Raw genomic sequence first — 54,516 nt, 5'->3', positions numbered from 1 at the left:
GGGGATTGAACCACATGACTCATGAGGACAGGGACCCCAATTTCCCAAACCCTAAAAATATAAAAAATGGTTTAGCTTACATAAAAAGGGGAAAGGGCAAAGCTGCTGGCAGCAGTGCCTATGACTGGAGAAGCAGGGCACTATGATTTCAGTTGCAGAGTGGGGACTGGTGGTGGAGCTTTGTAACATTTTAATAGGAATGAAAAAGTCCTTTTATTTATGAAATAGCTTTCATGCTATTAGGGCTGATTACAGCTACACCAAGGCCATTTTGAGCAATCCTCACTGACACCAGCTTTTTAAGTAAGGGTAGCCAGTCAGAAAGTCATGAAAAACCATCAATGATTATAGTCATAAATGACCAAGGGTGCTCAGATTATAAAAGACCAAATCAAAATGAGCATATAAAGGTATAAAGACATATAGACTTATAAAGGTATGAAATAACTGAAATTTTGAGGGAGAAAAAGCAGAACTTTTAAATTAAAAAACAAAATAAATGTACTTAATTTTGAGTGATTTAAAAGGAAATAGAGAAAGAGTTACACCTTGAGCCCTTCAGAAAAGTATAATCTCTATTAGATAGTTTTCCAATAGTATAATTCCTGTTATATTCCTGTGCCATAGTTGGGCTTTGGCTTTGCCAAAATAGCTGGATGAATGCTTTTCCAGTGTAAAAGAAGTTGACTTTGAGAAGAAACCTCCTTCTCAAAGTCATCCTGCTTGCTAAAATCTGTGACACCCTAAAATCAGGAACATGTGCTGAGTGAATTGTTTTGAGTCCCTTTGCCTAGCACTTACAGGAAACTAGGTGATTGTAACCAATTCTAATTGCCCAAAAGCCTTTAAAGAAATTGGTAATAACTGTGTGTTTGTAACCACTACAGAACCAAAAAGGGATTTATTAGAGGAATTAAGAAAGAAAGTAGTGTTGCATAAGGAAATGAGAAAAGTTAAGGATAAGTATGAAGGTAAAGAAAGTTGGAGTCTGCACTTTCAGCATAAATTTGGGGTTTGAAAGTAAGTTTTGGAGTTTTGAAAAGGAGATTTCAGAGATGGTCTTAATCACACTGAAATTTAAAAAATTTAGGAATTTTTTTTAAAGCAATGCCTCTTTAACAGCTGCTGCATGTCTCCTTTCCCCAATCAATATAAGACTACAAAATATGTTTCATAAAATGCATGTTAATTAATTGATAGAGAAAGGATTACCTCTTTGCTCTGGTTTAAATAGTCATGCTAAAGGATTAGTAATTTAGAAAATTTAAAGAAATTGGTTTGGCTCTTTGGGTAACTCAAAGAAACAAAGAAGCAGTAATGGGAATTTGGGAGTGTCACCATTAATTTTTTTAATATAAATCAATTAAAAATAATGGAACCTTGTACAAAATGAAATTTAGTTATTGCCACTGATCATTATAAGTCAAAATTGATTGGGTTGAAAATATTATGATGGTGGTAAGTTAGAGAATCTAATCAGTCCTTGTATGTACAAAAGGAATAATAAATATTTACACCTATCTCCCAGAGTTGTTGGGAGAAATACATAGTCGTGAAGTGCTTAACACACTGCCTAGCTTGTCTAAAGGATGAGTACTGTAATGTTCAGACCTCATAGGAATACAATTGAACAAAATGTTGTTCTGCTGACAGGGTATTGTGAAGCTCTGGAGCACTGCCATTTGAAGAGCTAAAGCCTCTCCCACCCAAGAGGGAGAAATGAAATTTTTGAATAAATAAGTGGGTGTCAAAGTTTCATTTCTCCACTTTGAGTAGGAGAGAAATGGAAAGAGCAATACAAGGCTAAACAGGTCTCTTGGGTCTGAGTGACTGAGGAAGGTAAGCCACTCATTCCCAGAACTTCTCCCACCACAGGTATATGTTTTTAGTTCATGGGTGGGTGGTGGGCATTGTGGCACACAAGGGATAATAGATTAATGAAGCAAGAATGGATTGCTCCAGACACCACCCCAGTGCAACTTGCATGACGGACACTCGTCCAACTTGTGTGGCTTTTAATCAGCTTACATTTCAAGTGGCCATCTGCTGACTTGCACCCTTCTTTGAGCACTTACAGAAAAAGATTATTGTGCACAAGTTAGTCCCTGACCAAGGGTGAACTACTCCCTAGTTCAGGGGTGGGGAACCTGTGGCCCTCTAGGTTCTCAAGTGCAGCTCTTTGATTGAATCAGGACCTAAAGGGCCACATGTGGCCTTGAGGCCTCAGGTTCCTCACCCCTGCCCTAGTTCTAAGGCTGCAGCTTCAGCTGACACCAGAGCTTTCACCAAAGAAACTGTGCCCAGGTATAACCCACTTGCCTACATGTACTCTGCTGGGGTAATTTTGTCTCATCTCGCTTTCGTCCCATTGTGTTTTAGAAATGGCCTAATGTTCTCCCTTTGGCTTTATCTGCAGACCAATGATAGATGAATAGATGAAATTTGTGAATAGTTTAAAAATTCTAGATGAAATTTTGAGGCTAATATTTGAGAAAAATAACTAGCCTGTAATTAGGGAAATTTTGCTATTTGAGGAGGAGTTTCTTGGGACTTCAATTTGCTGTTATTCTAAGTCTTGAGTCCAGGTATAAGTGTCTGATCCCTTCATAAAGCTGTTGGTTCATCATTCAAGGGAAATGCCATGTGCTTCTGCACTCTGAGGACTGTTACAAGTGGATATCTGTCCCTGGGAAAGTCAAGAGAATGACCTTGTGAAGGTGAAGGTAGGATTCTCTTGATCTATCCCCATCTTGGTAACTAAGACATTTCCCCACTTGGTTAATTCTGAACCTGGCTATGACATTCTGTCATACATTTGGCTGCCTATTACTCATACCTGAAATCAAACAGAACAAAATGCCTCTATGTCCCTACCTTTCTCCTCACATAACAAATCCCATTGATAAGGGCAAGTGTAAAAGAAGATGAATCGGATTTAAAATTTTTTTCAATTCTTATTTGAATTCTGGTCTAATGATGTTCACATTAGTGCTATTAAGGTCTGGGCTAGCTCTCACTACCAGACCTGGTTATTGTAACTGCGAACTAGAATTGTATTAAGATCTATTTTGTCAGATTTTTAACAGAGAAGATGATCTGTGAAAGTGACCTAAACTGGGAAAGCAAATCCTCTAGAAGCTGCTCTGAAGCCCCACTCATTCCAGTTGGAGTGGAGAGATCTCCAGAGGACCACCGGTTTGCATCAGATGATTGTTTCAGAGACTGGACAACTGGATGAGATGAGATGAGTAAGCATGACACCTTCATTGTCATCTTCTTCACAAATGGTTCCTAATCCACCTGTTCCTGAGTCTGCAGTGACTGGAACTTCAAAGCCTCCTTTTCAGTCAGTCTCCTACTTTGGCTTTTGCTCCAACACTGGCAGCAACACCGGATAATACTGATCATTCCTTAGTTCATGGAACTGAAGTTCTTCCTCATTGTCCTCCACTGCCTATGCTATAGCTGTCTAGCTCTGTTTGTGGTGTCTGCAGGGATATTGCTTCTCCTCGCCATAATGGAGCAGCTATTTGTCAAAACTGTTGGAATCGTTTTCACAAGTTCAAGAGATTTCCAGAACCTGTATGTAGGGTGGACAATGCTTGCTTTGCTTTGTTCCAACAAATGCCCTATGGTCCCCCGACTCACATATCTTGTAGGGCAGGTTTCACTAGGAGGGACCTATCCCTCAGTGGTTCTTGGTCAGTGAGAGTTGCCTTAGAAGTGTATTATGTTAATATTTAATCAAATACAGAATAATTGGTATGTTAAAAAGTATGCCCATTACTTCTCTAATGTCACCTTTGTGCTCAGTGAGGGAACTGCCTCTTACTGGTTTTGCTTCAATCGTGATGGACTGCTCTCCATGCATTTAGATAGTAATGATCCAAAGAAAGACTGTGGTCTTTCCCTGGATCTAAGTGGGGAATATGGAAGTTAATTAATTTGGACCCTTACTCTAGTCCAATCAGTATCAATCAATTTGATGATCCATAGGGGTAATGATTATTAGTTCCATATACTAGGTCCCAGAGCTGTGATTTGCAAATTGTAAGGTCACTTGCTTAATCACTGGAAGCTAACCAGAGGCCCTCCACCCTTGTCATGGTGACCAAGCCCAATGTGGCAGAGATGACTCAATTACTTGTGAAGTCCTCCAACTTATTTTTGTACCTCTGAATTGTTTTCTTTTGTTCAACAAGAGCAGGTGACTGTCTTATCACCACTTAGTGGAAATGCCCCATGCTTCATCCAACTTCTGACCCTGCTGACAGATCGTTTTGCTTATTTTAGTCTATGCATCATATGTCAATCAATGGAATTATTCTGTATTTGGTAAAGCAGGTCCTGAATGTCTGGACATCTAGCCCTATAAAAACAGGGCCCTGGAAGGAGGGGTTCTCCTATCATGAGGAAGATCTGAGCCCCACTTTATTAGAGGGGACCATGGACCTTATAATAAAGTGCCATTGGCTCAGAGCTCTGCCTCAGTCTCCCTTATTGTAGGTTGGACAATTTTAATCCCCACAAGAGCAGAGAAAGTATCAGTGTGAAATGCTGCAGAGAGGCCAAAAAATATTAAGAAAAAGGAATAAGAATCAAGAAAAAAATTAGATTTGACAAATAAGATCATTGGTGATTTTGGAGAAAACAGTTTTGAGTTGAGTGGAATAGCCAGATTGCAAAGGATTCAGAAGTTAGGGAGAAAAGAGGAAGTGGAGTCAACAAGGGTAGGCAGATTTTTCTAGTTTGATTGTGAAAGGGAGGAAAGCTTTCTCCAGATTAGTATATCAGTATTTCTGGCCTTGGGGGGGGGGAAATAATGTCTCTAAATACATGTTAGAAAGCTACCAAAAAAAATCATTATGGAGAAGTTTGGTATCTTTGAGGATCATCCTAATTTACTGTGCAAATTTGGAAGAGCTTACCTGCAGGACCTCATATAATGTTCTGACAATTTACTGGTCTAGGAATTTCAGAATGACCATGTACAGTTTTGCAAGAGATAGTTTCATGGGGGGGTGGGGTGGGGTGTTTGTTCCTTTCAACTTTAAATTTATGGTCTTATTAAAGTTTGATTCCAGAATACTCCAGCAGTATATCTTAATACAAACTGAGGGCATAAAGTAAATTAAGTCTGTGGTGAACTTGGTTGGGAAGAAAATAATGAAGGTCTTCAGAAAGGTCCAACTACCAAAAGTAACCTTCAGATTCTGTTCTAGTACTTTCCACTGCTCCCATACACAGCTATCTGGGACAGAGTCAATGACAAGATGTGACACACAGAACCATTATTAGGACTTCAATATGTCTTTCATAAGCACTGAAATAATTAGTGGGCCAATAGTCCTATTATTTTTATTGTTTCTATGATTTGTTGTTTGACCCACTCATTTTTTTAGGATTAGATTTTTTAGTTTCCAATTAGTTTTTACCCTATTTTTCTATGGTCCTTTATTACACATAATTTTATTGCATCATAATCTGAAAAGAGTACATTTAATATTTCTCCTTTCTGCATTTTATTGTGAGGTTTTTATACCCTAATACATGGTCAGTTTTTGTGTAGTTGCCATGTACCACTGAGGAAAAAAAGTATATTCCTTTCTATGTCCATTCAGTTTTCTCCAGAGTTGTAACATATTTAACTTTTCTAAAATCCTATGTACCTCCTTAACTTCTTTTTTGTTTATTTTGTGGTTAGATTTATCTAGTTCTGAGAGGGGGAGGTTGAGGTCCCTCACTACTATAGTTTGGTGTCTATTTCTTCTTGTAACTCACTTAACTCCTCCTGTAAGAATTTAGATGCTATAACACATGGTGCATATATGTTTAGTATTGATATTACTTCATTGTTTGTGGTGTCTTTTAGCAAAATGTAGTTTCCTTCATTATCTCTTAATTATATATGTATTTTGCTTTTGCTTTATTTGAGATCATGATTGCTACCCCTACTTTTTTTTTTAACTTAAGCTGAAGCATGATAGATTCTGTTCCAGCCAGCCCCATACCTTTTATTCTCTGTGTGTTTCTGCTTCAAAAATGTTTCTTGTAAACAACATATTGTAGAATTCTGGTTTTTAATCCATTCTGCTATCCACTTCCATTTTATGGGTGAGTTCATCCCATTCACATTCACAGTTATAATTACTGTGTATTCCCCTCTATCCTATTTCCCCCTGTTTATTCTGGTCTCGGTCGGCTATGCGCCCCCCCCATCCCCAGCCTCCGTGTTTTGCTTCTGACTACCACCTCCCTTGATCTGTCCTCCCTTCTACCAATCCTGCCCACCTTTCTCTTGTCTCCCTCCTTTCCTGCTTCCCTATAGGGTAAAATAAATTCCTATACCCAAGTGAATGTGTATGTTATTCCCTCTTTGAGCCAATTCCAATGAGAGTAAGGTTCAAGTGATGTCCACCCCCCCCCAAATTTCCCTCCACCATAATAGGTCCCTCTTCTCCTAGTGCAATCCTCTTTTTTTTAAATACAATCCCATCAAAGTCAACTAATACCCACAACCTTTGTCTATGTAACTCCTTCTAACTGCCCTAATAGTAATAAAGTTCTTAAGAGTTACAAGTATCATCTTCCCTTGTAGGAATATAAACATTTTAACTTTGTTGAATCCCTTATGTTTTCTCTTTCCTGTTTACCTTTTTATGCTTCTCTTGAGTCTTGTATTTGAAAATCAAATTTTCGGTTCACCTCTGGTCTTTATATTGGGAATTCTTGAAAATCCTCTATTTCATTGAATATCCATTTTTTTTCCCTGAAGGATTATAGTCAGTTTTGCTAGGTAGGTTGTAATATAGTTTTTGTTTTTTCCCCTGGAATATCATATTTGAAGTCCTCTGATACTTTAATGCAGAGGCTGCTAAATCCTGTGTAATCCTGACTATGACTCCATGATACTTGAATTATTTATTTCTTACTGCTTGCAGTATTTTCTCCTTGACCTGGGAATCCTGGAATTTAGCTATAGTATTCCTCAGAGTTTTTATTTCGGGACCTCTACCAGAAGGTGATCAGTGGATTCTTTCAATTTCTATTTTACCCCCATGATCCAAGATATCGGAGCATTTTCCTTGATAATTTCTTGAAACATGATGTCCAAGCTCTTCTTTTGATCATGGCTTTCAGATAATCCAATAATTCTTAAAATATCTCTCCTGGATTTATTTTCCAGGTCAATTGCTTTTTCCAATGAAATTTCACACTTCCATTTTTTTCTATTTTTTAAATTTTGTTTTATTATTTCTTGATGTCTCACAGAGTCATTAACTTCCACTTGCCAAATTCTGATTTTTAAAGAATTATTTTATTTAGTTAGCTTTTCTATCTCCTTTTCCATTTGGCCTATTCTGCTTGTTAAAGAATTATTTTCTTCTGTGGACTTTTGTACCTTGTTTTCCATCTGGTTGATTCTACTTTTTAAGGGATTGTTTTCTTCAGAGAATTTTTGTACATCTTTTTTCAATTTTTTGTGCTTCCTTTACCAAGCTGTTGACTTTTTTTTTGATAATTCTCTTGCAGCACTCATTTCTTTTCCCAATTTTTCTTCTATCTCTTATTTGAAAAATCCTTTTGGAGCTCTTCCAGGGTTCTTTTTGGGCCTGAGACCAATTCAGATTTTTCTTTGAAGCTCTGCATGTAAGTGTTTGACATCATTTCCTCTTCTGAGTTTTTGTTTGATCTTCTTTGTCATCATAATAAGTTTCTATGGTCAGGTTCTTTTTTGTTGTTTGCTCATTTTCCAGCCTATTTCATGAGTTTTAAAGTTGGGCTCTGCTCTTGGGGTGGAGTAGGCACTCTCCCAAGCTTATTGCTCCAGGAGAGTAGGGCCTCTCAGCTAGCTTGCTGTGTTGGGAATATGGTGTCTGGCCACTGGCCTTCTGTGTCAGAGCCGTGGGCTCTGGCCACTGGCCTCTTTGCCAAGGCTATGGAGCCTGACCTGTGCCTGGGCTCAGGGTCTTGCCCCTGGCTTGTTGGGGTGAGACCTCATGCTGATTTTCCTGGACACCACCACACTGGACTGTGCTCCTCTTTTACCTGAGTGAGACAAACATTTCCTGCCAACCTTCTAAGTTGTCTTGGGCTGGAAAATTGCTTCAGCCATCCTTTGTTGGTTCTGCTGCTCCAGAACTCATTTTGAGGCATTTATTTTTAGTTGTTTAGAGGTGAGATTGGGAGAGTTCAAGTGAATCCCTGCCTTACTCCACCATCTTGGCTCTATCCCCAGCCTTACCATTTAAAAATACTTATTTCTAATTTAATTTTTAAAACTTCTTATTTGAAGGGTGCAATTTGAAGGACCATCTCACACCAATCAATGTGTTTGAATTTATCTCCTTAGTTATTACTGAAATTGGAAATCTCAGGTGATTATTGTAATCCATCACTTTTTGCCCATTTATCCATTAAGGGAACTGGGGATTACCACTATAGGGCATGCTATTTTATTGTTTTTTGTTTTGCTTTTTGGTGAGGCAATCGGGGTTAAGTGACTTGCCCAGGGTCACACACAGCTAGTTAAGTGTCAAGTGTCTGAGGTGAGATTTGAACTCTGGTCCTTCCAATTCCAAGGCTGGAGCTTTATCTACTGTGCTATCTAGCTGCCCCCCTGGCTATGCTATTTTCAGAAAGGTTGTCAATTAACATGTATTCAGTACCTTCTATGTGTCAGGCACTGTGCTAAGTTTTAGGGGTACAAATAAAAAAAACAAAACCACACAGTCCCTGCCCTCAAGGAGCTTACAATTGAATGGGAGAAAACAACACACAAAAGAAAATAGAAAAACTGACTGGGTGTGGAAGGGAGGGTACCTGGCAGCAGTGGACAAGTGTGATAGAAAAATCCAAAGGACTGTCACCAAACAAGGCCTGGGCAATCTATTTGGGAAGAGCTCTCTGCTCCATCCTCCAATCAGAAAAGTCCCAGGGCCTAGGATACAGATGAGATATGAGTAGCAAGGCTGATGTAATTCTGCAGGATTATGAGGTTCCTGGGGTCATAATTGAGAAGTACAAAGGAGTGTAGCCAAGTGGGAAAACAAATAACAATGTGTCTAAAGATGGGCAACCAAATTAGTAAGAGAACTTGAAACTCTGTCATGAGGAACAGTTAGAAGAAATGGGATGTTTAACTTGGAAAAGAAGAAACTCGAGAAGATATCGCTGTCTTCAAATATTTGAAGGGAAGAGGATTTGGATTTACCTCTGTACATGGACAGATTTAGGATCAAGCAGTGGATGGAAGTTAAAAGAAGGCCAGCATCCCCTTAATATAAGGGGAACAAATTTTTTTTTGTTAAGCATTTATTTTTAGTTTTAGTTTTCAACATTCACTTCTACAAGATTTTGAGTTACAAATTTTCTTCCCATCTCATCCCTCTCCCCACCCCAAGATGGCATGCATTCTGTCTACCCCTTCCCCCAATCTGCCCTCCCTTCTATCTCTCCCCCCATTCTCTTATCCCCTTCCCCTTCTATTTTCCTATAGGGCAGGATAGATTTCTATGCCCCATTTCCTGTATTTCTTATTTCCCAGTTGCATGTGAAAACATTTTTTTTAAACTTTTGTTTTTAAAACTTTGGGTTCCAAATTTTCTCTCTTCCTCCCTCCCCACCTACCTCATTGAAAAGGCAAGCAACTTGATACAGGTTTTACATGTGTAGTAAATGCCAAATATTTCCATAGTATTCATCCTATCCCCCCCCCATTTATTCTATTCTCTTTTGACCCTGTCCCTTCTCAGAAATGTTTGCTTCTGATTCCCTTTCCCAATCTGCCCTCCCCTCTTCATCCCCCTGCTCTTTTGTCCCCTTCCCCCTCTATTTTCCTGTAGGGTAAGACACATTTCCATACCCAATTGAGTATGTTTCCTCCTTAAGCCAAATCTGATGAGAATAAGATTCACGCATTCCCTCTCACCTTCCCCTGTTTCCCCTCCACTGTAAAGCCTTTTCTTGCTGTTTTTGTGAGATAATTTATCTCATTCTACCTCTCCCTTTCTCCTTCTCTCAGTATCATCCTCTCACCCCTTAATTTTATTCTCCAGATATGACCCCTTCATCTTCAAATCACCCTGTGCCTTCTATTTATTTATATATATACACACACACAATTTTTTCCCTTTCAACTGCCCTAATACTGACAAAGGTCTCATGATTACAAATCATCTTTCCATGCAGGAATGTAAACAGTTCAACCTTTAAGTCTCTTAATTTCTCTTTCCTGTTTACCTCTTCATGTTCCACTTGAGTCTTGTATTTGAAAGTCAAATTTTCTATTCAACTCTGGTCTTTTCATCAAGAATGCTTGAAAGTCCTCTATTTCACTGAATGACCATTTTTTCCCCTGAAGGATTATACTCAGTTTTGCTGGGTAGGTGATTCTTGGTTGTATTCCTATCTCCTTTGCCCTCTGGAATATTATATTCCATGCCTTCTGGTCCCTTAATGTAGAAGCTGCTAAATCTTGTGTTATCTTGATTGTGTTTCAACAATACTTGAATTATTTCTTTCTGGCTGCTTGCAATATTTTCTCCTTGACCTGGGAACTCTGGAATTTGGCTACAATATTCCTAGGAGTTTTCCTTTGGGGATCTCTTTCAGGAGGAGATCTGGATTCTTTCAATTTCTATTTTGTCCTCTGGTTCTAAAATATCAGGGCAGTTTTCCTTGATAATTTCTTGAAAGATGATGTCTAGGCTCTTTTTTTTGATCATGGTTTTCGGATAGTCAATAATTTTAAAATTCTCTCCCCTGGATCTATTTTCCAGGTCAGTTGTTTTTCCAATGAGATTTCACATTGTTTTTTTTTCATTCTTTTGAATTTGTTTTACAGTGTCTTGATTTCTCATAAAGTCACTAGCTCAATTGCTCATTCTAATTTTTAAGGAAGTATTTTCTTCAGTAAGCTTTTGGATTTCCTTTTCCTTTTGGCCAATTTTGCTTTTTAAGGCATTTGTCTCCTCATTGGCTTTTTGGACCTCTTTTGCCATTTGGCTATTTTTTAAGGTATTGTTTTCTTCAGTATTTTTTTGGGTCTACTTTAGCAAGCTGTTGACTTGTTTTTCATGATTTTCTTGCATCACTCTCAGTTTTTCCTCTACTTCTCTTGCATCTCAAAATCCTTTTTGAGTTCTTCCATGGCCTGGGACCAGTTTATATTTTTCTCTCAGAGGCTTTGGATGTAGGAGCTTTGACTTTGTTGTCGTCTTCAGGTTGTGTGTTTTGATTTTCTTTGTCACCAAAGTAAGATTCTACGGTCAGATTCTTTTTGCTCTGCTTGCTCATGATCCAAGTCAATTACTTGAGCTATAAACTCTTGGTTAAGGTAGGGGTCTGTTTCCAGTGTGGAGAATGTACTGTCCCAAGCTTCTGGCATTTGTGTAGCTATTTTCAGAGATAGTCCTAGGGACCTATAAATTTTCAGTTCTTCCGAGGTGGTGTGATGAAGGGTGAGGTGTTTACCCCTTTCCTGTCTTTTCCTCTGGTCTACAAGTGACCACAAGCACTCTTTTCTGTATTGGAACTGTGAGGAAGATTTCATCTCCACCACCACTACAAGATCTACCATGCCAGCACTCCTTGTTACCCCAGGACTGCCACCTAGAACTGTGACCCAGATCCAAGCATGGGCAAAGCAAGAGAATCCTGCACCAGCAGAGAGATCCCTGAAATTCCCCTCTGATCAGCCACTCGATTCCCTCTCAGTCTGTGGGCAGCTGCCGGCCTGGGGCCAAGCACAGGGATTGGGCTGGGGCCGTGCTTCTCTCTCACAGCAGTCAGACTTTTCCCACTGACCTAAGTTGTCTTTGGCATTTGTGGGTTGAGAAGTCTGGAAACCACCATAGCTGCCTGCGATTCAGTCCTCTGAGGCCTGTTACAGGTATGCTGAGGCCTGCCTTACCTGAGTGCCCACGCCAAACTGCATTCCTCTCTCTGCCTGGAGCAATATACCTTTCCAACCAACCATCCAGGCTGTCTTGGGCTATAAATTTGTTTCACTGTCTTTTTGTGGGTTCTGCTGCTTTAGAACTTGTTTAGAGCCATTTTTTTATAGGTATTTGGATAGGTTTGGGGGAGAGCTCAAGCAAGTAGCTGCTTTTGTTTCACCATCTTGGCTAAATATTGGGAAAATTTTTTAATAATTCAATTTGACATACATTTAATTAAATACCTGCTATGTACCAGGCACTATGTTAAGTGCTAGAGATATAAAAAACTAAATGAAACAATTAGAGCTACTAAAATAGGATTGTGAAGTAGTGAACTCCCCACCTGTGGAAGTGCTCAATAGGAGTCAGGGTGTTGTAGAGAGATTTCATGCATCAGTTGGGCTAGATAATCTTTTGAAGTCCCTTCCAACTCAAGTATGACATGATTTGGGGAAGGCAGAGGGATATTCTATCCAAAGTCCAGGTAGATGAAGTTCTGGGCTTGAGCTAACCAGAATATGAGATGTCAGAACTATAGATACAGATAAGTCATCATCAGTCTAGTCAAAGTTGTAAGAATGAGTTCTACAGCCTCCCATCCCCACTGCCCACACACAAAAAAAGTTTTAGCAGAGGAAGGGACAAGCTGGCAGCTGGAGTTGGGATTGACTTATTTTTGTCCATTTAAAATGTGACTAAACCAGGATGGACAGATAAATCAAAGGATGATGGGACTAAAATGGTATATGTGTTTGAGCAAGTAACTTAGAAAAGGTACCTTGATGGTAAAAGGGCATGTATGTTTGAGGAGGGAAGAAAAGGCATATGTGTCATTTGTTGATTTCTGGACTCTAGGCAACAGGTGATCATTCCTCATTCCTTAGCCTGGAATTCAACATCTTCCAATGTCTGATTCTACTTCTACCCAGACATATCTACCACAATACCAGGGCAAAATTCTCCACTCAATGAAGATATTTTCCTTGCTGTCCATTGAACACATCATGATTATTCTGATGGTGCTTTTATTTAGTCTGCCTGGCAAATAGTGAACTTCTACCTGCCTTTCAACATGTTCAAACCCTAACCAACCTGCAAATCTAACTCTTATACAGTCTCCTCTAACTTCCTCAGTTCACTTTTCTCTGATTGCTAAATTATGTGGTACAGAGAAATCTACTACAATTTAATAGACAAGGCTGTCAGGTAATGAGGATTTAAACAAACATGCCAGAATGGGGCAGCTAGGTGGCACAGTAGTTAGAGTGCTGGGCCTGGTGTCAGAAAGACTTCTCTTCTCTGGATAGCTTTCTGGCTGTGTGACCCTGGGCAAGTCACTTAACCCTGTTTGTCTCAGTTTCCTCATCTGTAAAATGAACCAGAGAAGGAAATGGCAAACTACTCCAGTATCTTTGCTGAGAAAACCCCACATGGGGTCACAAAAATTTGGATCCACCTCAACAATAAAAACTACATAACACTTTAAGGTTTACAAAGCACTTTTCACACAATATATTATCTCATTTGGTACATTACTCTGTGAGGTGTAGGGGCTATTAACTCCATTTTACAGATGATGAGACTGAGGCTGTAGTGCTTGAATGACTTATCTGGGTCTCATGGTTAGTATCTGATGCAGGATTTAAACTTGGGTCTTTTTAAGTCCAAATCCAGGGCCCTCCCTATTAAACTATCCAGTTGCTCATATGATTCGACAAATTCTTGTGAAACCTTACTGAAAGGACATTTTCTTTCTCATAATTGGAATATAGGGTCACTCTCAATAGACTATTTGAACACAGACACTGATGTACTCCTTAACAATTTGAGGCAAACACTTGACTTAATACCTCAGCTTAAAATTACAGGGAAATTAAAAAGGAAAAAAAAAAGCTACAGTCAAGTTTAATATGTCCTCACAATTGGGTTATTTTGGAGTTTTCTGCTATTTTCCTATCACTTTTCAATTGTAAAAGAAAAATATTAATACTAGGCAAATACCTGTTGCACAGGCAAGAGAGCTGCAGCCAGGAAGATCTGAGTTCAAATCCTGTGTCACACTTAACAGCTGTGTGACCTTGGGCAAGTCACTTAACTTCTATGTGAGTTAATGGATCATGGTTACACTTAGTAGCTTTGTAGGTTAAATGGATTATGGTTGCTATTGGGGCAAGAAACTCATAAATATGCTAGCGAGGTCAAGAATGACATATGTTCTTTTCCATTTAGCCAATTCTACTTTTTAAGCAGTTTTCCAAGCTGTTGACTCTTTTTTTTTTCATAATTCTCTTGCATCACTTTCATTTCTTTTTGCAATTTTTCTTCTACTTCTCGCATATGATTTTTAAGTTCCTTTTTGAGCTTTTCCATAAGTTCCTTCTGGGCTTGAGACCACTTCCCATTTTTCTTTGGAGTTTAGCCCATGGGTGTTTTGACATTGTTGTCCTTTTCTGAGTTTGTAATTTGGTCTTCCCTGTCACCATAATAACTTTCTATGGTCAGATTATTAGTTTTGTTCCTTTCCTTTATCTTTCTTTCTTTTTGCCTTTTTCCTTTCTTTTAAATTTGATCTCTGCTTCCAGGGTGGAAGGGGTTCTGTCTTGGGCTACTTGTGCCAGTGGCTATAGGCCCTGGCTGCTTACCTGGTGCTGTGCTAATGTTGCCCTGAGGCCCTTGGGGCACCCTCACGTCTGGTGCTGTGTTAAGGGAGTGGCTGGTGCTGCTGGAGGCCATAGGGGTCTGGTAGCTTTCCTGGTACTGAACTGGGTTCCTGGTGGTGGTGTTTAGCATGTGCTGAGGATCAATGGGGTTTTTCTGTTTCCCCACAGCTACACTGAAGCATATGGAGGTCTGGCCACTAGAGGGTGCCTGTTTGCCCTGGGCCAGGGGTGGGGAACCTGTGGCCTTCTGGGTCCTTAAGGGCAGCCTTTTGACTGAATCCAAATTTTATAGAACAAATTCTTTTATTTTTATCAGTACATTTTGGTTCATCTTTTATATTTTTATCTTTAAAATATATACCACAAAATAAAGTAAGTTTCAACAAAATAATCCTCCCAGATTGACTGGCACAGTTAGAACATTAATAAACCATAAGGGCTAAATTGATGGCTGCTATGCTCATTACTAAGCTCTAACTTCCCTTGCCTGACTGGAGCCACTACTGCACGAGGCTGGTTGGCAACAGTTTATGAGGGGGTTGAGTACATCAGTCTGTTATCGGCTTTTGACCTTCACAACAACCTTGGCTGGTGGTGGTTGTTCAGCTGTTTAGTCATATCTGCGTCTTCATGACTGCACTTGGGCCTGTCTTGGAAAAGAGACTGGAGTGGTTTGCAATTTCCTTCTCTTTCTCATTTTACAGATGAGGTAACTGAGGCAAATAGGGTTAAGTGACTTGCTGAGGGTCACACAGCTAGGAAGTGTCTGAGGCCAGATTTGAACTCAGGAAGATGACTATTCCTGACTCCACACCCACCTGGTACTCTATCCATTGTACCATCCAGCTGCCCCTATAGGGACTTAATGGTAATAATAAGTCAACATTTACATAGTTCTTTGAGATTTACAAAGTGCTGTGGCATAGAAGGTGTGTTCAGAGAAGACTAGTCCCTCTGGTGTGAAGGCTGCTGTGCCCTTTTCATGGCTGCTTTCCACCTTTGGTGTCCGCCTGTTGCACCTAACTCTCACCTGTGGCTCCAAGAAGCTGTAGCATGTGCAGCAGCCACATCCCAGTAAACCATTTTGGCACATGGGCTAAACCAGACTGAGAGTAACTGAGGAGTCTCAAATCTGGGGGAATGTCTACCCCAACATGTAAAGACTTCTCCTGGTGGAATGGGCAGATAATATTCTGTTCCATGAAGGCAGCTGAAGCAGGTGCTGTGATGTGCTTTGAGCTTGGTTAGATACTGAAGACACCAAGGTCATCCACTGGGTGATATTACTGCCAGGGTAGGCATAGACATGGCAGGGAATCCTTGGGAGGAATAGAGTCAGAAACAGCAACAGCAACTTACTACTGAAGACTTGTGTGTCTCATGACTCATCACTGTCTTCTGATGACCTAAATGCAATAAAAATTTGTGGATGTACCCTTGCAGTTAACATCGGCATTTAATAGACTATGTCGTTATAAGGAGAGACCAGCAGGAGGTGAGTGAAGGCAATGTGTGGCAAAGAGTTCTGGACTGATCATAGACTTATCCTCTCCAAGCTAAACATAAATGGCAGTCCCAAGGCAAGATGACTACCAGAAGACTTAATGTCAACAGATCAGAGTGCTTCTCTAAGTGTGAACAGTTGCTAACTTAGAAGGAAAAGTGAGCCAACACATGGCTGGCAACAGTGGAGCAAAAAAGGAGTAGGCAGCTTTCAGAGATTTGGTGCATAGCACTGCATTTACTCATATGGGTCAGAACACTCCCAAACATCAAAACTAGTTTGAAGAAAATGATGAGGAAATTCAGAAGCTGCTAAATGAAAAATGAGAACTCCACAGGGTTTACCAGCAGGATAGTTCATCCATCTCTAAGAAGGCAACATTTAATTCCATCAAAAGTACAAGGAAAGATTAGAGAGATGCAGGATTCTTGGCTCAGTAAAAAGGCAGAGAAAATCTGAGTTATGCTGATAGTAACAATCCAAAGCACTTTTATGATGCCCTGAAGGCTATTTATGGGCCAAAGACCTACGGGTCCATCTGAACTACTCAGTGCTGATGGAGTCACATTGATTAGTGATAAGGACATGATCCTAGAGAGATGGGCTGAAGATTTCCATTTACCTCAGGTTGATGTTAATTCCTCCCTACCTAAAGTTCCAACTGAAAAAGAGATTTTGAAAGCCATTAGGCTCCTTTCATGTGCCAAAGCACCTGATGCTGATTCTATTCAGGCTGAAATTTACAAGGTAGGGGTTCCACTGTTCATGTAAAAGCTGACTGAAATTTTCCAGGTTATAGGACAAGAGGAGGTTACCCCTAGGAGTTCAAGTCTGCCTCCATTGTCTATCTCTATAAAGGTGAAGGAAATATTGTCCTGTGACAATCACAGGGTGGGGGGCGGGGTGTCTCTCTCTTAGTGCTGGCAAGATCCTTACCAGAGTCCTCATTAATAAGCTGATCCTTCACCTGGAAGATGGTCATCTACCTGAATGCCAGTGTGACTTCAGAAAGGGCCAAGGAATGGTCAATATCGTGTTTGCTGCCTGACAACTCCCCAAGAAACACCAGGAGCAGAATAGGTATGTACAAAACGTTTATAGATCTGATCAAGGCTTTTGATACTGTCAGTCATGAGGGCTTATGGAAAATTATGTAAAAATTTGGTTGCCCAGACAAGTTCACGAGCATTGTACAATTTCACAATGGCATGCTTGCCTAGGTTCCGGATAATGGACAACGCTCTCGTGCTTTCCCAGTCACCAATGGAGTGAAACAAGGCTGTGTGTTTGCTCCCATGATATTTAGCATACTTTCAGCCATGTCGTGAAATGCTTTCAATGAGGATGAACATGGCATCAAGGTCAGCTACACTACACTGATGGTAAATTTTTCAACTTGAAAAGGCTATAAGCCAAGACCAAAGTGGAGGGAGTTTTGTTTGCAGATGATTGTGCACTCAATGCAGCCTCTGAAGCTGAGATGCAACAAAATATGGATCGATTCTCTGCTGCTTGTGCAAATTTTAGCCCAACAATTAACACCTAGAAAACATAGGTGCACCATCAGCCACCACCACACCATCCATATGTGGAACCATCGGTTACAGCAAATGGAGAAATTGTGAATGCTGTGGATAAGTTCACTTATCTTGGTAGTGTACTTCCTAGGGATGTACACATTGATAATGAGGTTGATGCACGCATTGCCAGAGCTAGCTCAGTGTTTGGGAGGCTCCAAAGGAAAGCATGGGGGACAGAAGAGTTATAAGACTGACTACCAAACTGAAGGTGTACAGAGCCATTGTGCGGAACTCATTGTTGTATGCCTGTGAAACCTGGACAGTATACCAGCACCATGCCAGGAAACTGAATTGCTTCCATTTGAATTGTCTTAGGAAGACTCTGAAGATCACCTGGCAAGATAAGATACCAGACATTGAGGTCCTTTCTCAAACTAAACTGCCAAACATTCAAACTCTTCTTCAGATAGCACAACTCCGATGGGCTGGCCACGTTGTTTGAGTGCAAAATGCATGCTTGCCAAAAAGACTATTTTATGAAGAACTCACACAGGGCAAGTGTTCACATAGTGGTCAGAAGAAGTGATACAAGGACACTCTTAAGGTCTCTCTTAAGAACTCTGGAGTTGATTGTATGACATGGAAGACACTGGTACAGGACTGCTCAGCATGGTGTGCCCACATCAGAGAAGGTGCTGTGCTCTATGAACAAAGCAGAATTGAAACAGCTCAAGAGAAATGCAAGATGTGCAGACTTGGAAAATCCACCCCAAATGTTCACATGGACTATTTGTGCCCAAGCTGTGGTAGAACATTCTGAGCTCCTATTGGTCTGATCAGTCACAGTCAGACACACTGAAACCTGACTCTAGCATAGTGATGTCATTTGTCTTCTTCCAGAATGAAAGACAACAACCAATATTCTATTTTTTTTTATATCTTTTCCACATGTCTCATAAACCTACATCCCTTCTAACCCCAAAAGTAGGTAACGTAGAACTCATCATGATAGGCAATGGAACTTATCAAAGTTGTTTACGAATTTTAACTGAATCCAAATCATTTTGGCTATTCAACCGGTGTCTGTAACGATGTCAAAATATATTGCAAGACCAAACTTTTTTTAAGGTATAGTTTTATTCTTCTGAAGAAATAAGTAATTCATGCCCAAAGTTTATTAAAATGTTTTAATTCACATTTTTGCTGTCTTATACAACACAACAGTACAGACCCAACATAACAAAAGCAGAATGCAGCAGTTAACTGATGGATAGTCAGTGGTATTTTAAATAAATAAATATATATTAATTTATACATCTAAAAATAATAGAAAACAAATGAATCACTTCTGCACTTTACTAGAACAAAGGAAGAAGAGGTTTAAACCAGTGCTTTACTACTCAACAAATATAACGTTAGGAAGTGGTCAATCCACCACTGCTCCAGAGAACCTCAAACAAAACCAAAGTAAAACAAGAGAAAAAACTCATTAATATAAATGAAAAATCAAAGGGCAAATAAAAGAATGAGAAGCGAAAAATAACTGTACACAAGTCACCAGTTACCAATCATACAATATTTTATGTTTTCTATTAAACACATTCCCCTTCCCCCACCTTGTCTTAGAACACTTTTGGTGTTTGAGGAAAAAGGAAAGTTGCCAGTTTTTTCAACCAAATTAAGTGCACCTGATGTGCTTTCAGGTTCTTCTGCACAGGATATGGGGAACACAGGCCCTGAGGGCAAGTACAACAGCAAGTTTGTCAATTTCTTTAAAATACAAAGCAAAACAAATCACACTCCGCATTTTTGTTTGGGAATGCAGTTTTACAGAGGTTGGGCTGGAGTAAAAGGGCATTTCCTCCCTCCTTTTAAGTTTCTGCTTAGTTTTTTTTTTTAACTCCATTATGCCATACTCTTTATCTCCTTAGATTTCCTAGAAAGGTTTATCTCTAAATAAAGTGCTGATTCTCTCTCCTCCATCAACATTCAGTGTTGGAGGAAGGCATGGAAACTTCACCCCTCTCACTGCTCATTTGGGACAAACAAAAGTTATGCGTTCAGACCTACGTTAATCTGTAAAATGATAGAGCTTTAAAAGTCATTCTATTTAATGCAATACTAGAATTTCATAATACATATCAAAATAAAAAAATTTACTTATATTACAACTGTAAAGTATTTCCAAAAAAAGGAATACATTTTCACTTCTGACATGCTGGTAGTTTTGGGGTTTACATGGCAAAGAGGACTTAGCTTCTGAGTCACAGTATTTTACAATACCAAGTAAGCTACTGTATTTCAAAATACAATTACTATACATTTCTATGACAGACCTTAAAACAACAAAAATAAACCACTTTGACTATAAAAATTCTAAAAATGTTAGTAAATTCACCATTAATGACTACAGAAAACAAACATTTCAGATAATAAAACAAAAGCTGCTGGTACTCTTAATATCAGATAATCTCTTTTGTAAAAAAACAGTCCAACTTAACTTGAAAAAAAATCTTAAATGACTATAGTCCTATTTATCTAAAGCTCACAGCAAAGGGAAGCATGAGTGCCTCGAGTTTTCAAATAACTACATGTATTAGGAATTAGGGATGTATCAGGACAGTGAAAGATGACAGGAATTTGGATATGTACTCATTTTGCACAAATGTTCTCTTACTGAGAAATTATAAGTTGATTTTTTTAGGAAGGGAAGTATATAAAAGCATTTTAAAAAATGAACTAGGAGAGTGCACAGTGAACAGTTCTGTGAAATGAAACATCCTTGTGATGCAAATTCTGCTCTCAAGACCAGGCTCTGCCACTCTAGACTTTCTTAATCAGATTTTCTTAAAGTGAAGTTCACTTGTATGTACATTTATACTTCTTTGCCGTGTGTCCAAAGGCTTAAGCATACCTTGTTAAAATACTTTTTGTAAGACATTTTTCCTCCTTAATACACAGTAACATCCCATGACAACTTTTCAAACAACAAATTTTGTTTAAAATCTTCACCTGAGTGACAGTGTAAACGACACTGGAAAATGTTACGTATGAGGAAAGAGAATGAATTCAGATGAACTAGTTAAGATGTAGGGCTATTTCAAAATTCACTAGGTGATCTTGCTTAAAGAACAGTTCTTAAAGTTTATTTTATGCAGTGGTTTGACTTCTGACTATGACTGCTTGAGAGAAAATTATGGATGTGAGACAGTGTTGAGAGAAACATTCAATTAACTAGTTTCCTTGCCCCTACTCTTTGCACCATGAATTTCAGGAAAAGGATGCTTCAACCTTGTGCATTAGTCACAGGAAAATATGAAATGTGCTAGTGGCCCCGGATAGAATTTTGATTATGGATCAGATCATACACCTAATTTCATTATACTCATACATGATTAATCTGTTCAAGAAAACAAAAAACCAAACCGTGAAATTCTATCACTACCATGATCAAGTCCTTCACTAAATCTCCAAAGACCAGAATCAGTGCTCACTCCTTGAAACTTGGAAGAGATAAAGTTAGGACAAAAAAAAAAGCACATGTAGCTCACTATTCTCTAAAGACAGTCTGGGCTGGAAATAGGAGTAGGTTCAAGAATGGGTTTTAAAAAATTTCTGATTTTACACACACACATATACTTGTTCAATTATTAAGAGAAGCAAGGAGTGTTTGTGGTGTCAGGGGTACGTTCCTAATATTTTGAGGCTGATGCAAAGAGAAACAAACGTGCCTCTTTTAAAAACTGTCAGGACACAAGAGGCTGGATGGAAAACCAGAAGGCTGGTCTGCTTGCAGTTGTGAGCAGCAGCTGGGGCCAAAATTGCCCTCCTGGGCAACTCTAGGACCAGTCCTTTAGCACGGTCCTCTCAAACAAGTTTGCCAGGATAGACAGATAAATGCAAGAGCCCAGTAACACAATATAATGCAAACAATGGTTTACAGATGTGTCAGTTATCCAAAAGTCACTTGCTAGTGCTTTTAATTCTTTCTTTTTGAGCTTTTAGGAAGGCTACAATTGGAGAACAATAATATTTAGGTAAGCTATGGTCTCCCATCCCGGGAAAGGCTATGGATTTCCTTAAGCAGTCACCGGGCTGGATTTAATTTCTATCCAATAAATTTCGACCTAACAGAAGTAGCTACCACAGTGTATTAAATAAACTGATATGTGTTGCACATACCAGGCAAATAAATAAGTAAAATATACACATATATTTCTTATTTTAAACAAATCAGAAGATGTAAACAGTTATGCATCATTTTTTTTAAATGGGAAAACATCAAGAACACTATATTTCAAGGTATCTAAGAATATTAAAAATGCCTATTTAGCACACTCCTGCATTTTGCCCTTAAAATTTGCTGCTGCATGTGAAATGCATCAATTATTCTTATTGGACAATGCCTGTTTAACACATTTCACTTGCAATTTTAAAATCTACCTTTAAATTTCAATGTCTCTTTAAATTACCATCTGGAAGAGAATGAAGTGACAAGCACAGATTTCAATGGACAGTGAGTTTTGACAGTGTTCATACAAAGTGTTCAATTACAGTTTCCCCCCCCCCAATTCACTTCTAGTGTTTTTTGGCTATATAAATGTTACAGGGATTCTGAAACCAAACTCTTAAGTTATCATCATTGGTTAACTAATTAAAATACAGTCTCTGGCCTGATGTCAGAAAATGATCCTAAAATAAAATGTAATCTTTTTTTAATGGCAGTCCTTTTAAAGTTTCCTTAGAATTAGTATTTGTGGATGAACCCTCTACTTGGTGATACAGGAATCTTCAGTTAAACAAAGTGCAGCCAAGTAAATGGACATTTTTATCAGTGTCTAATTTCATGCAGTCCTAGCTTAAATCAGTGCATTTCCATAAAATAGATAAGTTTTTAAATGTTCCAATGTTATCAACTAAAAAATGATAAAGGAAAAGAACTATTTTTTTCAGATCACACCCTGATACACATAAAATGTGCATACCAGACATATGCTACAAGAAAAAAGAATGAGACAGTATAGACTTAAAAGAATGAATCCCTCTCATTGAAAAACATACAATGAACAAAAAATACATTTTGCAAATGGCCTAACTTCCTATAACTTTTAGTTGAAGAGCATACAATGGAAGTATTTCACTGAAACAAAACATTGAGCCTTTTCAAGTAACTATAAGCTTAGCTTTCTTCAGAATGTCTTTTTTTTTTTTAAACAGTGCTGACAACATTCTAAAGAAACTGAAGAGTGGACTAAGCTCTCGCTGGTTGGCCGTGTGTAGACAGTCACATGTCTTCATCAGTAGCTTCAGTCTCCTGGGTGTGCTCCTGTTCAGATGTGCTGGAGGCATCATCATCGGTTTGCTCCCCAGTATAATACAACATCTTTGCACGTGTCTTATGAGTTATGGTAACTGTGCAGGGCCCTTGGGTCCAAGGCTCTCCATCTATCTGCATTGGCATCTTTGAGCTCTTCAAAATCAACTAGATTAGGGTAGGGGGCAGAATTAGAAGAAAATAAGTCATTATTGGCAGTCCACAGAAGTCTTTACTAATGCTTATCCAACTATAGTGAATTGTTCCATCAACAGATGTGTTTAAAAGGAAGCAGGATAACTACTTGTCATAGAGGGAATTTGAGAGTTATGTAGGGGTTGGATTACAACAGGGATTCTTAACCTTTTTTTAAGTCATAGACCCATGGATCCATTCTCAGATTAATATTTGTTGCCTAACATTCAAGACTGAAGAAAATGATAAATTTTAGTTAGAGGTTAGTGGAAAAAAAAAAAGATCATATTTCCCCCCCCCTCATTTAAGTTCCTCTGAAATATATCCAGAGGTCATGTGGGAGTCCCTGGACTTATGTTAATGTTTCTCTATCCAAACTATATTGAAGAAGGATAATATCTAAAATTTTTACCTTGGATTACTCTAGTCTCTAGCGTCTAAGGAGGTGGCTCGTAGCAGTTGGGGGGGGGAGGTAGGTAAGAAGGGACTAGGAACTTGGGGAAATGAGAGTGCTAGGGTTGGACAAACAGAAGTTAGGTGGGTTTTTTTGTTTATAAGTCTCAAGAAGTAAGTACCTTTTGGCCTAGCCATACCAGATCTTAAATTGTATTATAAAGCAGTAAACATCAAAACTACTTGGTACTGGCTAAGAAATAGAGTGGTGGATCAGTGGAATAGGTTAGGTACACAATTCACAGTAAATGACTACAGTAATCTGTTTGATAAACCCAGAGACTCCAGATTCTGGGATAAGAACTCACTATTTAACAAAAATTGCTGGGAAAACTGGAAAAGAGCATGGCAGAAGCTAGGCAGAGACCAACATCTTACACCCCGTACCAAGATAAAGTCAAAATGGGTACATGATTTAGATACAAAGACTGATACTATAAGCAAACCAGGAGAGCAAGGGATAGTTTACCTATCAGATCTGTGGAGAAGGGAAGAATTTATGACCAAACAAGAGATAGAGAACATTATGAAATGCAAAATGGGCAATTTTGATTACATTAAATTGAAACGTTTTTGCACAAAGCCAACGTAACCAAGATTAGAAGGGAAGCAAAAAGAAGGGAAACAACTTTTACAACCGGTGTCTCTGATAAAGGCCTCATTTCTAAACTATATAGAGAACTGAGTCAAATTTATAGGAATGCAAGTCATTCCCCAAATGATAAATGGTCAAAGGATATGAAAGGCAGTTTTCAGATGAAGAAATTAAAGCCATCTATAGTCATATGAAAAAATGCTCTAAATCACTATTGATTAGAGAAATGCAAATCAAAACAACTCTGAGGTACCACATCACATCTATCAGATTGGCTAACAGGAGAAAACAGGAAAATGATAAATGTTGGAGAAGATGTGGGAAAATTGGAACAGTAAGGCATTGCTGGTGGAGTTGTGAACTGATCCAATCGTTCTGGAGAGTAATTTGGAACTATGCCCAAAGGGCTATAAAACTGTATACACTCTGATTCAGCAATAGCACTTCTAGGTCTGTATCCCAAAGAAATTATACAAATGGGAAAAGGACTCACATGTACAAAAATATTTATAGCAGCTCTTTTTGTGGTGGCCAAGAATTTGAAATTGAGGGGATGCCCATCAATAAGGGAATGGCCGAACAAGTTGTGGTATATGAATGTGATGGAATACTATTTTTACATAAGAAATGATGAACAGCAGACTTCAGAAAAACCTGGAAAGACTTACAAGAATTGATGCTGAGTGAAGTGAGCAGAACCAGAAGAACACTGTACACAGTAACAGCCACGTTGTGTGATGACTGACTGTGACAGGCTTAGCTCTTCTCAGCAATGCCAGGCTCTAAGACAACTCCAAAAGACTCACGATGGAAAGTGCCATCCACATCCAGAAAAAGAACTATGGAGACTGAATGCAGATCAAAGCATATTATTTGTTCTCTCTCTCTTTTTGTTTCTTCTATCTCATGGTTCCTCTCATTTGTTCTAATTCTTCTTTACAACATAACTAATGTGAAAATATGTTTAATATGAATGCATATGTAGAGCCTATATCAGACTGCACACTGTCTTGGGAAGGGGGGAGGGGAAGAAAATTTCAAACTCAAAATCTTAGGGAAGTGAATGTTTAAAACTAAAAATAAATAAATTAATAATTTTTAAAAAAGTCAAGTATCTTTGGTAGTAAACATTTTATAGACCAGTGGTTGAAGAACCTTCTGGTCCCTTCCAACCCTAAGCTTCTGAGTATTTAAGTCCACAACAGTTCCACGTTAACTCATGCAGTGTTGTTGTTATTGAGCCATCTCAGTAACATCTGACTCCTTGGCCACATGTTTCTACCACAGGTCTCACTACACCATACCCATACTCAAGAACTATCAGTGATTCTCTATTATCTCTAAGACATAAGACAACCCCACTTTGGGCATTTAAAGCCCTTCAAAACATGGTTCCAGCCTATCTTTCCAGATTCTGGGTTCCAGTCACATTGGCCTAGCTGATGTTTCAGTATGTGACATTCCATCTCCTGCTTCCATTTTTTTTTTTTGGGGGGTGGTGGGGTATAAGCTTGTTCTCCTCTTAGAACATTGTCCACTCCTCAGCCAACACACACAGCCCCTGAATCTTGTTTTTTTTATCTCCACATCTCTCTTGTCTGTGCCTTCCCTCTTCACATAGCTTCCATCCTAATTCAGGCACTAACCACCTCTTGCTTGGATGACTGCAATGGTCTCCTCACTGGTCATTCTTCCCTCTCCAATTCATCTTCCACAGGCTGCCAAACGATTTCTCTAAAGCACAGGTCTGGCCTCATTACTTCTCTACTCAAGTTCTAACTTCTTCCTTTTATCTCTAGGACCAAATATAAAGCTCTCTGTTTGGCATGTAAAACTCTTCCCAGGGGCAGCTAGGTGGTGCAGTAGATAGAGCGCCAGCCTTGGAGTCAGGAGGACCTGAGTTCAAATCTGGTCTCAGACACTTAACGCTTACTAGCTGTGTGAACCTGGGCAAGTCACTTAACCCCAATTGCCTCACCAAAAATAAATAGATAGATAGATAAATAAATAAAAACCATTAAAAAAAAAACCTCTTCCCAACTTGGCCCCAACCTACCTTCCCAACATTATTAGACATTTCTCCCTCTCATGCATGTTACAATCCAGCCAAACCGGACCTCTTTAATGTCCCCCTCCCCCATGACTAATACCCTAATTCCTGTCTCCAAGGGTTTGCATTGGCTGTCCTCTTTTTTCTGCCCTGAATATCTGTTCCTTACCTCTACCTCTTAAAATGCTGAGTATTCTTTAAAGCATTCAGAAACATGAAGCCTTTCATAGTCTCACCAGCTGCTGGCCTTCTCCCCTACTCCCAAATCACCCTATTTTTATTTGGTATTTGTTTCTATGTATAAATGTTATCTCCATTTCCTTTTAGTCTTTGTACTCCCACAGCTTATGACAGTGCCCAGCACACAGTAGGCCCTCTAGTTCACTTCAAGGTCCAATTACAGTGCCACCTCCTAAGAGACTTAGATTTTTAGTGACTACCCCCCAACACCCACTCCAATCCCATGGCATTTATTTTGTATATAATCTACATTCTGCTTATATGCTTTCTTATAATCTCCCCCCTCCCCATCCAACGTTTATGCTGTTTTTGCTAAATGGAGCCCCTTCAAGGTCAGGGGCTATGTCTGTGTTCCTATCTTAGCATGCAGTGCAGGGTCACATACCCAGTCGATGTTAAACAACCACAGTCACTTAGTTAGAACCGCAACTTTTATATTTTCTATCCTATGTTATGTTCTTCCCCTGCAGGTCTAACTCAGCCACCTCCTTCCAGCACAGAGGCAACTCTGGTCTCTGAAGGCCAAGACAGGGGCAAATGAGCATGTCCTATAAGTTGGAAAGGGTCTTTGCTATATGGGTGGGGCTCGGCACCATGCTCACTCCTAGGTGATGCACAGCATTTCATGAAGACGAGCAATAAGAAAGAGAACCCACATCAAAATAAATCACTGATTCTCCAAGTACTTGAAGAAAGAGTGACATTACTTTAAAAATAGAATATATAAGAGTGACCTTAAACTGACAGTTAAGAAATGAATAGGGATAAGCCTATTCCATTATACTCACCCGAACTGTATGTGCCTGTCCTATTCGGACAGGATTAGCCAATTTCACTTGAATCTGAGCACAGTGGAAAGACCCATACACTCCAACTACTTCTAATAACCCATCATCATGCCTAAAATTGGAAAAGCAAACAGTGATTATATAAGACTATAAAATAAAAGTCTACTTTGTCAATTGCAATTCAAGGCAATGCCTGATTTTAATAGGCTGGCAACATACAAAATTCTATCAGCTCATCCCTGTTATTAATCTACCTCTATCCACAAATAAGATACACAAACAGAAAAAGAAATCTGTAAGGGAAAATATTTTTCAACTTCGAATGGACACAGATCTTTAAAAGCCACTGACAAGATAACATGAGTTTATGTACCTGGCTAGAGGATAAGTCTCATCTCCCATTCCTTCCCACAGTCTGCAGCCGCCTCCCCAGTATCCAATATTGAGAACTATGATTCCTTCCAAATTAGGCAGATCTACTCGCTCACCGTCCAACTCTAGCTTTAAAGAGATACAACAAGTAGTGAGTAACTAAGAAATAAACTGCTCCCAGATGTACTTGCTTAAGTCACGCTTAAAAAAAAATCCAAAATCTTTGTCCATAGATATATGGCATAATTACTGTTTATTATGATTACAGTGGAGAAGAAGGGAGTATGATGGATAGAGGACTAGTCTTGGAGCCAGGGTCGGCTGGATTGTCATCGCTTTTGATACACACTGGATGTGATCCTGGCAAATCACAACCTCTTAATGCTCAAGGCAACTCTCCTAGTCTGTAAGTACAGAGAAAACGCCAATCTGAACTGGTAGAATGTCCTTTTTGGGAGTTCCTGATACCAATGAAATCACAGATCCAGTTCCTATCCCTATCTATAAAGAAACCCATTGGCATTTCCATGAATCTATAATTCATTGGGAATGCCCATGGGCATTGAATCTATAATTCACTTGGGAAGTACTGACATTCTAGAGAGAAAGAGATTATATTTACTACTCGTCTGTCCTACTGATGTACAAGGGACATCCTTCCAATTGGTCAGTGCTTAGTTACAATTAACATTTGCAATAGCAAAACTAGTCTAAGGATGGGTATCCCTTGATTAAACTGACTCATGGTGAATGCATGTCTGAGGACTATATTACACGCTGGGTATACTATAGTAGGGATTCCTTCCCTTCCAACTCTCAAATTCTCCAATATATTTTCTTTGCTTACCTTAGACATAACCTCAAAAGTTCTAAGAGTTTACTGAGCATCTATTACATCCTATATGAGTCATGTCCCCTGTGTATAACACTAAACACACATGCAATAATTAGAAACAATCTAAGCATATATAACAAAGTGCCAAATTGTGTGATTTGAACCACAAAACTGTCAATGTTCAGAAAAAAGGTAGATACATAACAATAAAAAATTTCATTAGAGGATGGATTCAGTTATGCTGTGGTAATTACTAACAACTTTTACAGCCAATAAACTTTTTTTACATTTTTTACTTTGTAAAAAGGATAAATATCCAGATATCTAACCGGGTCCCTGGAAATCTAGATACATTGGGAATGCAAAATTTTGCATTTTTGGACAGGACTCTAAGAAAAAAAAAAGAAACATAAGAACTGGAAGGAATGTGAATGCCTTACCTCAACTTTTTTATTCAGATCTTTACATTCTTGCACTAAACAATCTTTGGTTCCATAAAATAAATAAACAGCCTATAGAAAAATGAAAGAGAATATAACATTAAACATGTGGCAAGAATTTTAAATATTAAAACACTACACTAACCTTGTATCTTTCATGTATGATGATAGGGAGGAGACACTGAAATAAAGATGTTCTCTGCCATACTGTGAAACTTCTGTGTAATTCTAGTTTATTGCTGCCTTCCTCCCCAAGGGAAAAAAATACTCTTCAAATCAACCCAAGACTCTTTTCTTTCTTAAAAAGAAAAGATTCTGGATGACGAATTTAAGCAAGGCCTTCAATGGAGACTCAGGATGAAGTAATGGAAAGATGAAACAAGCTTTAATGTATTGTCATGTTTTATTCTATTATGTTACTGTTGGTTTAAAAGTGCTAGCAAACTCTGGAATGGCAGGTTAAATGACCACTCTTTTAGTAAAACACTGACTTAACATTTCTTAGTTGTGTTCATGGCTTCGTCTTTATGGTCATTGAGAGTAGGGGTCATATTTCATTCTTTGCACTTGTATCCCCAGTACCTAAGACAGTGCCTGGCACAAGTAGGTACTTAACAAATACTTGCTGATTGAATGACTGTATATTTTGATTCATTAATTTTTTACTCACTTTTCTACTCCAAAAGGCATATCTAAATTTATGAATGAAGTTGTATTTTAAATGAAGTAACAAATCACTTCACTCTAGCAAATCTGTCATTGGTTTTGAAAGCAGAAAGCTGAAGTGCTTGAGAAGGTGAGATAATTCAAAATCTTGCAAATACTCAATCATCTTTGTAATGAAAATTGTCAAAAGGGAAGGCTTAAACCCCTGGTACAGGAATGTAATGGAATATTACTGTGTTGTAAGAAACAATGAACATAAAGAAAAGGGGGAACATTGGGAGACTTACATGAACTGCAGTGCAAAATGAAATAACTGGAACCAAGAAAACAAGATACACAAAGGCTACAGTGAGGAAAATAGAAGGAACTACAATAAAACCATTAAAACTGAATGCTCTAAAATTATAATGGCCAAACTCTGCCTCAAAGAACAGCTATGAGCAAGCACCTCCCTTCCCTTCTTTGCTGAGGTGGCACATGGTGCATGCTGTCAGGCCAGACTGCATGTGGGTTAGTTTTACTTGACTGCTGTTTTTCCCTACTGTGTTACATGGATGGCTCTGGGTGGGAGAAGAGAGGAAGATATATACATTTTCTCCTTTTAAAAGAGAAGGTTTCAGAAATGTGTAACAAGACAAAACAAAATATTTTACATTTATTTTGTACATTCTGTTGCTCAGGCTTTGAAAGTCACGTTGAAAACTTCCAAAGGAGATTGATTCTATGAGGAAGTTAACTGGCTAATGGCCATAGCAAACAAGTCATCTCTTTTTGCTGTGAAATTTTTGTCACTTCAACAAAAATGGTTTTTGGTTTTTTTTAATCAATAAAGTAAATACTATTTAACCAAAAACTTCTTTTGGTTAAAATTATTATTGACTAGGTGATTCTGGCACCTAGTCAGAACAAGTTATGAACAAAATATGCCAACTTTTCATTTTAAATGATTGGATGGTTGTTATAAATTACATTGGACTTCATGGAAAATTTTCCCTTTATTAAACACTCAATTTGACAATCTTAAATGATTACACACATTGAAGAATGCGTACAAATGTTTTTATCAGTTAATTCAGTATTTCAAAGGATGCCAAATAAGAATGGAACTGTTTATTTTTACTGTACCTTCAGCAATAAGCAGGAAATGTTATTTTATCCAACACACCTTATTAATAATTCTGCTGGAAAACAGGGATGGCGTCTTCTCACGGTGAGCATGAAAATTTAGAGCCATGAGAGCATCAGGTCCAACAGAAAAATAGTTGTTCATTGTGAACACCTGCCAAAAAATAAAAAAAAACAAGAATAGTAACATACTGTTCTTTAGCCCAAGATTCTGCCACACACTCAAGTATGTGAGGTTTTAGTCTTCATGCCTAATGAAAACAGTAATACAATATTTATTTTTCATGTGAGACTTGTGTATACTGAATAACAGAATTTTAAAGTTGGGGAGCCTTTGGGATTATCTAATCTATTCCTCCCCCCTTTACAGAGCAGGAACTAAGGACCAGAGAGGAAAAGTGACTTATCCAGACCACAAAGACACTAAACAAAGACATCCACGTGGCAGTTCAAAAACCGATGATCACCTAATATACATCTTTGAAGAACACAAATCATACCTTTGGCTTTCTTAAATTGTAATATCCTTTCTTCGTTATCTGGACTTTCCACCTAAAAGAGAAAGAGATGTCACATGGTGCTTTTCACCCACAACTATCTAGAAGACTTGAGATTGAAGGATCCTATATTATCTAACAGTGTCTAAGAAAATGTATGAAGGTCGTGCATGCTTATTGAAATAACTACGAACCCACAAACTCTAAACAATGCCTCTCACCCCTACCCCCAGCACTCACACTGTCTTCCTCTGAATGAGGGAGAGCCACAAAGTGGACATCCATTTTCTAGACATGGAGATGTACAAATGACAGTATATAACCTTCGCCGGTCATCACTGCTATTTGACAACCCCTCTACTCTAAACTTCCTGATTAAAGTCCTTATTCTACACTTCATGTTCTCACACATCTTTATACTTTCCCCACATGGCTCTGTCTCCTCTTCCAAAGAGTAAGACCACCCACCATGACAACATCTGTTGTTCCCTTTCTCTCCCTTCCATCTCTCAAAGCTCGGGATCAGCACCTGATCAGCTGTTCCCAAGAAGAGGTACTCCAACTGGTTATCACTAAGGTACTCCCTCAGCTCCATTGCCTTCTGCTTTCTTTTGGGTAAAACAGACAATTCTTTGCTTGATATTTTAAAGCAATCTGACCCCATTCCATTTGCAGCCTTAGCTTACATTCCTACCCTTCACAAGCCCTATGCTCTGGTCACCCTGGGTCTTTTCTCTTGATTTTCTACGTGCTCTTCAGAGCCACTGGAACCTTCAAGGTCACCTTGTCCAATTGATACTAGGCTGAGACTCTCTTCTACATTACTGATAAGTGGTCAACCAGTCTCTGCAAGAAGAACTCCAAAGATGGGGAATCCACTACAGACCATGACAGTTCATTTCATTTTTGGATGGCTTGAATTCAAGATGATATTTTTCCTTACTTCAAGCCTAAATGACTATGTAATCCATTGCTCCTAGCTCTCTCTGAAGCCAAGCAGAACAAATTTAATCCCTCTTTTCCATGACAACTCTTTAATTACTTGAACCATCACATCCCCCTCCTAGGCTCCTCTCCTTTAGCCCCTTCAAAAATTCTTTCTATAGAATGGGCTCCAGTCCTATGTTCAGAATGTATTCTATTCCTTCTTTATCAAAATCCTACTAACCTTTTAAGCCCAATTCAAGGGGTAAACTCTCTGAACTCTAAGCCATTAACTCCCTCCGATGGACTTCATGTAGCACCAAATTTGGAGAGTCTTTAAGGCTCTTAAAATGTAATGTCTATGTTATACTTATCTGTGCTTCTGCCTTTTCTCCCCTACTAGACTGTAAACTCCATGAGGGTGAGCCCATGTTTTATCTACATTTTCCATTTCTCAAGAAACTAGTACAGGTTTTTAATAAATGTCTTAATATTCTCATTATTATGTCTTAATATGTAAAACAATTCTGTGGTACAAAGTTGGCAGCATTTCTGTTCATGTTTTTGAAATAAAGTATTTTGAACGCATACTTTATCTCAATGATTCACTCTTATCTCTCTGGTGTTACTTTTAAACATACTCAAATCTCAACATGTAAGTGTACCTGGTATGCTGCTGCTCAGTGCTGAAACTGTGGTTTGCTTAGTATGGCTACAATTCTTCAGATTTGAATGTCAACAATACTCCTAAAGCTCAGGAATTTTACTTTTCTTTTGTTCCTTACCGATCTAGTTCAATTCCATCTGCTTCCATTACATTTCTTAGGATCTGTGCCACCGGAATTTCACCAGCATATCCTGCGCCCCAGCCCATTGTATTGGCTAGATCATTGCCTGTTCCGAGAGGCAAGATCGCAACTTGTGGAATGTACTTTTCTTGTCCCTAGAATTTGGAATGGACAGATTTTAGGTTTTCCTATTAGATTATTTCTATGGTCACCATGTTTGAAAGAATTCAAAGTCCAAAATGATAAGGTTAACGGTATAAGTTAGATTACTACGCTAAAGCATATACTAAGGAGAAAACACAGGGAAAAAAAAACTTAAAAGATTCAATTTAATTTTTCCTAGTTGACAATGACTTCAGAAATTAACCTGTGTCCTTTATTTATTTTTTTAATTTTTAAAATTTTTTGGCTTTTAGGCAATTTGGGTTAAGTGACTTGCCCAGGTCACACAGCTAGTAAGTGTCAAGTGTTTGGTCTGAGGCCGGATTTGAACTCAGGTCCTCCTGACTTCAGGGCCGGTGCTCAATCCACTGCGCCACCTAGCTGCCCCTTTAACCTGAGTCCTTTAAAACCAAAGTTATTCTTCTATTCTACATCACCAGAACTGCAAATTCCCATCTAAGAAATTTTTATTAATATAGAATGATCCATATTCTGGTAGGAAACCAGTACATCAACTTCTACATCAATGACACTAAAGCTGCCCCTTGGGGGAAAGTCCCATTATAGTAGCATAGGAGGTCAAGTAGTCTCAGTACTATTTAAATACCTTGATCTTCATTTCGTCAATTGCATCCAGGACCCAGCCTACGGTGCCATCCCCACCACACACAAGAACTCGAGAAGAATTATCAGGAAGAAGAATGCACAGCTGCAAGGCCTTGGAGGGGGGAATTTCAGTCAGATCAAAAACCTTGAGAGAAAAGAATACCAAAGATGATCTTATGAATTAGTAGCTTTCAAATCTAAAGATGACTCACTGATAGTGATTTATGTTCATATGTCTAGGTGTAGCTAAAAAGAAGGTCCTTGTTATATGAAATGTAAAGGTTCTTTTGTTTGTAATTGCAGCTACTGATATGAAATACAATCTACTCCCTCACTCCTGCAACCAAATGTTGCTCATAAAACTGTCCTATGCCCGTGTATTTTTCCTCTTCCTAAAATACTTCATTTTAGAGGTATGGCTTGTAATTCATGGGCAAGGAATATTTAGACTGCAGTATATATAGTTTGGCCAGAAACCACAAATGGATAATGAACTAGGCCCTGAACTGAACAGAATGGATACATATTGGATTGCCTCTGGGAAACTGAACAGGGATTTTAATGACCCAAAACTTCTCCATGAAAAAAGGCTCACCTTTTTAATGTCAACATTCTTCCAGTGATATCACACAGCTATGAGTCATAAAATGCTACAGTCTGGGAAGAATAAAAGTTTTGGGGCCTCCAAAGGGCAATGGAGAGATGCATGGTGGGAATCAGTACACTAAAACACATTACCAATCATTGCACAGAAAAAGTGTTACAAAGGATTTCATTAGAAAGATGTACGTCCTGAAAACGTGGTGGGATGGCCACAGAGAATGAGCAAGGGGTAACCAATGGCAGTCGGCCTGGGAACTCCACTGGCAGCTACCCCATGTTCAGAAATGGAGAGGAAAGCGCCAAGTCCTTTGGGGGTCTACACAGAATGAGGTGTGGATAGGCTTTTATTTGCTCTGTTAGAAAGAGCTTCCTCACTGCTGAGAGCATAGAACCATTAAAATAAGGTAAGTTTGAAGACCATCTTCACAGTTTTGCATTTTCAGTACCTTTACTCAAAAAACTCTGTTTCTGAATGATGTACTGTGGTTTTTCAACAACTAAAGATGGCAGCCATAAATACAAGTAGACTCAGTACTCTAAAATTACACATAATTCATTTGTACTTATTGCTCATCTCTACAATGAAATGGCTAACATTTATAAAGGCGAACAGTGTATTTGAGAACAAGAATTCAACAACCAAGACTTTTCCAACAGTTACCTGGACTGGATTTAGTAGCATCTTAAATTCTCCCAGTAAGCCTTCCCCCATGTTATTTCCACTACGAGTATTGGCTAGGACAATTATTGGGGTCCACTGCATTCCAAAGGGTACGGCCAACTACAGAAAGAAAAACACACAAAGAAATAAGTGTAATAGATAAGAGGTAGTAAGAAGCGAATTTTCCATTCCCTGCTATCATAAAACCTGTGCTTTGAAAGTGATCATTGCTTTCTATAGTGTGCTGAGAGACAGATGTAGAATTCTTAGTACCAACACTACAGCATACCAGCATAGATCTTAGAAGGAGAAAAGACCTGAAGTTGTCTAGTCCAACCTCCCAGACAACGAAGAAATCACAGCTACATTAGCTCTAATAAATGGTTTCCAGAATCTTAAGAATATTCTGGTGACAGGTAGCTTACAAGTTCATGAACGAAAAAATGATTTATTTAGCATGGCACTATGCTAATGAGGTGGCTTGTTTCAATGTTGCACAACTCCAATTGTTAAATTCTTCTGTATCGTGAGCCCAAAGCTACCTCCCTCTAACTTCCAGCCATTGTCCTAGCTCTGTCCTTAGGGACTTCAACAAATATAGTTCCTTTTTCATGCCTCAAATAGGAAAGATTGCTATACCATTCTTCTCACTAGCCTCATTCTTCTTCCCTGAGCCTTCTCATATTTCAACGTGGACATCCCAGTTCAACTGTTCCTCATGACATGGTTTCCAGACCCATTTCCATCTTAGTTACTCCCTCCCCTGAATGTCAGTGCCTCTTAAAATGTGGTAACTGGAATGGAACTCAATATACTAGATGTTGATGGCTGCTACACAGAGGTTCTTAACCTTTTATGTGCCATGATTATTGAGCCAACAAACAGTTTTGGCAGTCTTTAGGTGAAGTGCACTAATCCCTTCTCAGAAAACTGTTTTTAAATGCAAAAAATAAAATACATGAGGATTACCTAGGGAACTAATCATATCGGAAATTGCCAAAATGTGAGGAAAAAAAAGTTCATGGGCCGTAGGTTAAAAATCCCTGATGCAAATACAGGAGAAGGATACTTTTATTTCCTATTATTTAACCACTTTTCTCCCTTTCTATTTCTCTTCTTCAGAGATATATCCACTATGACTCTAGGTCACAGCTTTGTTCAGTAATTCTTACCTTTGACTTGATGACACCCCAGGGTATTTCTAGTCATTTCAAGGAGTGTTACAAAGTATATATATTTTTAATAAACATACACACATTTAGTAGTATTTATAGCTGCACAGAGGGCTAGCTTTGCAATTAGGATGATATAGGTTCAAGTTCTGCCCATGATACTCAGTGGTTGTGGGATCCTAGCTTAGTCACTTGACCTCTGAGCACCCTAGGTAACTCTCTAAGACTCTAACTTGTTCTGTGATTGTATCTTTCCTAATAGATGTAGTAAATCTTAAACACAGAAAAGACTGTGGATATTTTGGTCCTCAGGCTCAGACTGAAGATTGGCCAGGCATTTATGTGCAAAGCCTGATGCTGAACTTTTACCCTAACCCTGAGCTCACAGTAGGACATCTTAGAGAGCTATTTCAACAGGAATGGTAAGTACCTTAACATAATCAGTTTTTTTGTCTGTACCCCTCCGACTGATGTTATTCAAATAACCTGGGGGAATGATAAGGCTTCTAAATTCTCCAAAATCACACTTTTCATCCTTTAGGCTTTCCAAACACTCATCATGTACTGTGCACTGACACCAAATGCACCTGTAGAAGAGAATATGCAGGAAAATTAAATTTTTATAGAGACTGTCAAAAGTTCAGATGCTCTCATTCAATTTAACAGACAATTGTTTTGGGACTCCTCATCAACTGGGTGTCTTTTCTGATTAAAAGCAAAATGAATCTATCACCAAATCTGTATAAATCATCACAAGAATTTTGTAACAATAGCTTCTAAACACCCTAAAAATACTTTGGAAATAGTGAATATTGTAGCATGTTTGCATATTTCAACCTCTGTGATACTGGAAAAACAAATCAATCCAGGGAGAGCAATAAAACACAGTCAACTTTTAGCCATGCAATGATGAGAAAGAGATGAGACAAGGTTAAAAACTAACAACAGGACATCATTGATACATTGCAAGGTGAAATGAGACAAGTTTACAAACAGATTCTCTTCCTGGGTTTGTCCCATCTATAATGACCTAGAACCCTCAGCCAGTAGGATGAAGGTCCCAAATTTCCATTCACAAAAAACTCTACAAACTCTACAAAGAGAGGCATAAGAATCAGTGGTGATTAAAGGAAGAAAATGAATTTGGCTTCACTCTGAACACAACCCTCTTGTTTTTTTTGTGTCAGAATTCAATATGAGGTCAGGAACAGTGGGACCAAGAAGCCATCTTTCTTGCTCACAGAAGGGAACTAGCATTTTCTATGACCCAAAGAGAAGAAACTTGAGGGTAACTTTTAGAGCAGCTTTGTATTTGACCTGAGTGAAAGTGTGGTTTGGGCAACGGCTGGAAAAGATTTAAGCTTTTTCTTGTAAATTGGAAGTATAATGCCATCCTCCATTTTACCACTACTAACTATTAAAATGATAGTAGAAGTTTTCAGCCTTATGACTGCACATAAATTGTCAACTCTTAAGATTTTTCCCCCCTAGTTTATTCCCTTTCCCAGGGGAAACAATGATAGTGAAATTAATCAGACATGTAAGATGAGCATTTTCTTTTTCATATGATATAAATTATTACTTTCTTTTACCAAGTGTCTATTTCCATAAACCCTTTTCCATAATTGTACACATGACAACTTGCTTCAATTCTACAAACATCTGAATTGCCTCTTACATGCAAGGTGAGAGGCAGTGTGGCTTCAATGCATTGGGAGAGCATCCTAGCAGTCAGCAAACCCTGAGCTCAAGCCCTGCCTGTGACCCATTCTGGATGAAGGACAAAGGTCAAGTCCTCAAAACCCCTGAAGCTCCAAGCAACTAACTCTCAAAGACTCTAAGTGGCAGAGTAATAACTAATGCAATGTGTAAATCCCTAAGTATAAGCAGGATAATTAAGTGATTAGAAATGGCTTCCTGTAGGAGGCTGAATATAATTGTGCCTTGAAGGTTCTGAGGGGCAGCTGAGGACAAGGTTTATTCCAGGTGTGGGAGAGTCTTGGGGAGAGGCCCAGAGGTGGGAGATGGATCAATGGCCAAATCTGGGCAATAGCCAATTTCACTGAGCTACGGAGTAAAATCGAGAGTAACATGCGATCAGCTTGGAAGGGTACAGTGATGCCAAAAGGGTGATGGGCTTTAAACTCCAGGCTGTGGAGTACTTAAGAGGTAATAGGGAGCCAATGAAGGTTCGAGAGTACTGTGGTCAGGCTTGTACTTTAGGAAAGTTATTCTTGCAGCCTGAAAGATTCGTTTAAATTTTCTAAAAGTTTCTCCTAAACTGATACTTAAAACTATTTCCATTTTGTTCTGGATCTTTTCACCATGTATTTAAAATTAGGACCCATTCCTCTTATCTCCTCCCCCATTTATCTGACTTGAGCTAGGTCAAACCTTACTATGATATTAGTTGATATAATTACTATAAAAGCAGCTACCAATTAAAAGCCCGCACAATTAGAGGCAGCTGTGGATAGAGGAAGACTTGAGTGCAAATGTGGCCTCCGACACTTACTAGATGTGTGATCTTGGGCAAGTCACTTAGCCTCTGTTTGCCTCAGTTTCCTCATCTGTTAAATGGGGATAATAATAGCACCTACCTCACAGGGTTGTTGTGAGGATTAAATGAGACAACAGTTGTAATGCACTTAGCACAGTGCCTGGAACAAAGTAGGCAGACACAAAAATGCTAGCTGTTATTATAATTAAATAATACGTTAGTTCTATTTTCAATAATTAAGGAGCAGCATGGGGTAGTGGATAGTGCTGGATTTGGAGTCAAGAAGACCTAGGTTCAAATCCTGCCTCAGACACTTAGTAACTGTGGGACTTTGGGCAAGTTACTGAACTTCTCTGTGCCTCAGTTTCCTCATTTAGCAATGAGGAGGTTTGGACTCTATGACTTCTAAGGTCTCTTCCAGCTCAAAATCTATGATCTCATGACTAAAACAAACCACTAGATCAATTCAAGATTTAAAGAAGGTATAGTGCTAATATCAGTACCAAGGAAATTATATTTTCTTGCATAACTTTAAATTAGTAGTACAAAAACTTCTAATAATTCACCATTAATATAGTTACAAATGCATACAATCTTAAAACTCTCTCTCTCTCTTAACACATCACAGGAACATACCAAAGATAAAAAGAACTAAAAGGACACAAGGATACAAATGAATATAATGCCCATGTTAATTTTTAGCTGTTGAATCCCAGCACTGATGTCAGCTGGAAATTGCTTATGACTGTCACTAATTTCCACAAATACATTAACAAAAGGAAAAGGAACTCTTGGCCACGCTGCTGGTTCGTTTGTCTAAAAATAACTACCAGTTTATATCAGGCTGCTCTTCCTGAAAAACACTAGATGGGATCTGGTACTTTTTTCTTGCTTCAAAAATGAGTGCTGTTACGTGAAATGTTAAAAACATTCTAACTGTAAACAAATATAAAATCAATGACCAAAACAAAGGAGGCCAAGTGAAATAACATTTTAGGTCAGTGAAAGGGAATCTTTTCTATGAATTTAAAGGTATAAAAAATAAGCTCAAAAATAAGTCAAAGGCAACTTAATTGCTTTTGGAATTATACAAATAAAGTGGTTATTAAATGTCCATGATTTTGCTATGAGGCATACAATCCAAAGGTTTCACTTTAAAGAGGAATATAATGAATTTTGCAACACATGGAAAGCTTTATATCAACTGATGCTGAGCAGCATATAAGTAAACAGAACCAAGAAAACAATCTATGTATATATTGTCAGATATTTTTCATATATTAGTTTGGGTGATTATTTTTTCTCTTCTTTTTCTCTTTTAAAAATATATTCTTTGTTTATATGTATTGTTTTATGTATTATTCTTTTGGTTTATGACTCTCTAGAAGGGGGAATAAGGAGGGATACAAAAAGCAATTTAGGTGATGTAAAAGCCAAATTATCAATAATAAATGTACTAAAAAAAAAACCACAACAGAACGTTGCCAATTATCTGTGCCTCCAGAAATATTTTCCCCTAGATGTCCTGTAGGTAATTCAATATATCCAGGACAAAACTGGTTGCCCAACCCTTAAATCTTATCTACCAAAACTTGAGGGCACCATCTTCCCAGTGACCTAGGTTTTCAGCCTTTGACTCTGTCTCCTTCCCCAATCCAAGTCAGTTGCCAAGTTGTGTTGATTCTACTTTATCCACTCACACAGACACCACACTAGTTCACACCCTCAGTTTCTAAGATTGTAATGGGATTCCCTACTTCAAATCTTTCACCTCTCTAATTCTACGCTCCACACTACTGCCAAAATACCCTGCCTAAGGCACAGGATAATCAACTCTGCCTGAAACTCTGTAAGGACTCCCTATTGCTAGGTGGAAACACAGTTTTCTTAGCCTGGCATTTAAGGCCCCCTCTCCATAATGTGACTCCTAACTTTCTAGCCTTATTTCATATCACACTTTCATTTATTTGCTGCTTCAGCAAAACAGGATTGCTAGCTGAGCCCCAAATTTGACATTCCCTATCCTCCAAATTTGACCTCCATGTATTTATTCCTACTATATGATCCATCCCTGATGGCTGGAATGCACTCTCTTCTCAATGCCATCTCTTAGAATCATTATTTTCCTTTAATGGTCAGCTGCTACCCTGTCTGTGAACCCTCCCATGATTATTCCTTCCCACTCCTCAATCTCTTTCTCAATTTTCCTTCTATTACACTTAGATGTATGTGTATGTGTTCTATCTCTTCTTATTGAATGGATGCTTCTTGAGGGCAGGGACTCTGGTCTTTCCTTTGTATCCCAAACACCTAGCTCAGTATCTTGAACACAGGCGGCACTTAATACTGTTTGCTCAGATTAAAAGTTCAATTCACCAGCTTTTAAGATAAAGAATATAGAACAGGCCTACAGAACGTTAAAATGTAGAACTCCCAACCTCCTTTTTTACAGATAAGAAACTGAGGCCCAGAGAAGAGAGCTGACTTAGCCAAAGTCACATAGTTAGTCAGTATTAGAACTAGGACCAGAACTGAGGCTTTTCTGACTCCCAGTCTTGTGCTTTTTCATACTCTTTCATTTGATGACTTTGTCAGTTCTCATGTGTTTAATGACCATTTCTAGACTTGAGTTCAAATTTGACCTTAGATACTTACTAGCTGTGTGACCCGTGGGCAAGTCACTTAACCTCTGCATGCCTCAGTTTCCTTGACTATAAAATGAGGTTAAAAATAGAACCTACGTCCCAGGGTTGTTGTGAAGATAAAATGAAATAAATTTGTAGAGCATTTTAAATGCTAGCTATTAATATCATTATAATGAAAGCTTTGTAACTGTTGACCAAAAAAAAAATTTACTATCTCTACACAAATGGCTCTAAGACCAAGTCCTAGTCTCTTTCTTTAGCTCTAGTTAAATATCACCAAATGCCTATTGGACACTTCAAACAGTATGTCCCATAGACATGTCAAACCACTACTCATAAGATCTGTTCTTTCAAATGCATCCCTCTTCTGAAGTTCCCTCATTCTGTCCAGGTTACTAATTCAAAACCTTGGTGCAATACTCAACTCCCCATTCTTCCTCATCCACCCTATCTAGTCAGCTATCAATCAGATCTTGAATTCCTCCACCACATCAGGAACAGCTACCTCCTCACCATATTAACTCTTGCCTTGACCACTGTAATAGCCCAACTGGTTTTTCTGTGGTCAAGTTTCTTCCTACTCAAATCCACCAAGCTGTCAAAATGATTTTCCTTAGGTTTAAGCCTGATCATATTACCTCCCTACTCAAACTTCAGTGGCTCCCTAGTGCCTCTATGATTAAATATAAGTTTCCCAGTTGTTTTTTCCAGCTGGTTCCCAACTTGTCTCTGTTGTCTGCCTCATTGTACATCATACCCCTTCCCATACCCTGTTGAGTTTGTTTCTGTTCCTTTTGCACACCACTCCATCTTCAGTCTTTAAATCTTTACACAGATTGTCCCCCATACCTGGGAGACTCTCCTTCTTCATGTTGGCATCGCAAAATTCCTACTTCCTTCAACACTCAGCTCAAGAATCACCTTTTTACATGAAGTCTCTCCAGATAGCTCCTACTGCCTCCTTCCCTAAACCACCTGCTATTTGGTCTGTATATACCACATAGGTATATGCTGTCTCCTCCAGGAGAATGTAAACTCCTTAAAATAGTGACCTTCATCCTTTTCTTTGTGTCCCCAATGCCTGGTTCTAATGACTGTTGATTGATTGTCTTTGCCTTTCTAGGCCCCAGTTTCATCGTCTTTGTATCTGCATCCCCTGGGCCTGGGAACAGTGCCTGGCACATGTTACTATTCAGTTTTTTTAGTTGTGTCTGACTCTTCATGACCCCATTTGGGATTTTCTTCGCAGAGATAATGGAGTGGTCTGCCATTTCCTTCTCCAGCTCATTTTACAGAGGAGGAAACTGAGGCAAACAAGGTTAAGTGATTTGCCCAGGGTCACACAACTAGTAAGTGTTTGAGGCCAAATCTGAACTCAAGAAGATGAGCCCAGCACTTTATCCACTGGCAACCTAGCTGTCTGGCATGGTATCTGCTTACTGATATCTATCTATCTATCTATCTATCTATCTATCTATCTATCTATCTATCTATCTATCTATCTATATATCTATATATATATATAATCTGCTTATTGACTGATTAAGCAAATACGTCCTGAGGTTCAGGGTTAGCAAAAGGTAAACTTCCTTATTTACTTAGACCTAATTGGACATTTGACTTCACAGTAACATTTAAAAGGGCAATGATGAATCACTTGGTTAAACACTGTTTATATTACTAGAGCTATTTTTTAACCTAAAATTTTGGGAAACTTGCTGCAATTAGAAGATATTGCCTTAAGAGTTAGATATACTCAAGCTGAGAACCAATCTGGACTGTTTCAGAAGTCCTAAATATCTATTCCCTTTATTTCTTGTTCTGAATCACCTCACATAGACACATAGACAGTCACAGCAGACTACAATGCTGCATAAAATTCCTGGCTGAAATAAATCTGCATAAACATTACTAAATGTGCAGCCCTTCCAAGCAATGTAGTCCTTCCCTCAGGGAACTATAAACACCTAAAGAATAAAAGTAAATCTAACTAGAAATAAACCAGACTCCTCACAGCGACCTTTAAGAATAAATTCTTGAAAAAAGGAACCCCCATGTACCACTGATTATTAAATACAGACAACCAAATTACATAAAAGAAATTTGTTTTTGTTAATTTTATTGGATGAAAAATGTTCTAGAAGTTATTACTGAAGAATCTTTGTAAAAGGGGAAAAGATGGCAATGATTTCAGGATGAATCCTAAATGTACTAGGAACAAATCTACATTTTCAAAAATAAATATCCAGAATGCAAGAGCCTTAGGTTCACCTGTTATGAAAAATTCCAAATTAATTATTTTATGCTAACCTAATCAGCTGCTTGTCAGATGTTCAAGAAAACCTCTTTTATCTAATTCTGCTCAGAGCGAAAGACTGGGAAATATCACAACGCTGTATTTGTGACCATCTTCTTTATAACCTAATCCCAACCCTCTTCAATCAAAGCCTGCCTACGAGCAGCTATGGAAACTATTTCAAGTCACTGCTAATCTAGCTCTCAATGAGAATAAAAGGATAAAGTATAAATAGAATACCAAAATCTGAAAAGACAGAGACCATACAACTGTCCAGATCTATTTGAAAGCTAGCACACACGGCTGCAAATCTCCTAGGACATGAGAGGAGGTTTTAGAAATAAAAACAAAAACCAGAGTCTGAATAGAAATGTCACCTTTCCTCATAACACACATACACTGGTCTTAAAACCAAAAGAGCATCAGGAATTTAACACAGTGTCCCTGCTTTCCCCAACTCTCACAGCGGGAAGAGACCTCAGGGACCATGTAGCCCAAATCGTATCTGAATAAGAAACTCCTTAACCGTATCAGATAAGCTGTCAGTCATCCCTCCAATGAGGGGGAACTGACTACTTCCACTTTTGGATACCTCTAATCATTAGGAAGTTATTCTTTACATGAGCCTCAATTTGTCTCTTTAGAAATCCTAGCCACTCTAATAATGAGTTGATATTTAAACAGTGTTTAAGGTTTGCAAAGCACTGAACATACGAGATCTTAGAATGTTAGAAACCACACATTCAGAAGGATGCTTGTTCATTCTCTCTCTCCTTTTTTTTCCTCTAAGTTTCTCTTATTTTTCTAACCCTGCTCAGCATGCCTTGGTTGTAGAGAAGGCAAGAGCAAGAGATGCAATAGGAGAGAAGATCCTTAACTGCTACAGTCTTATCTTTGAATCTTCAGGGCCTAGCTCAGAGCAGTTGTTTAATAACATCTGTTGAAATGATTTGTACAGCCATTTTTTTTTCGTACAGGAAACTCAGGCTCAAAGGAATCAAGGGCCTTGGCCATGGTCACACAAGTATCAGAGGCATGATTTGAACCCAAATCTCTCCTGACTGTAGTCCAGCACTCTTTCCCAGTACAAAAATTAACACTTTTTAACAACCTTGTGGCTTCCAATAAAACACACCAGAGGAGGAACTAAATTGTTTTCACTTTTCCTTTCAGATGGTACTCATAAAATCAAACTCTAGCACAGAGAAGCAATGAAGAACAAGAATGTGGTTAACTCGCACTAGTGCACAGAATTCATTATAAGGTCTTTTTGCCTAGTCAAAGTCACTAATTATTAATACAGTGAAATCTGTTAAGCGGACATAAAGACCATCTGTCAAAAGAATCACTTTTCTATAGCCTCCTTAAGCAAATAAGGCTGTCAATAACATCCATATGGTGACTCTCAACAACTTTAATGTGCTAAGAACGTCACTTAGAATACGGATATTTTTTCTGATCTATGTGGTGACTAGCAGGCTTCTGAATTAAGAATAAATTAGTTTTACAATCTTGAGAAAATATTTAATATTTTTCTAACCCTATCCCCAACTCTTGCTCTAGGGCTGAACTGGATCAGAAGCATGAGACACATACTGTACATTCACTGAATGGTTCCCTTATTTGTCACTGCAGTCCATCGTCAATGCTGGTGAGATGCGTCATACCAGTGATGCTAATTAGCCTGCTTCATGAACGCACCCAGCCCTGGAACATTAGCAGAGATCAAAGCAGGCTTCCTCGTGACATTATACAATCATCCCAACCTTGCGCCTTCCAACTGCAATACCTGTAATCGCAGAGCTTAGGCTGGTTACCACATTGCTGCTTGCAAACAAAACAGTAACTGCAGAGAGGGACATTGCCACGGATCCAATGGTGATCCATGCCATTCTGGTCAATCTTCTCACTTCTCAGCATGATCTCTTTGCACTGGAACCGGCGATCTGCTTTCTTGAGGCAATCTTCACCAGTGCACAGCCCACAACAGTTACAAAAGGCACCCTGGAGGATGTGCTGGGAGCACACACAGCAGTACGTCGGTTGGCTGAAAAGGTCTGTGTCCCGCCAGGTGTGTTTGCTCTTGCGGAAAATGTCCTTCTGGTAAAGCTGCCTCCGGGATCTCTGGAAGCTACACCACAAGGTGATCAACACGGGCACCAACACTGCGCAAAGAGTCCACAGGATCAAACTCCCATCAGCAAACATAGTAGTAGGGGCAGGAAGTGATCGCTTATTCTCTTCCATGTTCCCGGTTTTTGCTTATTTAACAAGAAAAAGAAACAAGAAGGATTAGTGTTAGTTTTTTCCCTCTACCCTTTCACCCTCTATGCTATACTTTAGGGGAACATGAATCACAGAATCTATAATTTTCCTCTTGGACTTTTCTGAGATACGTCTTAATGCTCTCCTGCCAGCACTAGCCAGGATACCCCGTCAAGGAAATTACTGCAAAACAGCTCCCCTCAAAACCACCTTAGGTCCAGTTTGGTATCCCTTCTCTCAACCCTACTCCCCACACACGCCCCAAAAAACTGCATGAAAAGCAGTCTCTTCTCATCTCAGTACCTCTTGACTATTACCTTGGCAAATCTTTCTCATGGTGTCATAGGGTTTAGAAATGGAAGGGCTCTGCTATCAACTAGTCCAGCCAAATCATGTTACTTTTCTGCTAGACACAAGAGATCATTTCTTAGCCATGGCTTTACCTTCTCCTAGAAATCCAGAGTTGTCCTCTTAAGGAACAGACCACAGAAGAGGAACAGGATGCCAATGCCAGCCTCCCCTCCCTCTCCTTCCCCCTCATTAGAGCTGGAAGGGACCTCAGAAGTCATCTAGCCTGGGAGCTCTCAATTTTTTTTATCCCTATACCCCCTGACCTTCAGTAAACCTTCTTATACTTTCTATTCAATATGAAAGGAAATTCTAAAGTTTACCAAGCATATTTACCAAAAAAAAAAAAAAAAGACTTTCCTATGCCCCGTCTGCTTCCCATTTCTAAAATGACAGATTGGGACTTCTAGCTCTAAATACAGGATCCTATGAAATGCTAGAGTTTACCATGCATATAAGGAAAAAAAAAAACCAAATCAAAACAAAAAACGTTCCCATACCTCCAATTCAATCATCAGTCTAAGTTTCTAAACCCATAAAATGGGGAGGGGGGCGGTTGGATTTGATGTCCTCCAATGTCCCTTTTACCTCTCAATCTAGGATGCTGAGGCTTTCACGAGTGTACCATGCACATGGGCATAAGATGTTCCCATACCCCGCTAATTTAATAACCAGTCTTGCTCGCTACATCTGTAAAATGAGGGAGGGTTAGATCTGACGGCCTCCAAGGTCCCTTCCAGCTCTAAATCCACGATCCTAGGGCATTCCAGAGTTTATTACGCATGTGCAAAACCTTCCAAAATCCACTAATTCCTTACAAAAGGAAACAAAGACTAGGCTTTGCCATGGATATCCACATATGAAATAAAATAGATTAAGTGCGATAGGGTAATACAGTTAATTGCCAGAATATCCCCCACACCCCGTTGACAGGCTTTCTCCGGTGGTGTATCCCAGGTTACTCCTCATCTAGTCCATCCCCAACCCTTCTCTTTTTGCAGATGAGAAAACCAAGGCCCAGAAAGAAGGGAATTGCCCAAGGTCCCACAGAAGGTGGCAGTGTCAGAATCCGAACCCAGGTCCCAGGGCTCCCAAACCTTGCCGCCCCCCACTCAAATCAACAACTGAAGCACCGGCTCTCTGCCGGGCTCTGCGGAGACGGGGACAAAAAGGAACCAGCCGCTGCTCCCCAGGTGGGGGCGGGGACGGGTCTCAGTTTCCCCAGGGGAGCGAGGCAGGCATTGGACTACTACTTCCCGGTCCTAAAGCCTGATCCTGACCAACTCGCGCCCTCCTACCTGTTGGGGCCGGAGGCTCGGCAGTTCCCGCCCTCGCTTCCCACCGGGCTCACTCGCTCCCTCTCGGCCCCGGCGGGGCCCGAGGGGCTCAACAAGCAGAGCCGGAGCCCGGAGGGGGGCGGGGCCACAGCGGGCCTCAGAGCGCAGGAGCGGAAGTGGCATCACGGGGGCGGGGTAATTGTGGAGAGTGAGCCGATCATTGGCCGAACAGTCCTGGGCTCGTCCCAGGGGCGGGGAAAAAGGTGGGACCGGAGCGGAGGGCGGTGGAAACCCGTGGGCTGGGGACGGAGTCTTAGGGAGACGAGATGGGAGGGGGAAGGGAGAGGAGAGGCGGGAACTTAGAAAGGCGGGATTTCGGGGTGGGGGCTAAGGAGGTGACATCATCTTCTGTAATCGAGCGGACATTTCTTAAGGACTGCGGCCCCCAGTTGTTTTTTTGTGGTTGTTGTTTTCTTTTCTGTATCTGTAGCAGCCGCCGCAAAGAAAGGCAGGGTGGCAAAGTGGCATGGCTCGGTGGATAGAGTCCTGGACTTGGAGTTAGGAAGTCCTGGATTCAAATCCCTTTCCGACACCTACTAGCTGTGTGCCCCTGGGCAAGTCATTTAACTAGAATGCTAGACCTGGAGTTAAAACTGAGTTCAAATCCCTTCTCTGATGCTTACGTGCTGCATGACCGTGGGCAAATCATGTCAAGTCAACAAGTAATTTGTCAAGCATTTAATATACATCAGGAACTGTAATAAGCACTAGAACAAAGGAAGGTAAAGTCAGTCTCTGCTCTCAAGTTGCTCACAATCTAACAGAGAGACAACATGCAAACAACCCAGTACAAGCAAGCCAGACACAGAGGAGGTAATCCACAGAGATGGCATGAGCATTATATGGCATAAGGAAAGGCTTCTTGCAAAAAGAGAGATTTTTGTTGTTATTGGTCCTTTGTTCTGGAAGAGGACTGTGACATCAGGAAAATGACTCCATGCCCTGCAAGTGAATTGGATTTAAGTGAGGGAGGGCTGTGCAAAGTCACCAGCTTCACTCTCTCCTAAGGAGCCATCTGGGTCCAGGGGCGAGATGCAGATCAGGATGACTGGAGACCACCCCATAGAAGGAAGCCTGGGAAGCCTGTGGAGATGAGGAGGCAGAGCACTCCAGGCATGGGAAACAAGGAACCTGCATTGGAGTGGAAAGATGGAGTGTCTTGTTCCAGAAACAACATGGGGTCTAGTGTCACTGGATCTAGAGTATGTAGGGGTGAATGAGATTTAAGAAGACTGGCTTTGAACATCAGAGGCAGCTAGGTAGGTGACCCAGTGGATAGAGTACTGGGCTTGAAATCCGGAAGACCTGAGTTCAAATTTGCCTTCAGACACTTACTAGCTGTGTGACCCTTTGCAAGTCTCTTTAACCTCTGTTTGCCTCAGTTTCATCTGTAAAATAGGGATAGTAATAGCACCTACCTCCCAGGGTTGTTGTGATGATCAAATGAGATAATACTGGTAAAGTGTTTAGTACAGTGCCTGGCCCCTAGTAAGTACTATATAACTGTTAGTAATTATTAGCTGTTATTAAGAGTCACTTAACTAGAGTTCTGAATCAGTTGTGCAGTCAGCAGTCATTTATTAAGTGCATACAATGTGTTAGGCACTGTGCTGAATACTTGGGATACAAAGAGGAGACAATCCCTTATATAGAGAGCTGGAATTGGAATTGGGAAGACCTGGGTTCCAACAATCAATAAACATTTATCAATTGCTTGCTGTGTGCCAGGCACTGTGCTAAGTGCTGGCGATATAGAAAGCAGTTTTGGTGAAATGATAAGGTTGGAAGCCAGATTATAAAGGGTTAAGAAGAGAGTGAGAGGAGAGAAAGTGGAGGCACCTATTGTAGAAGCCTTTCAGAGGAGTTCAGCTGTAAAGGTCAGAAGAGATAGAGAACTATAATGAGGATGGAAGGATCAAGTAAAGTTTTTTTCAGGGAGACCTGGTCATGTTTGTAGGCAGTGAGAAATGAGCCATGGGGCAGCTAGGTGGCACTGTGGATAGAGCACCAGCCCTGGAGTAGGGAAGATGTTAGTTCAAATACGGCCTCATACATTTACTAGCTGTGTGACCTTGGGCAAGTCACTTAATCCCAAATGCCTTAAAAAGAAAGAAAAAAGAAATGAGCCAGTAGAGAGGGAGAGATTGAAAATAAGTGAAAGAATGGGAATGAGAGAGGGGGCAATCTGTTGGAAGAGATAGGATAGAATGAAAGAGGGATTAACTTTGGTAAAGAGTGAGGCTGCTTCATCACGTGAGATAGGAGTGAAGGAGGAGATAGTGACAGAAGGCACCTGAGTGACAGGAGATGAGAAAGAAGGAGAAGAAGCTCACGGCTAATGATCTGCTTTTTTCTGTAAAACATGAGGCTGCGTTCTCAACTGAGACAGTGGGGGTAGGGGAAGCCATGGGAGGTTTGAGGAGGGATGTAAAATTATGGAAGAGCCACTGTGGAGGGTGGGATAGTGACCTGGTAAGTGAGGTATGGTAAGATTGCCTAGCAGCACAGAGAGCCCAGTTGGTTCAGATCTTGCCTCTTATATGTTCTTACTGGCTGTATGTCTCCTGGGGAAATCTTTTAACTAGAGTGCTGGATTTGGAGTTAGGGAGACGTGGGTTCAAATCCATCCTCCAACATTTACTGGCTGGGACCCTTGGCAAGTTATTTAAGTTTCTCTTGACTAGGGTCATGTAGGTATTAAGTGTTAGAGGTGGTATTCAAACCCAGGTTTCCCTAACTTCAAGTCCAACACTTTGGTTAAATGACTTTCCTAAAAGTTCCCTGGGTAGTAAATGTCAGAGGCAAGATTTGAACCCAGTTCTTCCCAACTCCAAGTTTAGACTCCTAGCTGAATGACCTGCCCACTATAATGCATATATAAGCCACACTCTCCTCTGATAAAGGGGCTGGACTAAACAGCTCATAAGGCCCCTTCCACCTCTAAATCTATGCTCTTTTGATCTATGAACTTTCCTGAGTCTCAGTTTCTTCGTCTGTAAAATGGAGAAAATAATACCTCACAGGATTGTTGTGAGGATCAAATGAAATTATAATGCATGTAAAGTGCACCAAAGAACTTAAACCATTTATATAAATGTCAGCTGTATTTAATAAAAATCATCTGTGTTCTGCCCAAGTAAGAGCAGGCTTCCAGGAGTACATGAAATAATTTTTAAAATATACATATTTTAGGGAAGGAGACAGATAGACTTATTTGAGAAATTTAGGTATACTGTATTGATCCAAGTATAAGCTACATTCTCTCCCAAATCTGCATGTATAAGACTTGGGTGTGGTCTGTAATCTGGCTTATGGTACCATGGACACATTTAAAACTCACAAAACTCGGTAGCAGCATCTCTTCAAATCTTTTCTTGCTCTTAATTCTGTGAATTGTGAAGGGTAGAATGAGTAGGAACATCTCCCTCACTGTCCCACACATACCCTCTGGAGGAGACTGTGTGGGGACACTTTCCCAGATGGTTCTGAAAGGGAACAGAGACGCTTTCTGCCTTTGTACTCCTAGGAACTGCCTGCATTCCTGCTCTTTAGAGGTAGGGACCTCCTCTCAAAAGTCATCACCTCTCCCATTCTCCACCTGGTCCTTGAGGCTAATGAGGACCCCGGCCATCCCTCTTCCTAAACAATATGCCATTTATCCCAGGCCAGAGCTCTGTTCTCTACTCTAAGGTAACTAGGTGGCCCAGTAGATAGTATGCTGGACTCAGAATTAGGTAGACCTGAGTTCACATCCTTCCTCAGATACTTACTAGCTATGTAACCCTGGGCTAGTCACTTTAACCTCTGTAAAATAGGGATAATAATACACCTACTACCTCAAAGTACTGTTTTGAGGATTAAATAAGAAGAGCTATATGTAAATACTAGCTATCATCATCATAATTATTATTATTTTCTGGTTAAATGAGGTTGAGACTGCTATCTGCAGATGCAGAGGTGATTCCTGGGGACTCAATGGATCTCTGAGAAAAAAGAGAGAAGAAGAGAGAGGGAGGGAGTTGGGCTTGGTTGATTCCATGGAGCCGTTGGCTTTCCAAGAATTGAACTAGGCCAGGAAATGGTCTAGATATAGAGGTTGGGAACCTGAGGCCTTGAGGCCACATGTGGTCCTCTAGATCCTCAACTGCAGGTCTTTGAATCCAAACTTCACAGAATAAATCCTCTTAATAAAAACCTTCTAGACTCTGGAAGCAGAGAGACAAAAGACAGACAAGTGGGATAGGGTGGAACTAGTGAGAGTGACTCATCCTTATCAGTCTTGGTTTGAAAAGCCTGTTTATATTCTAGGAGAGGGACTGTGTGTGGGAGTAAGTCCTGTTTATATCCCAAACTGGTGAACAGTAGTTAATTTTCATGTGTGACTATATACATTTTTCCTTTCAAAGAGATTTTTTTGAGAGGTACAGCCCATTAGAACCTCCTATAGTTAGACCAACATGGTAATAAAGGATATGGCTATAGGTCAACCAATGTCCATGTGCTGGTGCTGCGCAAGTCAACATGCTAGGGACTGATCTGCAAAACCGCACAGCCTGGCCCTGTTTCTAAACTCTGACCCGTCACACCCCACGTTCAGAGATTTAAAGCTGGGAAGGACCTTAGAAGTGATTTGGTCCAATCTCTTAATTTTACAAATGAGTAAAATTAGTTATAGAGAGCAGAAGTGACTTGCCCAAGGTCATACCAGCAGTAACAAGCAGAGCTGGGATTGTAAACTGAGGGCCTCTGATGCCAAATCCAGCATCCTTTCTCCCTGGCCACATTGCCCCTCCCTCTTCCTGTGTCAGGTTCCTCTACATTTACTGCTTCAAACCCTGCCAACTGCCCTGGTGGAAAGGATGCTTGGGTTTGTGATTGGAGGCCTTAGGTTCTAATCCTGGCTCTGCCACTACAACCTGTGGGACTCTGGGGAAGTAATTTCATCTCTCTCTGCTGAAGTTTCCTCATCTATAAAATATGGGGGCTGGGCTGGATGACTGCTGAGGTCCTTTCTCTCTCTCTCTATACATATATATATATATATATAGATAGATAGATAGATAGATAGATAGATAGATAGATAGATAGATAGATGTTCCTATCGCCTCTTATGAGGTCAGTCTGGTAGGAGTCAAAGTGAGAACAATTCGTGTTTAATGTTCCATCAAAGAGAGTTATATACCTAGACTTTCAGATTTGGAAGGGATGTCTGATCCAAACCCTTATTTTTTTTTTGCCGAGAAAACCCCAAATGGAGTCACAAAGAGTTGGACACCACTGAAAAAAACAACTGAACAACAAGAACTGAATTAATATCTATGTATACATGGTTAACCTACAATATATTGAGGAAGGGTGACATAATAGAACCTATGCTTTAGGAAAATCACTTACAGATATATGTCACTCATATACTTACAGCAATCATGTATCACTCTGACTATATCACATACAAAATCTGGGCGCGTACACACTTTCATAGGGTCAGATTTAGAGCTGGAAGTTACCTTAGGAGCCATCTGGTCCACTCCCCACCATCCTTATTTTACGGATGGAGATAGCCAGGCTCAGCAAAGTCAAAGTGACTTACTCACTATTACTTAGATAGCATATAGCAGAGCCAGTGCTCTAACTCAGCCTCGGGTGCTCCTTTTGCTACACCATTTGGGAATAAGGCAGCATCTCAGTGTAGTGACATACATAAAGGGAAGGACTTTGTGATGCAGTGAAGAGCGCTGACTCTGGAATCAGAGGTCCTGGGTTCAAATGTCACCTTTGATGCTTATTGGGCAAGTTGCTTAACCTCTCTGGGCCTCAGTTTCCTTATCTGTAAAATGAGGGGGATGGACCAGATGATCTCCAAGATCTCTTCCCACTCTAAATCTACGATCCACCTACATAGAGGAAGTTATAGCTCTCTGAAGTACTAAGCTATAACTTCTATAAGGAGAGTGAGGGTGTCATTCATCTTTGTAAAACCCCCACAGCACAGTACCTCGCCCAAAGTCTATTTGTAAGGGGAATATGTGTGTGTGTGTGTGTGTGTGTGTGTGTGTAATAGGAGAAGAGCTGAGATGTCAATTGGGATGAGAGAATCAGGAATGATTTATAAGTTTGTTTGTTTTGTTTTTTGTTTTTTTGCTAGGCAATGGGGTTAAGTGACTTGCCCAGGGTCACACAGCTAGTAAGTGTTATGTGTCTAAGGCCAGATTTGAACTCAGGTCCTCCTGAATCCAGGGCCAGTGCTCTATCCACTGCGCCACCTAGCTGCCCCCTATAAGTTTGAAATGAGCAAGATTTTATTTCTCTTTAAAACTGGGGTGCCTAGGTTGCACAGTGGATAGAGCTCTGGCATTGGAGTCAGGAGGACTTGAGTTCAAACCCGGCCTCAGAAACATAACACTCACTAACTGTGTGATCCTGAGCAAGTCACTTAACCCCATTGCCCCATTAAAAAAAAAAGCTATAAAACCAAGAAGGGCAGCTAGGTGCAACAGTGGATAGAGTTCTGAGCATGGAGTCAGGAAGACTCCTCTTCCTGAGTTCAAATCTGGCTTCAAACACTTCCAAGCTTTGTGACCCTAGAGAAGTCACTTAACCCTGTTTGCCTCAATTTCCTCATCTGTAAAATGAGCTGAAGAAGGAAATGGCAAACCGTTCGAGTATCTCTTCCAAGAAAACCCCAAATGGGGTCATGAAGAGTTGTAAGTGACTGAAAAAAGAAACTCCCAACAAAATCAAGGGCACATGTTTATAGGAAAACCCTATTATCAGCCCTGATCATAATTCTTCAGATTTGGAAATACTGGTTATCAAATCACATATCTCAATACATTCTGCCTAAAGAATGAGTTGTGACTTGGAAGCAGTGAGACTGGCAGTCAAGTGTGGCTCATGGGGTCAGGCTCATTACACTGTAATTGCAATGCTAGTGATGCTACCAATTGCTTCTGAATCATGGATTGAGTAGTAGCTGATATGTGATGTGGCAAGAACTGGTAAGACTCCTCTTG

The 54,516-nt window shown here is 39.7% G+C and overlaps 1 protein-coding gene across 1 annotated transcript; it reads right to left on the bottom strand.

Moving 5' to 3' along the window:
• Nucleotides 1-18,799: 18,799 nt before the first annotated feature.
• On the bottom strand, nucleotides 18,800-47,592 carry DGKE (diacylglycerol kinase epsilon). The gene is made up of 12 exons (XM_020991929.2): nucleotides 47,465-47,592; nucleotides 45,343-45,814; nucleotides 36,543-36,699; nucleotides 34,941-35,060; nucleotides 33,678-33,821; nucleotides 32,906-33,063; nucleotides 31,200-31,251; nucleotides 30,740-30,853; nucleotides 28,909-28,980; nucleotides 27,635-27,762; nucleotides 27,262-27,373; nucleotides 18,800-23,108 (listed from the first exon to the last, which is right to left on the bottom strand). Exons 2-12 carry the CDS (start codon nucleotides 45,798-45,800, stop codon nucleotides 22,911-22,913), a joined length of 1,713 nt encoding a protein of 570 aa, XP_020847588.1. The 5' UTR covers nucleotides 45,801-45,814; nucleotides 47,465-47,592; the 3' UTR covers nucleotides 18,800-22,910.
• Nucleotides 47,593-54,516: the final 6,924 nt, after the last annotated feature.

The sequence above is a fragment of the Phascolarctos cinereus genome, unplaced genomic scaffold, assembly GCF_003287225.1.
Source record: "Phascolarctos cinereus isolate Bilbo 61053 unplaced genomic scaffold, phaCin_HiC Scaffold_5;HRSCAF=322, whole genome shotgun sequence".
Classification (NCBI taxonomy): domain Eukaryota; kingdom Metazoa; phylum Chordata; class Mammalia; order Diprotodontia; family Phascolarctidae; genus Phascolarctos; species Phascolarctos cinereus.
This window is presented reverse-complemented; position numbering and strand designations above follow the sequence as displayed.

Excerpts from the sequence above, each read along its gene's own strand:
- DGKE (XM_020991929.2), bottom strand. The coding sequence starts at position 45,800 with ATGGAAGAGAATAAGCGATCACTTCCTGCCCCTACTACTATGTTTGCT. Across the intron at positions 33,822-34,940 it reads TGCTACTAAATCCAGTCCAG|GTTTTTGATCTGACTGAAAT; the intron begins GTAACTGTTGGA and ends TTTTCTCTCAAG. Across the intron at positions 23,109-27,261 it reads GACAGGCACATACAGTTCGG|TTGATTTTGAAGAGCTCAAA; the intron begins GTGAGTATAATG and ends ACCCTAATCTAG.